The sequence below is a fragment of the Vigna umbellata genome, chromosome 8 (assembly GCF_029865625.1).
Source record: "Vigna umbellata cultivar VRB3 chromosome 8, Vumbellata_1.0, whole genome shotgun sequence".
In the NCBI taxonomy this organism is placed as follows: Eukaryota; Viridiplantae; Streptophyta; class Magnoliopsida; order Fabales; family Fabaceae; genus Vigna; species Vigna umbellata.
Window position 1 is genome coordinate 7,570,553 of NC_142172.1, and position 72,089 is coordinate 7,642,641.

Sequence of the window (72,089 nt, forward strand, 5' to 3'; positions counted from 1 at the left end):
AGAATATTGATTTCTTCTTCCAAGGGGTCGTTACAGAAGACTTCTTCGACGTTTTCCCAAATATATGACGTACTCTATTAACTTTCTCAGCAACTTCAAGTCCAGTAAATGAACTGGGTGCATTGTCTTTCTCTTGTTCTCCATTGAATGCTTTCTTTAACCTTCGATATGGATTATTAGATTGTAAAAATCGTCGATGACGCATATACACTGTCTTCCTTCCGTGTTTTAATTGTTGAGTTGTAGTGTTTTCTTCACATATAGGACATGCTTTATGACCCTTCACACTGTATCCCGACAAATTATCGTAAGCTGGGAAGTCATTAATGGTGCAAAATAGCATGGCATGCATCATGAAAGTTTCTGAAGCAAAGGCATCAAATATTTCAACCCCATCAACCCACAACAACTTCAAGTCTTCAACTAGTGGCCTTAGATAAACATCGATGTAATTTCCAGGCTGCTTTGGACCAGATATCAACATTGACAACATCATGTATTTTCTTTTCATGCACAATCCAGGAGATAAATTGTAAATTATCAGTATAACGGGCCAACGACTATGATTGGTACTTAAATTACCAAATGGATTCATTCCATCAATAGCTAAGCCAAACCTAAGATTTCTACATTCTTCACCAAATTGGGGAATTCTTGATCAATAATTTTCCATTGCTTTGAATCAGCTGGATGACGAAGCAGCCCATCAGTTGTTCTCTCATCTGCATGCCATCTTAGGTTTTTAGCGTCTTTGGGATTCGCGAACAAACGCTTAAGTCTGGCAACTAGTGGAAGGTACCAAACTACTTTCAAAGCAGAACCATTCTTTTCTGTGTGACCACCATCTTCACCATTGTTTTTTGACTTGTATCGTGATAACCCACACTTTGGACACTTTATCAAAACTTCATTCTCATTCCTATATAATATGCAATCATTCGGACATGCATGTATCCGTTTATATTCCATACCCATCGAATAAAGAATTTTTTTTGCATCATAATTACGATTGGGTAACGTATTTCCATCTGGCAGCATTTCATTCAACAACGACAACAATAGTGTAAAACTCTTATCACTCCTTCCATTGCTCGCCTTTAAATTCATGAGCCTTAACACCGCTGACAACCGTGTGAACTTAGTTGAACCCGCATACAAAGGAGTCTCCGCATCAGTGGACATCGTTTCATACACATGCGCTTGGGCAAAAGCTTCTACACCAACATCGCGGATCATGTCCTCTAAGTTGTCTTCTTCTGCTTGATCTTCCATATCCATTGTGGAATCATAAACATTTTCAGTTTGAGAGACAGTTGGAAAGTCTGTTAATTCGCCATGCCATATCCATGTTGTATAACTTCGTATGAAACCATCATAGATAAGATGTTCCCTAATATCACTTGCGTTCAACTTCCTCCCATTCAAACAGTTCACACAGGGACATCTGAACTTCACTTCATTATCACCACTTGTACTCGCATTACGTTGCGCAAACTCTATAAATTCTTCTACCCCTCTCTCGTACTCAGTGCTGATGCGTGGTAAATTAATCCACCCTCTATCTGTACGCATGTTTACTCAATTTCAATAATCTTGAATGATCACTTTGATCGTGTTTGTATTCAAGGTGTGACCCTATCCCATTCAAGAAGATTCACTTTTTTTAGTTTATTAAACATATCAATTTTAAACAACATATCTCATATTTCACGAAATTTTGCCAGCATTTCGCATTGGTCTTCAGGTTACACGAAATGAAAGTGATTATAAATCACAATCAAATATGCACCCGAAGATCAATACAAAACACAACGACAAATTTTCGTGAAATTTAAGACATGTATATTAAAATTGATATGTTATAATAAACTATGAAAAAGTTATTACTCTTCTTAAACTGTCCAACCGGACAATTCAAGATTCAATACTTGTAAATTATTATTACCATCTCCTTTATTTTCATTTGTAAAAAGTATGTTTGTTCAAAAAATCTGGAGATAGTAAATAATTTTTGTATTGAATCTCAAACGGGAAACTAAGGCTAATTCACAACAAAAATATATATTCAAGCAAAAAAATAAATACATATGCAACATATAATATATTCAACCAACAAACAGTCAATACACTGCCAACAACAAACAGCCAATACACCGCATACCAAAATTAAAAAAATCAAAACAACCAATTCATACAATTTGTTTCTCTTTCAGCCTCCACCAATTATTATCAGTAAAAACACAATGAACCAACCTCAATGCAGATAGCAAGATTGAAACAGCGTTGGAGGCAGTACTGGCGGAGGTAGCAGTGGCGGAGGAAGCACCGGCAGGCCAACGGTGGCGCGACGGTGAAGGGAGGAGGCGCGACCAACAACGAGGACGAGCAACACTGAATGCGCGAGCATTGGCAGCAGCAGTAGCGGAGGTAGCACCGACGAGGCACCAATGGCGTGACGGCGAAGGGAGGAGGCGCGCCCAAAAACGACGACGAGTAGTGGCACTACAAGGACGGAGGCCGGCGAGAAAACTGGTAGCAAAGTGGTGGCGCGACGAGTCAAGGAGAGGCACTGGTGGACGAAAATGAAGAAAAAACAGTGTACGAGTGATGACAAATTTATGAACACCGAAAAACGGCGCCACAAACTTGTTTAACAATCGGCAAGTGTGACCGAATCGTATCAAGTAATAAAACTAGGTAAGACCAAGTATCGTTCTCCCAAAGGACTCACGGCCTAGTTAGTTATATGATTTGTTGATTATTTAAGACTTAAGAACAAATTGATTTTAGGTTTTAAATGCAAAAGACAGTAATTAAACATGTATGCATGAATTTGATCAATGGAGAAAAACATAATACAAACACTTCAATGAATTAGATGGATGAGTATGTTGTTGGGGTTATCAATTTCATCTTATTCACTCTCATATACTTTTAGGAATTCATCATTCTTATCATCAATGCTAATGCCACTCTCTAAATCACCTTGCAAGAAGGCCTATCCTTAATTACGAGTTCATACAATTCCTAGCATTCCTAGTAATTAGTTCTTAAAGTGCAGGAGCTTAAAGGCAACCAATATGCTATTGGGAGAAATTCCCCGGATCTAGACTTCCCCGTACGTTCCCATATCGACAAAATCAATAATCATGGCAATGAATGAGTTAAACAAAGCAAGCATTAAGCAAAGAGGAAAAACCCTAACTAATGATGAAAGAAAGCATAAGTCTTAAAATAAGATGTTAAAACAAATTCCATATATGAGAGTTTCACAAGACTACATTGATTCCCCAACAACAATACAAGGTTTAGTTCACCATATTCATGGTGAAACTAGATGAACAATAATGAAAGAATGAAAGATAGAACCCTAGAAAGAGGAGAAGGTAGCCTGAGCATCCAAGATCTTCCTTCAAGGGGTGGAAAAGAGAGTGTTTGCTTCGTCTCTGCCAAAGATACAAACCCTAGGATGTCCTAAAGCTTATATACTATTCTAAAAATACAAAAAATTAGGCCCAAGCCCAAAAATAGTGCCGCTCAGCGGTAAACTACCGCTCAGCAGTAAGTGCGTGAGTTGTTTTTCTCCCCTCAGCGGCCTTTTCACCCCTCAGCGGATCCAACGTGACTGCCTGAGTGCCGCTCAGCGGTAAACTGCCGCTGAGCGGCAGTTGCGGCTTCTCCTTTTGTACTTTTTTATGTCTTTTCTGATTCCATCTCTATCCTTCTTCACTTCTTTCACCAAATTCACCTTAAAACCTGCACAAAAACACTGAAATCAAGCATAAACCTGTCCAGCTCTCTTATTTCTAAAAATATGACCAAAAGCATGATTTCAAGCTAGTTTCTAAGTGTTAAAGGTTGCTTTTAGTATCAATTTTAAGCATGAAAATAACAGTTTTTCAACTGTTATCACAACCCCAAACTTAGAACTTTGCTTGTCCTCAAGCAAACAAGATGTAACTCAATCTTCTACCAATCCTTATAATGGTTCACTCATTGAAAAATCCTCTTTTCAAGGTAAGTAAAACTTCAATCAAACTCATGACAAAGATTTCAATCAAGATGTACACATGCTTTGGTGTTCACAAAGTCACTTAATATCCAACAAATGCTATTTTTCATGAATGATCAATCTTCTAAACATGGATGTTCATGTGCTCAATGAGTATTTCCTCACTAGGTAAAGTGTTTCACTCAAACACAAGTGTATAAGAGGTAATCACTCATTCACTCAACTATCACAATGTCACATGAATCGTCTTTGCCTTTCATTTAACCACAATCAAATAAATTCACAAGCATGCATCATCACAAGGACTTTTTCAATGGCTTATAATGTGGCTGGGCTAACAAGAAAATTGGTTTTTCTGGATCACAAAACCCTTGAGTTAAGAGAATCATATCAACACAATTATTCTTATTTATTCCCAACTTTATTTTGCATTGAGCTTTGCTTTTTCTTTTCTTTTCTTTTCTTTCTCTTTCACATTCTTATTCTTAGCTCTTAGCTCAATGCTTTCAATTTCCCTTTCTATTTTACAACAACCCCAAACTTGAACATTTATCAATACCACAAAATATTTTCTACTTAACTCAAGGTAAAGCTTTTCAACAAGGGTTTCCAAATCATGTTCAAGGCTAAGGGTTCAAAGGATAAAACACATAGTGCTCTCTTTTAGTGGGCTAAATTTATGAATTTGGCTAATAAAAAGGGTTACCAACAAATGGCCTTGATCATATGATGCAAACAAGCAAGTAATTCAATCATAGAAAACCTGGGCAAAGTCATTCATGCTTCCAAAGTAATAGCATTCAATCATAAAAACTCTGAAGCTCAAAACCTCACATATAAGCTCATTCAAATTTGACATAAACATCCTGCTTAATATCACAATCACAATCACAACATCATGCATTTGTTCACAAATCTTGTGAATCACCTGTATAAGCATACAATGTACATCTCCTCATCAATCCATATCAAAGTATCATCAAGCATCACTTATCAAACAATCACAATCATAAGCAAACCATCATACCAGACAAAGTTTCCAATTGAGTACATCAAACCCTATTCTAAAACAACAGTAATTAAGTTCAGAACACAAAACCAAATAAAAGCATAAGTCCTGCTCTAATTATGATAGCATTCATCAGTAAATGTTATCTCAGCTCCTCATCAATCAGAGCTGTCATCTGTACCCTCCTCTTCTTCCTCATCTTCCGCATCCTCAAATGCATCATCATCAGCTTCATCATCTTCCTCCATCTCCATAGCTGAAGCTTCAGCTGCTTCAGCTCTGCCTCCTTGTACCTGCTCTTCTGGCCAAGCTACTACATTATGAAATTCCTCCATAGTCCACCTGTGTGCTGGAGGTGTATCATACATTCCAACAATCATCTCTGCAGTAGCCACCTGCCCTCTGTGGATGGACTGTAACTGTGCACCTATAAGAGACATGTACATGTCCCTCATTTGAAAAGGTTCTGCTTCATGTGTTTCAGCAGATGCCCGACTCTGTGCTTGCCCTCTTTCTCTACGAGTACGGCGTGGTTGAACTGGTTGAGCTGCTTCATCACCTCCACAATATTGTCTATAATAAGCCTCATCAATTGCTTTCTTGGCCTTTCAAAGGGTGGAGATGAAGTATCCACCCCAGCTATTTTGCAGAGGTGTGTGATTAAAGACGGATGTCCTAAGGGTGCTTTATTGTTTGTTGTGTTAGCACACACCCTTATCTCATCAACTATTACCTGTCCAATATTGACATTCAAGTTCCTGATTGCACAATAAAGGAGGAGTGCCCTGCTAAGAGTAATGTCTGACACATGAGAACATGGCTAAATGTTGGCATGAGAAAATGTCATCCAATACTTTGCAAGAGGAGTCAAGTCAGTTCTCCTAATGTTTACCACAACGCTAGTTCTATTCCTCTGAAAATGTCCTCCAGGCACACATAAAACTCTCTCTACATCTTCAAAATCAGCTCCTTCTTCCATACGGAGAGCAAACTAGCAATGCTCACCAGCCCACACAGTATCCAAGAAGTTGTTGATGGAATCAGGATCATACCTAATAGCATGACCTCTAACATAGCCTAGGTAGTTCTCAGCTGGATAATCACCAATCTTTCTTGCATTTGTGTAGAATTCTTTTACCACAACTATATTGGCAGGTGTAGGGTATGTGGCTAGCTTTCCCCAATCATTCCCTAACAATTGCTCTCCAAATTGAGGAGCAAAGTTAGGTATCATTCCAACCTTTCTCTCCATCAGTAGCCTCCTATCTTGGACCACCTTGAAATGCTTCTCATGTTTGCGAGATAGGAACCTACTAGAATGGGGTTGTTCTGGTTCTTTTTCTTTTCTTTTGGATGTCATGGTCTTAAATCTTTTGCCTGAAGAGGATGTCATTCCTACACCAAACACAAATACCAAACCACAAAACATGTTGTTAATCATTAGTAAAACACAGAAAACACCTTATTTCGAGGCTAGACCACCGCTGAGGGTCAAAAATCGCCCCTCAGTGCCACCAGTGCAGCAATCCAGAAGGCAACTTATCAAAAACAACATATTTGTCAGAGTGCCGCTCAGCGGCAATTTACCCCTGAGCGGTGACTCTGCAGATTTTTGAAAAATTTGTTTTTACCCTATCCTAACTCCACCCACATGCAATTTTCAGTTTTCTAGTTCAAAATCATTCAGTTCAATCGGTTCAAACTTCAATTAAATCATCAAATCATGCATAAAAATAAAAACCCCTAAAGATTCATGCTTTAACAATCAAATTCAAATTCAAGAACCCTAGAATGAAAAATGCTTGACTTACTTGGGTAAAGATGCTAGATGAACTAAGAATGCTTTCAAGCTATGATGCTCTCTCTTCCTACCCCAAACTTAGATGGAAAGATAGTGATAAAATGAGTGAAAGAGAGATTTTCTCAAGAGGGATGAGGGAAAAGTTGTAGAGAACCTTTGAAAAAGTATGTAGGAGTGTGTGTGCAAAGAAAAATCTGAAAAGATAAACTAAGGCGCAGCTTAGGGTATAAAAATACCCTAATGGGCTCGGGTTCCGCTTAGGGGCAACCTAAGCCCAGTCTGCGACACTACCGCTCAACGGTAGTTTGTCGCTCAACGGCACTTTCGGGAAGTGCTCTTCTTCTTCCTAGCTTAACCTAGGTGCCTCCTACTCATGCCTCTCACTTACTCCCTGCAATAACATGCTCAGATTACTCATGCAAAATCCTATTATGCAACTACAGCAGAACAAACAAAAATATAATCAATCAACTGGGTTGCCTCCCAGGTAGCGCTTGTTTAATGTCACGAGCCTGACCCAACCTCCACCAGCACCCATCAGTAGGTGCAAAACTTTCTTACCAACACCCATCAGTAGATGTAACAAACCTAGTATCCTTTAGTGGATACTTAACCACCTAGCACCCTTCAGTAGATGCTATATCCCAACAAAATATTTATAGAAATAATGTCCAAAAGTTTAAAATTACATCACCAAATCAAAAAATTAAAAGTTCTTAAATCACTAGGTTGCCTCCCAGCAAGCGCTCTTTTAACGTCATTAGCTTGACCCAATAAAGTTCAAGTTCCTTTTTCCTGGTTGATGTCCATATTCCACCAACTCCTCAACTGCTTCCGGTGTACTGTTTTGACTCTTCTAGAATATGGAGACTTTATCTCTATCATCTCCTTTTCTTTATAGCCTTTCACAACCCACAATTTGTTTTTGACTCTCACAGGTGTACCCAGTTGGAGTTGTTCTTTCATCCAGTCATCAGGAACTTTCCTTCCTCTTCCAATCTTGTCTTTTTCCGGTACCTGAAACAATAAACAATGTTTACCTTTTACCTTGGGCTTTTCATCTTGAGAGCTAGTCATGAGTACATATTGAAATGCAGCTTTATGAGTAGCTTCTTCCTCCTGCATCTGCCTCTCATCTTTGAAGACATCTACAACAACTCTCTCTTCTCTGTCTTGGAGCACTACTATACCTTCGTTCACATCAATGATAGCTTTGGCCGTTTTCATAAACGGTATTCCAAGAATAATGGGTATCTTTTCAGTCTCCATCTTCATCACCACAAAGTCTACCAAGAACTGGAGTTTGCCCACACAAACTATAATATCTTTTGCTATTCCACAGGGTTCCTTTGAAGATCCATCTGCCATTACTAAGTTAACCTCTACAGGTTTCACATCAACATACTGATCTGCTCTAGTAAAGAATAAGGTATCAAGTTAACACTTGATCCTAAATCGAGTAAGGCTTTGTTTATCCTCTTCTTCCCTATTGTGCATGGAATGGCGAAACCTCCTGGATCTTTTGCCTTTAGAGGGAATGGCTCCTTTTTAACAACTTTATACTTTTTTGTATCATCCTCTCTACGTCTTTTCCTTGTAGAGACTTCTTTTTCAGGTTTAGTATAAACTACAATTTGTTGTAGTATCTGATTCCAAGGTACATTATTGTCCACCATCCTGAATAATTCTGTAAAATCAAATTGCTTCTCTTGATTCATTGGAAAAGGAAAAATATCATTACTCTCTATCTCTCTTCTCTCTCCTTTCTCTTTTCTCTCTTTTCTCTCTCTTCTTTTTCTTTCTTTTCTCTCTTTTCTTTTAACTCAACTCTCTCATCATTTGTACTCTCCACCACTTTGCATTCTTCCCTGGGTTAACCTCAGTATTAGCCCCAAAAATTTTGTTTGGCCTCTCTTCCAACTGCTTGGTAATCTGACCCATTTGAGTCTCCCAATTCTTAATAGAAGCCTCAGTGCTCTTTTGAGTAGACTCAGTTTTCTGTATGAACTGATTAAGAGTTTCTTCCATCCTTATTGACCTTTCATTTAGTATAGCCATCTGTTGCCATAAGGTTGGTTATTGTTGTTGCTTATTGAATTGCCTAGTTTGTCCAGCTTGCCCAGTTTGTCTGTTACCAATGCTTGGGTGTGGTTTCCACCCTTGATTAAAATTCCTCTGACGGTATTGATTAGCCATGAAGTTTACATCCTCTAATGCTTCTACTGGAAAAGCGCATTGACCATTGATATGGTCACCTCCACATAATTCACACAACTGTGATTGAGCCTATGCAACAGTCTTTAACTCTTTTGGTAGTTGTGCAAGTGTTTTCGTAAGAGTCTCCAGTTGTTGAGTTAGTATCTTATTTTGTGCTAGCAAGGCATCATGGGTTTGTAACTGTAGAACTCCTTTTTGTTGTATAGGAGCTCCTCTTTCACTGTTGAGCTCATTGTCACTAGTAGCCATATTGTCAATGATTTCTGTAGCTTCCTCTGGAGTTTTCCATTTGATATTTCCTCCTGCTGAGGCGTCAAACATCATCTTGGTTTGTGGACCAAGACCTCCAAGGAAGGTTAGGACTACTTGCACATCATCAAAGCCATGCGTGGGTGTCTTTCTTAATAAGCTTTTATACCTGTCCCATGCATGCCCCAGTGATTCCTCCATGCCTTGCCTGAATGATGAAATCTCTTGCTTCCCTTTATTTACTTTTGATTGTGGAAAGTATTTGTTTAGGAACTTGGTCACCACTGCTTCCCACTCTGTAAAGCTTTCTTCTGGAAAAGAATTTAACCAAAGCTTAGCATTGCCTCCTAGTGAGAATGGAAACAAGCTAAGTTTGATTGCTTCATCCGGCACCCCATTTATTTTCACCGTGTTGCAAATCTCATTAAAAGTTGTGAGGTGCTCATATGGGCTTTCGTGAGACAACCCATTGAATTGATTACTCTTCACCAGTTGAATTAATGCTGGCTTAACCTCCATGTTGACTGCATTGACCCTTGGTCTTGCTATGCTGTTAAAGTGTTGAGGTCCAGCTATATTTGTGTAATCTGCAAGAGTTCTTCTGGCATTATTATTCTCCATATTTTCAGGGCTATGGTTAGAACCTTGTGGTGATGGTTGTTACAGAGTTTCTGGAGGAGGAAAAAGTTCTTTAGATGTACGGATTCTTCTCCTCCGTCTACTCTCGTCTAAACCTTCAAGAAGAGGTTCTGCAGTTTTCTTGCTTCTAGTTCGGATTGCTTCCTGCATACACAAGAAAACAAAACCCTAGAAAAATTGGTTAGCACAAAAAGATATAAAAGAAGATATAAGATTAGAGATAAGAAGATAAAATAAAAACAGAAAATAAAATAAAATAAAAACAGAAAAAATAAAAACAGAAATTCAAAATTCAAAATTCAAGTCAAAGATATAATCACACAAATGAACTAGTTAAACCACGAGTCCCCGGCAACGGCGCCAAAAACTTAATGACAAATTTATGAACACCGAAAAACGGCGTCACAAACTTGTTTAACAATCGGCAAGTGTGACCGAATCGTATCAAGTAATAAAACTAGGTAAGACCAAGTATCGTTCTCCCAAAGGACTCACGGCCTAGTTAGTTATATGATTTGTTGATTATTTAAGACTTAAGAACAAATTGATTGTAGGTTTTAAATGCAAAAGACAGTAATTAAACATGTATGCATGAATTTGATCAATGAAGAAAAACAGAATACAAACACTTCAATGAATTAGATGGATGAGTTGTTTTTCACCCCTCAGCGGATCCAACGTGACTGCCTGAGTGCCGCTCAGCGGTAAACTGCCGTTGAGCGGCAGTTGCGACTTCTCCTTTTGCACTTTTTGATGTCTTTTCTGATTCCATCTCTATCCTTCTTCACTTCTTTCACCAAATTCACCTTAAAACCTGCACAAAAACACTGAAATCAAGCATAAACCTGTCCAGCTCTCTTATTTCTAAAAATATGACCAAAAGCATGATTTCAAGCTAGTTTCTAAGTGTTAAAGGTTGCTTTTAGTATCAATTTTAAGCATAAAAATAACAGTTTTTCAACTGTTATCAACGAGGAAGAAGAAGAAGCTGTCGACGAAAATGGAGGTTCTGCGCGATTTGAAAATATGAAGTTGAGATACTACCTCGGTTACTCATACACCCGAGGTAATATCACCATACAGCATTGGTTAAAAGCATCAACGGTGTAGAACATGTGGAGAAACGACCTCGGTTCAGTGTTTAACCGATGCCCTAGGTCGTAGCAGCAGTTGGACAGGCGTAGCAGTAGTTGGACAGGCGTAGCAGTAGTTGGACAAGCGTAGCAGCAGTAGTTGGGGCAGGTGGTTTAGGCCTCGGTTCGCCTGCAGACCGAAGCAATAGGCTACGGTTTAGGCACCGGTTTCCCAACTAACCGAGGCAATAGGCTATGGTTCAGACTTTTCAGGTGACCAGCAAAGGCTTATAGGCTTCGGTCTCGTCCTAACCGAGGCAATAGGAAGGCGTTTAGGCCTCGGTTTCTGGGCGAACCGAGGCAGTAGCTTGTGGTCAGACTTCTCAGTGTCTTTTCAGACTTATCAGACTGAGCAGCAGGGGTGTATAGGCCTCGGTTTCTGGGCGAACCGAGGCAGTAGCTTGTTGTCAGACTTCTCAGTGCCTTTTCAGTCTTTTCAGACTGAGCAGCAGGGTTGTATAGGCCTCGGTTTTGTCTGAACCAAGGCAATAGGGCTGTTCCACCACGGGTTGAATAAGGACCGAGATATATAACCTTGTACGCTTCGGTTTTGGTATAACAGAAGAGTATATGGAGCGTCAAAATCTACATTTTTTACTAGTGTAATAAGAAAATTAAGAAGACCTTATTATGAATAAGGATAGAATATAAAAGGAAAACAAGTCCCAAAATTCATGGAGATACATCTTTTAATGAAATGGCATATAATGCTTCATTTAATGGGAATCCTATAGAAAGGAGCTTCCAATGTGTTCTATCAAGAAAGGATCCATTCTTAGTAATTGAATAGTAATGCTCATGTAATAGTGCAAGAAAAGTCTATGCTGAGCAAACAAAAGAGAATGTGTATTAGGAAAAAACTGCACAACAATATAATTGGAATTAGTGGAATAAATATAAAATCTTTACCTTCTATTATTTTTTATTCAATTTCATTATATTTAATCATATTATATTATTATTATAAATGTAAAGTTTCAATGTACAAACATATATATTTAAAGCAATCAAACATAATTGAACATAATAATATAATAATATAGAAATTATTGTTTATGCACACATACTGTCAAAATTAATATTTAATTATTAAATATAAAATAATTAATAAATATTCTTAAAATATAATTATAAAAAATAAAGAAAAACTTTAAAGGATAATATAAGTAATAAAATAATTTATATTAATGAGAATAAAAGTGACAGTAAAATCTGTAAAAAAAATGGTTATTAATAGTCGTAAAAAACGATCCTGTAGACATAAATGAATTTGAATATAAAGATTCTACACATTTAGAAATCATCACAAAAATTCTTAAATTTAACCTTTACCCTAATAAGATATAAGTTTCAAATCAATTAAATAATTGTTTTTTAAGAAAATTTATGAAAAGTAAAATCATTTATCAAATTTCAAAATACTCTATATGCTTAAATTTAAACTGAAAATATTATTTTATTTAGTTTACTCTTAGAATAATTATATTTTTATCAATTGTTTTAATAAAAATAATTTTCAAAGATAATACTGTCAACAAAATTAAGCATATTATGAAAAAATTTATTTCTTATAAAAATATTATTTGAATTTTTTTATAATAGAAAATAAAATAAAATGTAGATATTATCTGAAAAGAAGAAAGACAAAATACAACTATGAAAAGAAAAAAATCTGCATATGAGTCTTTCCTAATCCCTACACGTGCCTACCATCTCTTGTTCTCGCTCGCTCCGAACTCAACTCTCTTCTGGGGTTTCTTCTCTCACATTTGCTATTGCAACAACACAAGTACATACAACTTGAAAAACTGGTAAGTCTTAGCCTTTTGCTGTTTTGGTTTATACCCATGCTTTTGTTTCACATAATAGTTTCTCTCAACCCTTATTCTCCCCTATTGCTTTTTCATTTTTTTATTTTTCCTTCATGTTTAATTTGTGGCTTTCCTCTGCATGAAATAATTGTGGATTTCCCAGAAAGGTTGCAGTATGGGTGACTTGATATCATTGGGTTAAGGTATATATAAATATAAATATATATATATATATATAAATATAAATATATATATATATAAATATATATATATATATATATATATATATATATATATATATATATATATATAATTTGTCATAGTTCTGTTTATTCTGGAACAAAGAAATGTAAAAAATATGCACAATCCCCAGAACAATGACATAAAAAATGCACTATTCAATAGAGAATATGCTTTACACCTAATTGAAGCCAATAGTTCATTCTTAATTCAGAACCAATTGCAGAGGTAGTGATATTTTCCTTCAAAATACAGGTGTTTCACTCCACCAAATGCAGCATGTAGTAGCAGAGCTTGCAGACTGTCATAAAAGCTTAGCCTCACTAGTTGTACTAAAATCATTGACGAAAGCTAGTTAGCAAAAATTAGTACTGGGTCCAGGTGCAACCTTAACCAGACAATGTCCATACTTCATAAGAAGAAAGCACAAGTAAAAGCTTTCGAGAACATATGTGGAAATGATCTAGAACCAGACTAAAACATGTTACATAGTGGATGTTTTACATCGACCAGAAGAGAGAAGACCAATTTAAAATATAAAAATAGGTACAAACCTTACCTTATAAGTTTATATTGTAGGGTTGAGTTAGGCTTAAAACTCACTTCTTAATATGATATTAGAGCCTGATTTAGAGTCTATCCTAACAATGTTTGACATATTGTTCCACTAGATATCGGATCTTAATGTCTAGTCCCATGCACGAGATATATATATATATATTTTGGCACGAGGGGATTTGTTATAAGTCTTATATTGACTAGAGATAAAGTCAATTTAGAATATATATAAGTGAGTTCAAACTTTACTTTACAAGCCGGTTTTGTAAGGTTCAATTAGGTTTAAAGTCTACTTCTTATCATTACATAAAAGAGCCTCTTGTCCTGTACCGGAAGGTGTGCAATGCAAACTTCTGCAAAATATAGTTGCCTTATTTTTAGGGAGGTTTTAAATTTCAATTGCAATTGTAGTTCTTGATATTGCAGGAAATTGTGGATAAATGTGACTGATACGACCACTATTGCGGTTACACAAACCAACTAAAATCCTTGACATTGTGGCCGAAATGATGGTCGCAGACTTTTTTAAAACCTTTAACCTTTTCCAACAAGCCATCAAAATTTTGTCCAAGGTAGGGCAATAGTCTCAATGCTCACCAAAATTCCTAGAAAGGGAGCTCCATGATCAAAAGTTTATTTTGCAATGAGGTCTTTAAATTTAGATTAACTAAAGAATAGATATCATCTAATTTGGAGAGCGTTTATGATAAAATGTTGTCTCTTACTGGCTCATCTCTTATTCACAACTATGTTATATGTGTAAACAAGACATCTTAGGATTGTATAGTCTGAATTTATTTATTTTGTGGCTTTAATGCTGTCATTTAAACATTGAGAAATTTGAAATTTCTTATATTGCATACTTGTATTGTATGGAATACTCTTATCTTCACTATTTTATCTATTTTGTTTACACATTTTTCTTGTTCCTTTATTCATATCTCTATAAATGCACTCTTAGGCTTAAATATGTTGTTCTTTCCAGAGATGGAGACCATTGGTTCTGTGGATGACCTCTTGGATTTTTCGTTGGACATAGGCGAGGAAGATGATGACGAAGACAAACACAGGAAATCCTGTCCTTCACTTAACTCAAAATGTGGCAACCCATCATTGTTTAACTCATTGGTACCAGATGATCCGAACCATTCATATTCTGTAAGTTTGATATTCCCATTTTGATCTCTTTAGGAATGTTTATGGCCCATGAAAAAATAGATTATATTGGTTTTTGAGTTTTGAGTTTTAACTTGTCAGTGCTTCTGTTATGCAAAAAGAGAAACAATTTATGAATATATGGTTTGATTGGAATCAGCTGAAGTTGGAATTTGAACCGGGGGCTTGGGTGAGTGAATTGCAGAAGGTACATGGGATATCTTTTAGTGAGTATAAAAGGTTTCTAATTGGATTTCAACTTGTTTTATTAGGGTGCAGCTTTTGTTGCTGGATTTAGAATGTTCTGTTGGGCACTTATAGTGGTGATTATTAGTAGTGCTATTTATCTGATTTGGGGTTTCTGATATTTTAAATCAGTTAGTGAAAATTGTGCTGAGAGATTTTCACTTATTTCTATTGGCATAATTGTATTGGAAATTCTAGATTGGTAAATAAATAGTTTATCCTGTCTCTTCACGTACTTGTAATGATTGCTATGGTTCTAAGGTTTTCATATTGTGGAGCCATATTGATGGGGACCAATTATTAAATGGGCCCAATGAGCCTCTAGCCCATGAAGAGAAGTACAATTCAAGATGGGGAAGGGTATATGTGAGAAAGAAGACCCAGGATAATGACGTGGTCTAATTAGAAGAGTGGTTAGTTAGAGGACAGTTTTGACAAAAATGGACAGTTTTGGATGGAGTGATGAAGTGCAGGAGGCATTTGAAGAGATAAAAAGAAAAATCACTACAACACCGGTATTATGCCTTCTATTCAAAAAAGAATTTGAGTTGGAGTGTGACGCATCAGGAGCTAGAATTAGGGCAATTTTAATGCAAGATAGAAGAGCTGTGGTGTATTTTAGCAAAGCCTTGAGCCCTAGAAACGTATCTTAGTCAGCATATGAGAAGGAGTTAATGGTTGTTGCTCTAGTCATTCAACATTGGAGGTACTATTTAATAGGGAAGGAAATTCAAGGTTTACTCAGACTAGAAGAGTCTTAAACAATTTCTGCAACAGAGAATTACAGACAGAATTCAAATAAGCTGGGTGACAAAGCTTTTGGGTTTTATTTCGAGATAGTGTGCAAACCTGGAAATAAGAATAAAGGTGCTGTGCTTTGTCGAGAAAAGTTGAGGAACCAGAACTGAAGAGTATGATATATACCCGTTTTGCTGGACTTCAAAGATTTAGTGGCAGAAGTGCATGAAGATAATAAAGGGAGGAAATTGATAAAGGAGCTGCAACAAGGAAACAATGATAAGGCTAGCACTGGGTTCACGTATAAGTGTGGATTTTTGCTATACAAGGGAAGATTGGTGGTTGCCGAGAATTCCCATTGGATCCCAAGGCTATTAGAAGAGTTTCATGCCTCTCCACAAGCAAGGCACTCAGTTTTTATTGCACATACAGGTGAGTTGCAGCTAAAATAATGTCCTCAAATTTGTCCAAGCCTATGATACTTGTCAAAGGCAGAAATACATCTCTGCATCTCATGGAGGACTACTGCAGCCACTCCCAATTCCAGAGACAGTTTGGGAAGACTTGTGATTGTGGACCAATTGACTAAATACTGCCATTTTCTGCCACTAAAGCACCTGTACACTGCTAGAACGATTGTAAAAGAAACAGTGAGGCTCCATTGCATTCCTAATTCAGTGGTGAGTGATAGAGATCCATTGATCATGAGCCCATTTTGGAAGGAGTTTTTCAAAATGAAAGGGACCTTGAAGATGAGTATAAGGTATCCTCAATCAGATGGACTAACAAAATGACTAATATATGTCTTGAAACTTATTTGCGATGTTTTATTACGGACCAACCCAAGGAGTGGGTTACATGGCTCCCATGGGCAGCATTTTGGTTCAACACCACATTTCATGAGTCCATAGAACCCCCTAAAATAGTACCAGTTGCACAAGGGGACGTAAGACCCGAAGTTGTTAAAAGAGAGCTAATGGATAGAGATGAAGCTTTGCGACAATTAAAGAAGCATCTATCGAGGGCACAAGACAGAATGAGGGAGCAGGCCAATAAACATCATATAGAGAGGAGTTTTTGAGGTTGGTGATATGGTTTTCCTTAGGCTTAAACAACAATGTCAACACTCTATGATGAGTAAAATCAGCTCCAAACTAAGTGCAAGGTACTACGGTCCTTTTGAGATCCTAGAGAAGATTGGAGTAGTTGCTTATTGTTTGAAATTACCACCCTCTTCAAGAATACAACTGATGTTCCATGTTTCCTTGCTTAAGAAGGCAGCGGGTGATTATAAAACAGTAGACTAACTACCAACAGGTATAGAAGATGAAAATGTGGAAGTCACGAAGCCTGAATCCATATTAGGTTCAAGAAGTATTATGAAGAGGGGGGAACGAGTTAACCAATGGTTGGTTCATTGGAAAGGAAAAACAACAAAGGAGGCAACTTGGGAGGATGAGATTTCTCTTAGAAGTCAATTTCCCAGCTTGAGTCTTGAGGACAAGATAGTACCAAAAGGAGGGTATTGATGGGGTCCAAAGAATAAATGGGCCCAATGAGCCTCTAGCCCATGAAGTGAAGCACAATTCAAGATGGGGAAGGGTATGTGAGAAAGAAGAGCTGGGGTAATGATGTGGTCTGATTAGAAGAGTGGTTACTTAGAGGAGAGAGAAAAGAGGAATACTTTTCTGTTATTAGTATCAGGTGTGGAGAGAAGGGGAAGGGGGATTGCTTTGCTGTTGAATAGAGAACCTTGTCGGTTACTCTAAAGGAGCTTAGCTCTGGGCAATAGGATTGATTTATCTTGCTCTATTTTCTTTTGCAGATAAGTCTAAGAGCTGTCTTATATTTCATTCACCTATTCTCTTCTGTTGTTTGTTTTTGTGGTGTGGTTCTGTATCACATATGTTCTTCAGTTTATAAGAAAAAAAAACTGTGTGGACATTATTTTCTTGATCCATAGGTTACTACTTATCTATGATTAATTGCATTGGTCTGATACCTGTCTTGACTTGAAACATGCCCCCATTTTCATGTTCCAGGAGTTTGTCGAAGAGGAGCTTGAATGGCTATCCAACAAAGATGCATTTCCTTCTGTTGAAACATTTGTTGACCTATCATGTATTCAACCTGATACAGCCAAGATCAAAAAATCAACCCCAGTAACAAGCCCAGTACTTGAGGACAGCACAGGCAGTAGCAACAGTAATAACAGCAGTAACAGTATTTCTCTCCTAAACAGTTGTGATCACCTTAAGGTCCCAGTTCGTGCACGAAGCAAGAGACGCAGTAGGTGTCGCCCTGGCATTGCTGATGAAAACTCTGGTCAGCAAGTCTGGTGGAGACAACCAAGTAATGAAATTTCCAAGGCAGAAGAAGGGATGAAAATCTCACCAATTGGGAGGCAATGTCAGCACTGTGGAGCTGAAAAAACTCCACAGTGGCGGGCAGGTCCCCTTGGGCCAAAAACACTTTGTAATGCATGTGGGGTTAGGTTTAAGTCTGGTCGGCTTGTGCCTGAATACCGTCCTGCCAGTAGCCCAACTTTTCGTAGTGATTTGCATTCTAATTCCCATAGGAAGATAGTAGAGATGAGGAGGCAGAAGCAAATGGGAATGGGGTAAATGCAAAGTGGTAGTGCCGTTAGCATTCAGCAAGCTAGGACTTAGAGATTTGATTTTCTTTTCGATTTTGATTTATTCTAATTTAATTTTTTGTTCACTTCTGCTATGGTTGGTTTTAGACAGGGAAGTCAAAATTCTTGATTGAAAATGAAGTTAGGAATGTCTTAAATTGCTTGTGTATTTGTTATGCAGAAAACAAGGAAGCCAAATTGGGATCATTTGATTTGGCTATTTTTTAAGACTGTAACATGTAGAGGTAAGTTGCTGGAATGATGATTATGGTCCCTTTTCCGAAGGAAAGCTATTATTCTTATCTGAACTAATTCTAAATTGTTAAGACAGTAGTGGTGCAGTTGATTGTTGAGGAAATATGTCACCATTCAAGGAGTGATGACATTATTCATGTATTTGAAGAAAGAAAAGACAAATTCTGTCTTAGAAAGAAAAGATAAATGCTGTCTTATCTTAGATGTAAAGTTATTATTTGATTCTCCTTCTAAGGGGTCAAAATGTATGCAACAAAATTTGAATCAATCAAGCCTTGACTAATTGGTGGCTACATGTGTAATCTATTTGTTTCATTGTCTTCCTTGGTTACAGTTCGCATACATGGATATAACTTGCAAGGGTTCTATATGGTTGATCCTTAATATTTTTGTGTTGAGAAATGGTTATTGCAATGATCTGTATATTGTCCTTAGTGATTATCAGTGATGCAACATTGAATTTACAGAACAAATACGTTTGTTTGTTTTATCATGTATGACAATTTGTAAAATTTCAGGGTTCCTTCTTGGGGGCTTGAATGGCCAATCTTTAGTGCTGCTAAACCAGGCTTGAATTGGAATTGTTTCCAGTGTTTCCAATCGTGCCTCGTTCTTTATACTTCTTCCTCATTGCCAGATGGAAGTTCTTGATCTTGGTAATTGCCTCTGCTCCTTTTCTTTTGAGAGAAGGATAGTGTTTACTAATTACTGACTCTGGTGTTGGTGGAGGTATGTTTTTATCATTAGCAGTTTTTATAGTTGGAAGAGTAGTAAGAAAAGATAAAATAGTCTAACTAAAGCACATGTTTTTATCATTAGCAGTTTTTTTTTCTTTTATTTTTACATATGTAATTAGTACGAAGTATTTAGAGGTTTTGTTAATGATTTATTTTGGTGAGAGAATTTAGTTGATATCTTTAGGGAGATCTTTTCTTCTAACTATTTTCTTTATGTTCAAGCGATTGAACTTGAAATCTTGATTACGAGGATCGAATTTGGTATTATTCAAACCAAAGCTTGTACCTCAGATAGGCATATTTTATTTTCTGAACATCAGAGGCTCAGAATTGTTAACACCTAAAGAATGTAGCAGAAGGGCTACATACATCTCTCCAAGCCATATTGTGAATAGCTACAGTCAAAGCATAACAAGAATGACCACGAACACATCCTTTAGAAAGGAAGTCTACAGTAGTCATAGAATCAGAGTAAACTTTGATTCTCCTATAGGAGTATTTGTTTCTTATTGTTATAGATTTTAAATTTCAAATCGATTGATACTTATAGTTTGTTCCTCTTACCATTGGTTACCCAAGTTGGTTGGTTCTATTTTTCCAAAGTCTAAGCTCCAGACTATTTTATTATGCATTTACGAAAATGATAAAATGTTTTGGAATATAATATAGAACTCATTTAGTTTTCCCACAGCTATTGCTATCTGTCATCCACTTTTTGTATCATAATTTTGATTTCTCATTTCTAATTCAAGTATTTTTATTTTATTTTCAATAAGCTAGAGTGACCTTTTTTGTGTAAAATTTTTTAATTTCATTTAATTTTCTTAATTACTTTTCCTACTTGTAATTTTAAAATGTTTTATATTGCATTGAATTGAATAGGTCTCTTGTTTAGATCAATTAAATCATAAAATTATTGTCATTTCAATCAATCTTAATTGAATTTGTTGTTATTGGTCTAGTTGTTGTAGTTGTTATTCTTGTCGTCATTTTTATTGTTGTGATTGTGATTGTTGTTATTGTGATTGAGGTTGTGATTATTGTTGTTGTGGTTGTGTGTGATTGTTTTTGTTATTGGGTCATCATTGTTGTTTATTTGTGATTTTGGTTGTCAATATAGTTGTTGTGATTGTGGTTGTTGTTGTTATCATTCTTGTTGTGGTTGTTGTTATTGTTGTTATTCTGGTAATGGTTATTGTGTTTTGATTGTTATTGTTGTTGTTGTTATGATTATTATTGTTGTTGAATTGTGGTAGTGGTTATTGTCATTGTTGTTGTTGTGGCACTGGGAGAGAAGGAATTGTTATTATTGTTATTGTTGCTGCTAGTAAAGGTATATTAGAGTTTCTTCTATTTTTCAATCTTTTGGTGGACATTTGTTAGAATGATCTTACAAAGGTTAGTATTTCATGAGATCCTCTAGTTCTCATTCAAGTTATGTAATTATAAACGTGATGTGAAAAATAAGTCATATATAAAAAAAAGGGTTGGATTACGTGTTAAAACTTTTGAAAATTTTCACAATGGTGAAGCTTAGTTAATGCAAGAGTTTGAACTGAAAAGATTTATCAAATATCTTTGACAACTTAGCTTATAAAGTTTTTCATTCTTTAATTAATTCAATTTTAATAACATGGAAAGTTTAGGAGAGTAATGATTTATTTTTGGTACTTTTATAGTGGTTTGTTTATAAAAATAGACTACATCTAATTCTTTCAATTGATCAAGTTTCATATTATATATTAACGTTGCAAAGATACAAGTGAAAATTGTTTGGACCTTGCTCATTTATGACTAAAATAATCTGAGTATTATTTGGACATGCAACCTGTATTGGTTATAAGCCTAAGTATTATTTGGAATGCATCCAGGCTAAAACCCTAAGCATACTTTGGAAACAATCACTCTTAGCTAAAACTGAGTATAGTTTGGAATCTAGCCACTCATTGTGAAATTATTGAATATTGTTTCAAATGCAATCACTCTTTGGTTCAAAGCTAGAAAGATGCGATGGAGATGGTTCCTTTTTGGTTCAAAGCTAGAAAGATGCGATGGAGATGGTTCCTTTAAAATATATGGTGTAAAAATGTGGTGGATCATCAAGGATAGGAGCTAGAAATGTGGAAGCTATGGTGTTTGTAAGGCTAGAAGCTCACGTCCATATGATGGTTAAATAATGGTGGTGTGGTGTTTGAAGGCTCTAAGAAAGTTTAGGCCAACTCTAAGAGGAAGGTGATTGGAGGGATTTCATGAGTTGCTCTAGTCTTGATCTTAAGATGAGTAATATGACAAAAAATGGGCAATATAACTTTACTCAAAATCAAATATGAATACATGAGAGGACAAGTGTCTCCTAAAAATCCTAAAGCATGATCACCTTACTCATTGGCAAAATATGAGGTCTGGTAAGGAGTGGACAAGTGTCCACAAATCCTCTCTAATAAGGGGAAGACATGTGGCCACTCATAAAGCATAATCATCTCTATTCTTAGAGTGTCATGATGCTACTACTAAAGCTAAATCCTTTCCAATGGAAGCATGACACATGGTATATACTTTCTACAATGTTTAGATGTCTAGCTTAAGGAAAATTCTATACTAATTAGGTCTTAATACAAGTCTTAAACAAACCTACCTACTTAGCCGAAATACATAGCCTAAAGAAACTTATACTACTTGGCCAAAATACATGCCTTAAAGAAACCTATACTACTCCAAGCTATGCTCCATGATGACTCCAAAGGTGGTCCAAAAGGTAAAGTTTAGACCATCTTCATAGATGACTTCAATCCTTCTTGTAGATGCTTGACCATGGTTAGGGTGTATGCCATCATAAAGGTTAATGATAGCTAAATATCTTGTGCATGCTTTTGTTGTAAGACTTTCGTTAACCTTTCTTCTTTAAAAACATCTTCTTTATGTAAAGTTTAATAAGAAAAGATTTGTTGCAAATTCTCCAAAGTTGTTATAAGCATGCTTTTTTTACTTTTACTTCTTCTTGTATCTGAGTATGCTTGAAGCTACTAGATGCATTAAATGTTCTTGACTTAACATTGAATACATGGGATTTCTCTCCACCTTTTGAGCAAAGCATAAGCTTGCCGTAGTTGATTAACTTTGCAACCGTTAGGCATCGAAGTAAAAAGAGGGTTTGAAAGAAATTTAAAGATAAAAGTAGTAAAACGATTAGTTGCTATAGGGTGACTTTCTAAGAAAGTTTATATATTTGGGGGATGGGATGCCATGGGAGTTTTTGAGAGTTAATGTTTATGACTAGGAGAGCCTTGTGAGAAAGGAAAGCAATTTTCCTTTGGAAGCTTTGGCTTTATTGTGTGAAAAGTGAATGATATAATGTTAGACTTTGGTCTTTTTTTCCTTTTTCCATCTTGTTCTTTCATCACTATTTCTAGGTGCTTAACAATTTGGTCTGACCTGCCAAATCCATGAAAAGGGAAATTAGAGAAAATATAATGAATGCTTTGGAGAGATGGACTAATGATAAAGAGAAATTGATGGTGGTGGTAAAGATGGATGTGGCCATCATGAAAGATAGTTTGTAAGAGACCAGAGAAATGTTATGACATCTAAAAAATCGAGAAATTTTCAGAAGAAGGTGAAAATTTTATTAATGATGAAGGAAAGAAGGAAGAAAGACATGTACATGATAGCATATCCAACAAGGAAGGAAAAGAAGTGTATAGACATTGGATGAAAAGTGTGAAATTACCCACATTTAAGGAGAGAGACCCATTAGGATGGCTATTAAGAGTAGAGGAATTCTTTAAGGTGTAAAACATCGCGCTAAGAGAAATGTCACGCTAACAGATCATTCTCCAACTTTGGTTTAACTTTGTGTCCAATAGAAAAGTTTTGCGAGTCTTCTACTTGGTGTAAAACTTCATTCATTTCTTGAAGAACATCATCATAAACAATCTTGACAAATCCAATTCCTTTAATATCAATCAAAATCATCTTGGACAAATCATTCTCCCACAATATAACCAACCTCATTTTGGTATATGTTTGTTGTGATGAAATACTACTACGGGTCTCAATCTTGGTGGTGCAAACCGAAACTACAACATTAATCTTGATTGGATTCAAAATTTCATTAAATCCTTTAACTTGATTGATAGCGGCGAGAGCATCAACCATGACAACATTGATGGTGTTGGCAGGAATCTTGTTCTTCTTGTAAAGGACTTGTAGTTTTGCAAAGAAATCCTCTCTCAACTAGTGTTGGATTTGCTTGTGACACCAACATCTTGAATTCTTGGATGAAAATTTTTCCACTTCCAGTATGTGTTATTGCTGCCAAACTCTTAAATAATTTTTTCACATTTCAAGTGTGTTAGTGTTGTCAAACTCTCAAATAATATGGTTTTCTCATTACCTCTAACTAACTATAGTAAATTTGTTGCAAGATCTTCTTAAGAAATGTTCTTATGTTTTTGTTGCCAATTTTTAAACTAATGACTCGCATTTCCCTCCATATTGATGAAAGTCAAAAGTTCTAGATTTCATTATCAAATGAAAAAAAAACAACACAAGTTGAATTAAAGACCAAAATACAACAAAAATAGCAAATTTAATTTAGAACTAAACAAATTTTTAAATTCTAAGATGTTTGCTATTGGACACAGTTAAACCAAAGGTGAAGGTATTACATTAAATAACGTTGTTTTTGCTTTTGGTTGTTTATTTGTCATCATATATGTCTCAGCCTTTTTCACTTAGATTCTTTCTTTGATTTGTTCCTTTTTCACTTAGATTCTTTCTTTGATTTGTTTTTATTTTGTTTGAGAATATGTCTTGTTTTTCTTAAATGTAATTCAAAAGCAACTCAACTTATTTTACTAATTCAATCAAAATCAACTAACATCATGTTCTATGAAAAAATATTCAATAAATTTTATCAAATTTGAATGTTTATATCACAGCTAAACAAATTATTACAACCCTACCTCTAAACACGTGTTGATAATCTAATAACAAAACTTAAGTATAGAGAAACAACACATATATAAGTTTTAGTCTTAATGCATTCATACGGGAAAATAGAATTGAGTTGGAGGGAATGAAGCACGTGAGAGAAAAGAAATAGTACATACTCATTAAATATGATAAATGCAAATGTTATATTTTAAATACAATTGTAAAATTATATTATAACAAAAATTATGTAAATTTCGTAGAACCACCATTCTTAACAAATTTGTTTTTAGAAAAAAAGATTTGTGATAAACATAGTTGATTATTTGTTGAAAGTTTCACATTAGTTATAAATATGGTAAATTTAAAAAATATATGTAGGTGTAAATGATAATGAATCTTGAAGTGATACAAATGTCGAGACAAATTCTCTTTGAGAAGGAGGTATGATGGAAGACCATCTCGTGAACATATATGAAAAAAACTAAAATAAGAACATTTCAATTCAAAGAATATATTGTCTCTATGAATCTTATAATATTTCATGAAGAAGAAAGCTTACAGAACATGAAAATCATGAACACAATTAAAAAATAAATTATAAAATTAAATAAATTCTAATTTTATTTTAATTTTACATAATGTTAAATTTGTTAAGCGAGTCTGTTTGTGTTCGTTGGATGAGCGGGCATCGCTAAGCGAAAGTCTACGTATGTAATCTATGTTTTTTCTGTTATTTTTATGTGTTTTGGGCTTTGGGTTTTATTTTAGGGTTTCTAAGTTTTCTTAAATTATATGCATTTTGCATTTTTTAAGAGAGGATTATCTCGGTTCTTGGATTATAAATCTAATTATTATCAAATATTAATATCTTTGGGACAAATTTTCACTTGACTTATCAATATGCTAGATTCTGACTTCGATATTCTTTTCTGATTTATTTTTTTGTTGTGTCTCTTGAATATTTAAATTTAGAAGCGATTGTACTTTTTCCTAAACAAGATCGTATCATTTAATATCTAGAGTAATATTTTGTTTTGAATATCCTCTTTTATCTTAACTTTTTTGTAATAGTAAGAAAAGAACTTAAAAATTCTTGAATGTTTATTCTCTGCTTTGTTTTGAAATTTTGTTTGGTTCATTGTTCTTAGAATTTTATAAGGAGTGAAACCCCAAATATTTTATCTAATTTCGTTTTTTTAATTTTTCGTGCTCTTTGTGTTTTTAATTTAAATGCTATATTTTTACATTTTATTTGTGAAAATTATCTATTTTTGTGTTTTTCTGTTAATTGTAGTTTCAATTAACTATTTACCTTGATGTTGCATGAGGTTTTGTGTTTGAAGCACAATCTCTTTAGTATTCTTTGTTTGTGTGTTTAACTACAAATTAAAAAAAAGGATAGTGGATCCAATTCCAAAGGAAAGAAATATATATTGAAAGAAAATAAAAAGGAAGCACAAGATTGAAAAAAATGTTTTCTCAAGGGTTAAATCAAGTGTTATAAGATGTTCCAGATGTGAACATTGTGTGCATGAAACTCATCAATGCCCTAATTGGAATGCAAGTCTCATGATTAATGAAGACCTCCAGAACTAAATTATATATTTGGAGGAGGAGGAAGAAAGGACTTTACAAAAATTAAATGCATTGAAAAGAAAAATAAAAGAGGGAAGCTTAAAATAGCACAAGAGAAAGAAAAGAAAGACTTATTGAAATGGAAGAAAGATAAAATAGAGGAAAATAAGAGAAAGAAAAGAGAGGGGTGAAGAAAGAGAAAAGAGACAAAAAAGAAAGAAGTGCTTATAAAAATGAAAGAAATAGAAAATAAAGACAAAGAAAAGAAAGAAAAGAGAGAAGCCGAAGAAAGAGAAAAGAGAGAAAAAGAAGACAAAGAAAAGAGAGTGAATAGAGAGTAAGGGAAAAGAAAGAAAATAGAGAATGAAAGGAGAAAGAAAGGGAAGAGAAAGAAGAAAAATAGAGAAAAGGAAGAGAGCCTTCTGATTTATCGTTAAAAGAAAGTACTAACTGACATATTTTTGTTTTGCTGCTTAGGGAATATTTTTTATCAAGGAATCATGGCATCAACTATGGAAGGAAGACAAGATGACAAAAAGGGAAGACAGAAGCTTAAAACTCAAAGAACTTGTGTTTGATAATCTGTTAGCTTGTTTGTCAATTCATTTAGATATTCAAAATCATTCTTTTAGTATGGAACATTATTTGAAATATATGCACATGAGTTAGCTTGTTTGACCATCTCTAAGCAACTTACGATAATCAAATTCATCCTTATAATTTAATTGTTTACTTGGATATATTCTTTTGATTTTCTTTTACTATTGCATCTTTGATTTAAAATTGTTTCATGATTTTTGCAAGTGGGTATCTGACCTTGGAGATAGACCTTTAAACCTTTTATAATAAGAGATCGGCCTCTTCCAAGATCCAATTCTCATTTTAGTAGAATTTCTACTTTTGATTATTTTATATCTGTGTCTTTGATTTATATTTGTGCGTAAGATCTTCTAGAATTCAGGTCGAATTCTCTCTAAACATGGGAGAATGATAAAGAATCTTAAAGTGGTACGAATTTAAGGATAAATTCTCTTCAAGAAAGAAAGTATGATAGAGGATTTTCTCTTGAATATATATGCGAAGAACTTAAGAACATTTGCAATTCAAAGGATCTATGACAAGGTCAAAAATCAAAACATGTCTCTTTGAATCTTATAATGTTCCATAAAGAGATAATTTAAAGAACATGAAAGTCATGAAAACAATTAAAAAAATAATTTAAAAAATTAAATAAATTTTAATTTTATTTTAATTTTACCGATTGTTAAATTCATTGGACGAGCCAATTTGTGTTTATTGGGCGATTGAGCCTTTCTAAATGAAATTTTGCATTTGTAATTTTCTATTTCTGTTATTTTTATGTGTTTTGTACTTTAGATTTTATTTTGAGTTTCTAAGTTTTGTTAAACTTATTACTATATAAAAATAGAAAAATAAGAATAAAAGATGGCTAAAGGACAATGGAGTGATAACAAGTAACTTTGTTTATAGAAATAGACCGACTAGTTGAAACGAAAAACCGGTTAACTCATTTGGTGTTTGGCCTTTTACAATTACATACTCAATCTCCAATTGAATTGTTCTATAGTATTTGGTCCATTAGACTTACAAATCCGATCTCCAATTGAATGATCAAACACGGAAAACTCGAACAAAATCACCTTCTAAAATTACAGTTTTGTCTTGAAGAATCAATTGGAATTTTTTTAAAATGTTTTATAAATTTTATTTTGAAATTTCCTTAAAAATAAAAAATGTAAAATACTTTGTATTTCTTTCTACAAACCATTTATACTTAAATAATAGGCTTAATACCCTATTTTATCCGCAGTTTGGTTCGAAAATGTCAAATTAGTCCATCCTTTAAAAAATGCGTCAATTACATCCTCACTTAATAAAATTTGCATCAATGAAATCCCTTCCGTTAAATCCGTACAAACGGCGTTAATTATTCAAGTAGAAGAGAGAGAAAAATAATTAACGTCGTTTGTACGGATTTAACGGAAGGGATTTCATTCATGCAAATTTTATTAAGTAAGGATGTAATTGATGCATCTTTTAAAGGATGGACTAATTTGACATTTTCGAGCGAAACTGGGGACAAAATAGGATATTAAGCCTAAATAATATTATTCTATATTGTTGAACCTTAAACCTAAATACTATGAAAATATTTAATTTTTATGCAAATTTTGAAAGTTAATTTTTTTATTTTTAAATTTATTTAAGTTATGATATTATATTTTTAATTTTATTTTGTATAATATTACATATTGTATTACTCTACTACGTGTGAAGTTTGGTTTCATATTTACGTAAAAAGCCACTTAAAATACTAGTTTAATTCTTCAAAATTCAAAACTATGATTTCGGTACTTAAACAATAACTTTGAGGGTGTCTATATATAAATAAAGCTACCAAAATTTGATCTAAACACTTTTGATTCATATAATATATACATTTACATTCTTTGAGAGAGAATTATCTTAGTTCTTGGATTAAAACTCGTATTCAAAGATTAACATTTTTGTGGTGAATCTTCACTTGACTTATCAATTTGCTTAATTGTGACGTCTTTATCTTTGTCTTATTTGGCATTCTTTGATTTTTTTTTTGTTGTACCTCTTAATCTTCATATTTTTTAAGTTCTCTTATGAATATTATAAGATTCAAAGAGACGTGTTTTGATATTTGACCTTGTCATAAATCTTTTAAGTTACAAATGTTCTTCCCAAAGTTCTTTTGATATATGTTCATGGGATAGTCTTCTATCATATCCTCTTTCTTCAAGACAATTTATCCTCAGATTTATAACACTTGAAGATTTCTAATCATTTATGATAGAGGACTGTCTCCTAAACATATATGAGAAGAAATTGAAGAAGAACTATTTGCAATTCAAAGGATTTATGACAAGGTCAAAGATTAAAATATGTCTCATTAAATCTTATAATATCCCATGATTGAGAGAACTTAACGAATTGGGAACTTAATGAACATGAAAATCACTAGCACAATTGAAGAATAATTTAGAAAATTAAATAAATTTTCATTTTATAGAATGTTAAATTCATTTAGAGAGCCAATTTGTGTTCGCTTGGGTGAGCAGGTGCTCGTTAGACGAAAGTCTACGTTTGTAATTTTTCGTTTTCTATTATTTTTATGTATTTTGGGCTTTAGGTTTTATTTTAGGGTTTTTAGGTTTTCTTAAACTTTTATGCTTATATATAGAGCCATCAAAAGCTGACGAAAACACTTTTGAGTCATATTATTACATTTGCATTTTTTAAGAAAAAATAAAATTTATCTTTGTCTAGAGTTATCAATATGCTAGATTGTAGTGTCTCCATCCCTCTTATTTCACATTCTTCTCTTCTTTACTTTATTTTTCTTGTGCGCTTTGAGGATTCAAATTTAAAAGTGATCATACTCTTTTTTGGACAAGATTAAATAAACAAATTTCACTTTACAAACCAATTTTGTGGGACTAAGTTAGGTTTAAAATCCACTTCTTAACATACTATAATAACCATAGATTAGAACTTATCCTAGCGAAATTTATGTTTGTTAGGCATATCACTTTATCCTCTATCAAACCACCCAGTAATATTTAATCCCACATGAGATTTATATACCTCAATGTAAAAAAAACATATTAAAAGTTTCACATCAACTATAAGTAATAACAATTTAAAGTATATACATAGATACAAACCTCACATTTAGAATCAGTTTTATAAAATTAAATTAAACTTAAAATCTACTTAATATTTATACCATGAAATGATCATATTTTTAAAACCTATATATTGGCAAAAGATTCAAAGACCTTGTGACTGAAAACTTGTCAAAACTTAACAGTGAATTGTTCTATATAGAAAGTGAGGAACAATTAAATTTTTCATTCGGGAAAGTTATCCACCTTATGAGAATTTTTATTATATTTTTTTTTGAAAGTTATCTTTATTAAACTTTATTGTGCTTGAATCAAGAACATTAGATGAAAAAATACTAAAGATTAAGGGATAAGTACGAGTGCGAACTATTATAAAATAACATTATATTCTTCTACAACTCAACTTAAATTTTTAATTTGAGATAATATCTTCAGTGTATTTTTTTTTCAAAATTATATCAAAACTCCAATTTTGTTAAATTTTGTGCAATTTTTCTCTGAAAGCTTTATTACTATATTTGCATCACATGTGCATCTTTAAGTTTTGAAATTTCTATAAAGAGAAAATTTGATTTTACCGTGTTAGAGCCAATAGCAATTACATTTACAAAAGGAAATGAAGGCACATATCATGAGTGTGACTTAAAAACCCTCTGCTACTGAAGAGCGTATGTTGCTCTTAGATACTCGATGATTTCTGCACTTTCAAACATTTCTATCCCAGTGTTTGGATCTTCCAAAAAGGGTACCTGTGTATCATCATTCACAAACCAAATAACATATTATGAAACAACTGTGATTAAGCATACAGGTGACAAACTCAACCTGAAAATTCAAGTACCTGGAAATGTCCAGTTTTCTGATATAGTATATGTCTCTTTGGGCTACCCCTAGCACAACTGAAATGAAACATTAATGCATAATATGAGTGTGTTAGCACTTGGAAAGTATATGAAAGGAGAAAGAGAGTAGAGAAATAAGGGAGAGGACCTAACTGCTGAGTAGTTAAGGGGGCGGGAAAGGTTTCTATATAAGAGGCCTCTTTTGTAGTTTCGAGTAGTTAGTTACCACTTACATTGTATATACCAGTTTTGAACCTGGTGAGGGAGGTTAAGCTCCCGGATTCTGGATTGTATTCTTGATTCATTTGCTGTGAATATCATACGATTTCTTTACTAATTCTTGTGTTGTGACTCTGGGAGTGTGTTAGAGTGAGAGTGTTAGGCTTCTAACCCAGATTCCTAACAAAGTGGTCTGACCTGTCGGATCCAAATTGGGAAAAAAATGGAGAGCCGAATCGACGAAAGATTTAAGGTAATGGAGGGTTAGATAGAAGCGGTGGAACTAGCGGTGGATGGAATGAAGGTCTAGACAGCGACGTTGCGCCAAGATTCGACGGCAATTAGGAAAGACTTGCAAGAAGTCATGCGATTCTGGGGAGGACGGACTCGAGACCAGGAAAGGCTATCGGAAGGGAGCCAGGCATCCGTCAACGATCATCGGAGGGCGAGGTGGGAAGACGAAGGAGGAAGGTAAGGCGAACCTACCGAGGGGCAAAACAGCTGGTGGGAACGAGTGGAGCTACCCATCTTCGAGGGGATCGATCCGCTGAACTGGATCAATCGTGCAGAGAAATTTTTCGAGTTACAAGGGGTATCGGAGGAGGAAAAGGTGTGCTTAGCCGACATCAGGATGGAGGGGAGCACTGGCTACTGGTTTAGAGCCTGGAAGGAGAAAGCCAAGAATCGTTCATGGGATGGTTTGAAGGAAGCCCTGGTGATAAGGTTTGGAACCATTGTTGAGCGTTTTGGCATTATCGAAACAGACGGGAACGGTGGAAGAGTATGTGCAATACTTCAAGACATTTGCGGGACGAACGAAGAGGGTGCCGGACGAGCAACTGTTAGGATATTTTCTGGCGGGATTGCAAGAGGACATTCGGAATCAAGTCCGACTGCATGAACCGCAGGAATTGATGGTGGCGATGCGTATCGCAAGGGCTGTTGAGGAGTTCCAAGGAGGCGCAAAGGAAGGGAACGAGAGCGGGATAGAAGACCAGTCGTCTTGGGGACGAACGAGCAGTGAGGTGACACGGTCCGAGGCCGATCGCTATAACCCAGGCCGATCGAGAGTTGCCGAGCAGTCCGAGGCCAATCACCCAGTTCGATCGGGAGCCTCTAAGAAGGTGGGGTCAATATGGAACACCCTGAATTTGCCTTACTCAGAATTCCAAAAACGAAGAGAGGAGGGAACGTATGCGAGGTGTGGGGGACCGTTCGGTCCAGGCCATCAGTGCCCAGAAAAGAGTCTAGGGATGGTTATTTTGGGGGAGGATGAAGAGGTGGAGACTGCGGGAGCTGAGACAGAATTAGACCGCAAGCAAATGGAGATGTCCGTTTTTTCGGTTGGAGGCCTCACTCAACCACAAACGATGAAGCCGCACGGTTTGATAGGGGGCCGAACGAGATTGATTTTGATCGACACTGGAGCGAGACACAATTTCATAGGCAAGAGATTGGTAGAGGAACTGGGTTTACCCATGGAGGATACCCAATCGTACCAAGTGAGCTTGGGGGATGAGCAGAGGAAAAAAACCAACACGAAACGAACGGTTGAAGGCAGGGGGAAAGAACCGAGCGGTAGAAAGGCATGGGAAAGTGAGCCGAGCGGTAAAAGAAGTTATTTTACAGGGAAGAATAGGAAATTCCTCACCTTCAAGGAAATAATGAAGACGGGAAGATGGTCTCATAATTTTTGTCTCTTATTTCGACCACCACCCAAGCCTCCAGACCTGAATTGATGGGCAGTAGCCAGTGGGTTCCCTTCATATGATAACAAGATGATGAAGAGGAGCCATGAGAGCAAGTTTTTCGGTTCCAACCTTGAGGACAAAGTTGTTCTGCAGCGGGGAGTAATGTTAGGACATGGAAAGTATATGAAAGGAGAAAGAGAGTAGAGAAATAAGGGAGATGACCTAACTGCTGAGTAGGTAAGGGGTCGGGAAAGGTGTCTATATAAGAGACCTCTTTTTGTAGTTTCGAGTAGTTAGTTACCACTTACATTGTATAGACCGGTTTTGAACCTGGTGAGGGAGGTTAAGCTCCCGGATCCTGGATTGTATTCTTGATTCATTTGCTGTGAATATCATACGATTTCTTTACTCATTCTTGTGTTGTGACTCTGGGAGTGTGTTAGAGAGTGAGAGTGTTAGGCTTCTAACCCAGATTCCTAACAGAGTGTGTGGGTATAGTGTAAATGAAAATAGCATGTAAGCAACTAGGCGTCATAAATCACCCAACCAAGGTGGTGTTATCAACAGTGAAGTGATAACTAAAAGAGAGAAAGCTAATTTAGTGAATACATAGAAGAAAAAATTTACAGAAAAATTGTCTTCAAATGTGTATTGCATCACTCTTCATTTTGTATGATACTTCTGTAGTAGTTAGAATGATAGAGTTAGGAAAAAACTATTTTAAGAGAAGAACTAAGAAAAGTAAATATGAACTTCTCTATTTTCACCAGTCATACAACAAAAGATACAAAGCAACAATCTTCTTCCCACTAGATTATTCTAGTTACAATACTCAATCTTCCAAAAACTGCCCCCTTTCCTCCTAAGGTGGTCATAACTGCTATCAAGCACCAAGCTGTAAAAACTATGTTACTACTATATTTAGTTATTGTTTTTAAACCTGTTATACTAAACATGCAACTCCCCTATTAAAAAATTTGAGCTAAAACACAATGAAGCATATCATTCGGTCTTTTACTGTCATACATCTCTTAGGAAATGTGTTTACTTAATAGTATACGTTGATGATATAGTCATTACAGAAAATGATACTGCTGGAATATCTCAACTGAAGGAGTACTTGTGTAAACATTTTCAAATCAAGGATCTTGGAAGCCTCAAATACTACCTAGGCATTGAAGTAACTCAGTCAAAAGATGGAGTCGTAATCTCCCAAAGGTAATATGCTCTTGATATATTACAAAAAACAAACATGATTATTTGTAGACCGGTAAACAGTCTCATGGACCCAAATCAAAAATTAACGACAGAAGAAGGTGAATTATTCTTCGGCCAAAGATATAGGAGACTGGTTGGAAAATTGATTTATCCCACTATTACATGCCGAATCTATCTTTTGCAGTTACAGTGGTTAGTCAGTTCATGCAAGCTCCATGTGTTGGCCATTGGAATGCTATGATTCGCATTCTAAGGTACGTCAAAGAGGCTTCTGGGCAAAAGTTGTTATATGAAGACAAAGGAAGCATTCATGCCTTTGAGTACTATGATGCATATTAGGCAGGTTTGCCTATTGATAGACAATCTACTATTGGATATTGTGTTTTCCCTTGGAGGAAACATTATTTCATGAAAAAGTAAGAAATAAAATGTAGTGGCTTGATCAACCACTGAAACTAAATACAGTGTAACGGAGTCACTAACATGTGAACTTGGATAATGCAGTTCCTTCAAGAGCTTAACTTCTGTGACATCGAGACTATGCAGATGTATTGCGATAATCAAGCTGCTCTCCACATTGCATGAAATCCAGTGTTTCATGAGAGAACTAAACATATAGAAATTGATGGTCATTTTGCTCGTGAAAAGTTGTTGACAAAAGAAATATGTATTGAATTTGTTGGATCAACCACCTCACAAATGTGTCGACCAAGTCATTAAGGAAACCTTGGATTGAGTTTATTTGTTCCAAACTACATACAATATTTATGTAATCATTACGTCTAAGGTAGGGGGTTGAGTGGTAGATAACCTCCGTACCTACTCTGTCCAAGTAGTCTAGGATAGTGCTTTTAATGTTTAATCTCCCTATTGTATCAACCTTCAATATATAAATAGAAAACCATGAGAGGGGTTCTTCCAGCCCTCTAGAAATATATTTCTATGTTTTAATCTCAAGTGGCATAAAATGCAGTTTATCGTGCTAAAATTGTAACAATTCTTCATACAAGGGCTAAAGAATAAGATCCAAGAAGGATCCATAAGAAGATAAATGGAGCTGCATAACTTAAAGGTCATGAAATAAGTTCTCTATAATACAACCACCCCACAAAAAAATTAATTCTTATTGGCAATCAATTTGAACAATTAGTTGCTCAGAAACATGGTTTTTACCTGACAAGCAAGTGTGGCAGCTCCAATTCCACAAGTACTTCTCGTACAATCTTGCAGAAAGGAGACACCTGAAAGAAACGAGTATTTCAAATTTAATACTTGGTAAATGGCTACATTATCATGCATACTGATCTTTAATTTAGGGACTAAAGTCCTTATTCATCAAGTATTATTAGTATCTATGGTTTGTATAATTGTAAACCAACCTCATATGCCCATAATTTAAGTGGTTTTGGGGGGAACTTTGCTGGAGTATAAGTTGTCCCCTGAAAAAAATGGAAGAGTTGTAAATTATAATATGCTTTGCACAGGTAAAAGTGAGATCGCAATGACAACTAAAAAAGGATTCAGCCATATACGCACAAACGAAGCATATGCTAAAAATTCCTTCATTAACTTGGAAGAAAGGATTAATTTTGAATAAACTTTAGTTAAATATTAATACCCTTAAGAAAAAGGAGAAATGTTGGACAATACCTTTCCGATACGACTAAGCATACCAAGACCAGCAGTTAGTGTCTGCAAAAAAAGATAGCCGTAGATATTAAAATCAACGACGCAATCCAACTGCTGGTGAAAAATCATTGATGGTGTCACGTTCTAACCGTTAAAAATCCAAGTGATAAAGATAAAGGAACTTTTCCATCACCTACATCACAGACAATAAAATAAAAAATAGGATATTTATTAGTTGAGTATGGCACGCAAAATAAGTATTCACTAAACCATATATGAAAATTTAAGGCTAAAAATGAAACGGAAGTACTTGCAAAATGCTGTAGTGCTTAAGCACATACATGCAAAATGCTGTAGTGCCAAGATGGTTTCTGAGGAAGGTAATAAAACTAAAGAATTACATTTTTTTTACGCTGACAATCGATCAGAAATCGCATTGATATGACTGTTAAAGTATTATTGTCTAAACTTGCCTTCTTTTATGCTTGTAAATGATAAAATACACATTTTCAAATGGTAATTTTTCTCTCCGATATATGTAATTATATTTAATAGATTGAAAAGTATCGGGAAAAGAGACTCCACAGCATAAGCATATTACAGAATATTGAGACAAACCATATTTGTCAACCAAATACCGAATTATGTCATCCGATTCATACATTGAAACACCTGTGTTAGGATCAACCTGCAACCAATAAAGATGAAAAGGAAAAGTATTATTTCTCAGTTCTCACTCAAAGAAACTATGTAATTAATCATCTTGAGGCAGGATAAGGTAAGTGACGTGATATACATACATAACTAACTAGAAACAAAAAAAAAAATATTAACTCTAAGGATAAAATTTGCTCCAGTTTAGATCTGTTTAGATCGATACACATCACTGTATGATGTTTATATGATCCAAATATAAAATGCATTTTATCGTATAAAAATGTCTAGTGCAGATCCTCTGAACTCTATCAAACGTAACCATTTCACTTCCGCCTTCTTCCTTTCCAGTAGTAACTGATACCAAGACCTCATTCTAGGCTATATTTTCTTTTAAAACATAAAGCTTCTGAGCCAATTTTCAAGAGGGTTGATGATATAAAATGCCACAAGAACTAGAGAACATCTCTCAGGATAGATTTTGCATTAATTTCATCAAAGCAGTTCAGATTAGTGCACTTCAATGTCCTCCTTTTTAATATACCCAGAAATCAACAAAAAATATTAGTTTTTTGTTTGATTCAAGTTCAAAGGAATCAATCTTACCATGTAGGGGAACTGCAGTTTACCACCCATCTGAAGAACCTTTGGACGGAAATTTGGACCATTTCTTGGACAAGGATAGAAAACAACATCAAGGTCCAAAATGGCAACAATTTCTCTAACCTGCATGCAGTTCTATATTAGCCCACAACAACAAAGAAGTCTTGCTAATATAAATGTTGAACCACAGGAAAGAGATATGGAGTTGAAACCATGTGAATGTTAAAATAACATCGACTCTTTATTTATATTTGAGAAAGTGAAATCAATACAATAGATAGAGGAGATTTGATATCCTCTAATAACAAAGATATGATACGAAAATAAATAAAGCATACATAATCTAGATATTCCAAATTATAGAGGATTTTCTTCTTATTTCTATAATTATTAGAGCAATACCAAAAGAAAACTACCCTAACAATTAGTAAGGTTTTGAAGTTTCAACTTTGTTATTATGCCTAATTTTCTTCCCAATAGATAAAAGGATAGCAATAAATTCTGATAGAGGAACAGGATTAGAGTTTATCCTAAGAGATCACTAAACTCGGTGCTAATCTCCATACTCAAATTCAAGAACCAAACGATATGCACAATGATCATTCAAGACTTCAATGGTAGCATGAGATGATGAACAAATCATGGTAACTAACACTTCCACAATAACTGAAACAAAATTATTTAAAGAGAAAAAATATTCTCATGAAAAATACTCAAAAGAGAAGTATATTTGAATACTAAAAGTACTCATACCTTTCGGCAAAAGGGACAGCTGCACATGACCCAAGATGGCACATAATCAAAGAACAAAACAGCACTTGGAATTAGTGAATTCTGTAGTGCAGCAAGTAAAAACTCAAAGACTAATGTAAAGGTGCAAAGGCGAAACAAGAAAGCCAGTTATCTAACTATGCTTCGGGAAAAGATAAAAATAAGGAAGTATTTAATCCATGCATGACTGCAAAGAGAGTAAAGTACCTCTCAAATTCATATATCTCAATATACTTCTCTGGGCGAGGACCTAATTTTGATGTTTCTTTGATCGTAATGCCTGAAATCATACTACTCATGTTAACATGAAAAATAAGGAACAAGACTGGGAAAGGAAGGGGGGATTGTGGAACTGTCGAGCATAAAGATGCTGCTATGAGATAGGAATCTGACACAATAAAAGTGTAAAGATACTAACAATAATAATAACCTTATCCCACCAAGTGAGGTCAAGGACATGGATCATGAAAGTCCATTGGAATGGTAAAAATAAAATTCAGGCTTATCATTCACCTTTAATAATTTTTTCCTGTACCCTGCCCTAAGTCTCATTTTACCCCTTTTCATAGGTCTAAAAGCCATGTGACATACTCTCCTCACCAAGTTAAAATGCCCTCCACTCATTTTAAAAGTGCAAAATAAGCACTTTCAGTCACAAAAAAAAATCTTTCAGTTAAAGCATGGAAGATACATGGGTGTAAGTTTATTTGTGAACTTTATAAGCAGTGCCTCTTAAGAGATATGCAATATTTTAACTATCAATATTTCTTTACCAGTAAGACGGTTACAGAGGTCTTTCTTTAGATTTGTTCACACACAAACAAGTATTTATATCAAAGTTTTGAGGGAAAACTAGCCAAATTTTTGTATCCTTTAGATCTTTTCACATATAGACATGCATAGGTAACCCTTGTTTTGTTTTCTTTATATGTCTCAGTTGCAAGTTAGCCACATAATTATTGACTCTGGTATGCAAAATAATGAGCAGTAAACATAGAGAATGAGATGTTACCATTAAGTTCCAAAGCATATTGGTCCGGAGGAATTTCATCCTTAGAAACAACTGAAAAAGAATACCTGTCAATGGCACAACAAAAGCATAAAAGTTTGAAATTTCAGCCAGTATCTTGATATATTTTCACATATAACACAGTCCTTCTAGAACACCCAAAATGACCTGCACAAAATCTGCAGTCTGCCCCTAAATATGTTGGATAGGTTTTCAGATAGTGCTTTGCCTTACATATACAACTATACACTGAATCTAATATATAAATCATTCATGCATACAGTAAGACTACTTTACAATCAAAAGGAAGGAAAACTTCAAAATGAAAACAAGACATCTTAATTATGGTCTTATAGTTGTTTGAACAAAAATAACCTTTACTCCATGGCCCCACACATACACAATAAATTGCAAAAAAAATATTTAATTATGCGTCTGGTCCATATACCTGAACAAACTTTAATTTTTTTGAGTCCCTACATTTGAAACTATTAGTTTTACACCATGCCTATTAAATACAAAAAACGTATGCACTGTTTAATCTGTTTCAGTCTTTATCGTCAAAAGTTATTTAGACTAAACCAAATTATAGAGTTTATGTCCAAGGACTAAAACAAGTTAAAACAGTATGTGTAGGGACTAAAACTATTAGTCCCTATAACTATACAGATTTTAATTTTAAGTCCCTACACTTTTAACTATTCGTTGTACATCTTGCGTATGAAATATAAAAACGTATGCACTGTTTAATCTGTTTTAGTCTTTGCTGTCAAAAATTATTTAGACTAAACTACATTATTAAATTTATGTCTAAGGACTAAAACAGGTTAAATGTGTATTGGTAGGACTAAAACTTATATTATACGGGTATAACAACAAATTGATAATTTAACCTAACAAAAAAATTGTTCCTTTGTAATACAATGCTTTGAGAAGTGAGGTTCCTTTCAAATGACTGATCTAGCTTAAGGTTCATCTCCTAATTAAGTTCCATACTTTAAGTTCCATACTTTAACTATTGAGTGTATTTGGTGACTTTATGCACCAATCTCATGACAGATTTCTAAACATAAAATCTTTCAAGGGAAGTTAATTCCACTAAGTCTTTCACTGTATCACGATCCTTCTTTCACCAAAAAATATAGCGATCCTTCTATCACAAGAGCCATAACACAACACCATGGTTCTTCTAACAGTTCTCAAATCTTTCTTACTGAAACAGCAGTTATTGTCTATACAGCCATTTAGCTGAATTTTTCTCTGCATTGAACTATGTTAAGAACATCACACAAGCACACAACTAACTCAAACCATTGATTTTATTTTACAACCACTCTTCCTATGCAGTTACTTTACTTCAATACAATATATCAAAATCTCTGTCCACGTAATTTTATGCACAAACCAGATACGGACTACGAAGTGAAACCCGTAAGCGTGAGTTGGAAAATATTTTTTTAAAAAGAAAATCAACTTTGAATTTCTATGTCAACACCCAAAAGACTAAAGGACTTGTTTGAACCACTTCTTCCATTTTTGCTTTAAAACCTGTTTCCCAAAACAAGTGTTTTAAAAACCAAAATACAGAATCAGTTGGGGATGTGTTTTCATTCCCTTCTTGAAGTTGAGACAAATCTTTCGAAAGAAGAAAACGGCTCATGGGAGCAAACACTTTGAACTGTTCTGAAGCAGTAAGCAAACAAATTTTAGATAACAGAAAACCAGCAAACAAACATGGCCTTAGAATCAAGGTACGCTTGAGGAAAAACTGAAAACAGAAAAGTGCAAAAGAGAAACAAATATGAAGAAAAGGCGTACTATGGTTTACCCAGAAACGAAAACTCCAGTGGCAAAGCGAAACAGCAAAGGAAGCGCCGCTCCAAGCACTTCACCGATCTTGTCAGGTCTGACGGCAAAGCGTTTAGGCTCTGGGGGCTTGAAGTTGGGGGGAGGAACAATTGTCACCGACGAAGCTGAAGAATAATCGGTTGTTGGTCCTTCTTTTTGGCTACTCACAGAAGTGGAAGAAGAGGTTTCGGACATGGCACGTATGTAAGAGCTTCTACTGGGTAGTCTCCTTTTGGGGAAGCAAATAAACCCAGAAACTGGGAATTGGGAGAGACTCAAAGCTGCAGACATAGCCATGAGTTTTGAAAAGGTACACTTCACCCAAGTTCCTCCAAAAAAAACAACCTTGTATGGTTTTTTTTGAGTTTGTGTGTTGGGTAAATATGGTGGCTTTGATGGTATTTGATTGGCCAATGATACTTCACAATTGGCACTGAAGCAGAGCTGGCAGATTCAGAAGCACTCGACGCAAAATATCTATAGTGGATTGTCCATACAAAGTAAATATTATGATTTTTTATATATATATTTTTTAGTCTACTGTAGCATCGTGTAGCCAACGTGTTCGACAATATTTCACTCACTTTTATTCTCTATGGTAAATGGATCTTTTTTAATAATAATAAATTAAGCCGAAGGATTATGTTATTTCTACCAAAAGAAATTGCCTTAGTAAAGTGGTAATTGATCTTCGCATGATTCACAGAGAAATTAAATTATTAATTTTGAATTCCATGTGGTTGGGCAAGTTTCTAACCGGACAAAATTATATAATAGGCCGGTGGGTTCTCAACGGTTAGATCAAAATATGTCGCTAAATTTTTTTTTCTTCACTAAAATTTTGGAAGGCAATTTCCTTTGAATCTCAAAATATTTTTCAATGGATTATGATATTTTAATAATCTTTTTAACAACTTTTGAGAATAAATTATGTTACTATTTTATTGATCTTTGACCAATCATAAAATACCACATAAGCGGGTATAAAAAAGTTGTCAAAAGAAGTTGTTAAAAAACATTTTTCTTTTTCAATTACGAATTTGTGATTTCTATGTGTAAGAACTTCCTATTAATATGCTTTTCTTACTTTCTCACCATTGGTTTTGCTTAAACTTACTAGTTTTGGAAGGAATTAGTTGAAAGATCAAGGTGTGTAAAGTTTAAAGCTAAGTAACTCATTTACCAAATTATAGTTTTTTTTTTAATATTTAATGCTTGCTCTAGTTTTATATTATATAATTCATAAACTTTTTAGATTGAGTAATCCAAAACTTGAAAAATAGTATTATAAATTACTTAATCTAAAATATAATTGTAAATCCATTTTTGTAAATAATATATTGTATTAACTATTTTTTTTATAAGAGATGAGTTAACATTAGGTTTAAACTCTCTTATGGTCCTCATATTTGTAGAAAAATCTCAAGTGCGTCTTCTTGTTGAAAACGGTTTCAATTAGGTTCTAATTTTTGAAAACGGTCTCAATTAGGTCTTAATTTGAGTCAAGTGCGTCCTCTTCCCCCTCCAACTCTCTCTACCATAACTCCATCAACAAACTCGTTGCAATAAATTCCTAATCTAGGGAAGCACCATTCTTTTTCCCCATGGGTTCGTGGACAACCCTAACTCTTGGGCGTTCTCTTCTTCTCCTTCGTTTTGATCTTCTATCTCGTGCAAGGAAAGTGATCGTGATGGCTTCGTGATGGCACGACCAAGCGCCGTTTGTGGTGGCTCGCGGCAGCGTATTGAGCGTTCTTCTTCTTTCCCCTATTTTCTTGCATTGTTTCGTGTTGCAAAGGGGGAACCTCTTCCCTCTTCTCTTTCTGGTTATGTTCTGGTTGTAGGGAGGAGGATGCGAAATCGGCGGCTTAGACGCAATGTTCATCATTCGCGGCCAATGGGCGTGTCAGCGACAATGCTTCTACGACGACGAGGTTTTCGTCCTCCGGCGTATCACGACGCGAGGCTCTCTATTTCGATCGGGGATTTTTGGGATTGTTCATCTGAGCTTCTCTACAGGTTAGGGATTTGATATTGAGTTTTCTGTGAATTTGGGAAAATTCTTCTGCTCGCGTTATAAGTGGGTGGTGGAAGGAGTTGAGGTTTTATGTTCTGGTTTGGCTGGTCTGTTGTTGTGTTGGGATGATACAAGGACTGATTATAGACTGTGGTTGAATAGGGTCTGCCGTGATTGTGAAAATGGTGATTGGCGGCGGTAATGGACCTTTGGACTGATTCAGTTTTGGGCCTAATTTAAAGATAAGTAAATCTCTAATGTGAAGATAACTAAAACCCTTTTCCATGTCATAATGTCTTAAATTAAATAAAAATTCCACATAATAAAACACTTTGACATCAGCCTATTAATTGTGCAATACGTCAGCATCTGTTAACGTCATCTATAAAGACTTAACGGAGAGGGCTTAATTAACTCAATTTTTCAAAAATTAGGACCCAAGTAAGACCGTTTTCAATAAGAGGACCCGCTTGAAATTCCCCTACAAATACGAGGACGATCCGAGGGTTTAATTTTTAAAAGTATATGTAATGATTTTTTTAGGTTAATTATATTTTTTTATCTCTACACTAAAGTGGTTTTGGTTTTAGTTTCTATTTCAAAGTTTGATCCTCTTGTATTCTTATACTTAAGAAATACATAAATTCTGTCCAAGTCCTCAATAATCAATGATGTTATTTTCTTTTTGACCTGACAAATAGTATGTCACATCAACATTTTATTATAAAACACGTGACAAATCTCCATCATCGAGGTACTAATCCTAACTTCCTGATATACTCCATTTCCAGCACCATCACCCTTCATTCATGACCTCCACAACACTCTACAACAAACCTAACTCCCAACATTATATCCTAACTCTCCAACATTCTCCATTTCCAACATCATTAACCACATCACCCTTTGACACCAAATTTTTTAAGGACTAAAAACAACATAAATCCAATGAACTACTATAGGCATTAAAGTGCCTAACATCTCATCAAAAATCTCAAATTCATTCTACGACGCCAGATGGAGGAAAAAAACAATACTTTTCATTGATTTGATTTAACAATCTCCCTCAAAACCCAAATTTTGTATCAATATCATACAATTAAGAAAGAACAGGATCAACACCAGATAAATAACCCTAATTAAAAATTGAAAAACAGAATCCCTTACTCGTCTTGTTCCTCCAACACCAAATGATTAATTGGTTTAGCCAACAAGGTGAGTCTCCCTCTTCTCTACAAGTTTTGAAGTCAAAGGTGCAAACTTTTTCACTAGGTTCTAAAAAAAAGACACCCATTTCACAAAAATCTAAAGAAACTGTAAAATTAATAAGTAGGTGTTTCTTATTCATTCAACTTGGCCCTTAATTCATGATGGAAGCTACTCCAGGATATGCAGAAGAAGCTCCAAAACTCAGAGAAGTGGCAGCGGATTGAGAGAATGCAGTGGAATTTCTGGATGCACGGTAGGTGTTTGATAATATGCTGAAGGTGTTTGAGTGGTTGTGTTTGGTAGAATTCTAGCTCAGCAAGCTTTCCAAAGGGGAAAGAAGCTAGAGGAGGTGCAAGATAACAAAGCACAAGGTTGAACTTGAGAGTGAAAGCTGAAAATTGGCAGCATTTCTTTACTACAAATCAAGTTGCATTTACAAGTGATGAAGCTCTCTATTTATAGAAGAAGGAGAGCTTCTAAAACGTATTGTGCAAGTTATTTTAAATGTGCACATGCTGTAAAACAGATGGAGGAAGCTTGGGGAGCAAGCTGTAGTTGCCAACTCAGCAAAGCGTTTGGAGAAGATGGAGTTGCTGTCTTTGGGTGTTGACGTAGTGCAAAAGCCGTGGACACCAACCATTCATTTGTGCTTCTTTGGTTTTCTTACGTGGCAGCCTTTTGGAGTTGCTTAGACATGGTTCCTCCCTTTTATTAATATTCTACAAAAGCAATGTAAAAGTATTTAGCAAAGAGAACATTCTAAGATTTTTAGAAAGAAAAGATTAAGTCCTTTATTCAACTTCCCTTTCTTGGTCTTAGAGTGAAGTTGATACTTCTTTGGATGGTAAGTCCCTAAAGGGGTTGCCATCATTCCCTCCCTCTTTAAAATGATTTGTCCTCAAATCGGGAAGAAAGAAAGAAGCATAACTTTGGGTGATATTGGCCACCGGGATCAAAAATATATCTACAAAAAATAGCAAAAATTAGTATGATGAATGAAGTATATGCAAAGATAAGAAGATACAATGAAGGCCTTTTGACAAAAATGGTTTTAGAAGAAGTATTGGCCTTTAATATTTTTTTGAATTCACTTTGTTTTGAACATTCCCCATGATAAAATGAAGAAACAAAGTGATGTTTTTGAGAAGAAGATTCAAGGTTTTTACCTTTTAATGAAGAAGTTAACAACATGCATACCTTTGTCTCCTTCTTCTTTTCTTGAGAAGGTTGCTTGGCCAACCTATTTTCTTGTTTTCTTTCTTTTTCAATTTTTTCTTTGATTATTATCTCATCCTCTTTCACTTGTTCAGGTGTAAGAGGAATCAATGTGATTTTATTACCTTTATGGAAGAAAGTTATTTTGTTGGTATAGCCATCATGAGTGGAATTATGATCAAATTGCCATGGCCTACCAAGTAATACATGCCCAGCATCCATTGGAACAACATCACATAAAACATTTTCTTCATAGTTGCCAATGGATATTGGTATGGTTACCTGTGTGTTCACTACTATTTCTTCATCCTCTGTTATCCACTGAAGCTTATAAGGCTTGGGATGAGAAATAATAGGTAAGGCCAATTTGTGTACCACCCTAGAACTACAACAATTGCAAGAGGAACCACTATCCACAATCAATGAACAAGTGTTTTCAAAGATTTTGCATCTTGTTCTGAATAGGTTTTCCCTTTGTGATTGTTCTAGTTCATGGGTTTGACTTCCAAGAAGTCGTCTTACCAATAATAACTCACCTTCACAAGGTAAGGCTTCTTCCTCAGATATAGAAGTATCTGAGTCACTAGAAGAATATTCACTTTCACTCTGATGGTCTAAGAGATAAGTAGACCTTTTGTGAGGACACTCAGAAGAATAATGTCCTCTCTCTCCACACTTAAAGCATTTGGTCTCTCTACCCCTTGTTTCTTTTGAAGATTCTTTGTGAAAGGTATTTCTTTCTCGCTCTCTCTCTTTTTCTTTACCTCTCACTTTCTCTTTTTCTGTTTCTTTTTCTTGAGGCTTTTCATACCTCTTTGGACTACCCTCCCTCTTAGGATCTGTCCTATAGTCAGAGGTGGTAGGGTAGTTCCTTTTAGTGGAAGCTTTTCTTCTAATTTGTTCTTCCACTCTCACACATAGCTGCACAAAATCATTGAGATCTAAATAAGGTAAAAGTTCTACCTTATCTCTGATCTCATAGTTAAGACCGCTTTGGAACCTAGCTATGGTGAATTTCTCTTCCTCTTTTATCCCAGCTCTTAACATGAGTAATTCTAACTTTTGTCGGTATTCCTCAACACTCATGTTTCTTTGTTGAAGTCGATGGAGCTTGTCCATGACTTCTCTAGCATAATAGGCTGGGACATGCCTTCTGTGTAAGGCTGCTTTCAATTCATTCCAGTATTGGATGGTGTAGTCGCCATGCATCTTTTGATCTCTTATGATGGATGTCCACCAATAGAGGGCTGCTCCTTGAAAGGTCAAAGTAGCTAAGGTCACTCGCCTCTTATCATCTATGTGGTAGCACTCAAAATTCTGTTCGACCTTCATCTCCCACTCAAAGTATTCTTCTACATTGTCTCTTCCATAGAAGGGTGGAAGGTCAAGTTTAGGTTCCACATGATGGTCTCTATGGTTATGATGACGCCTAGGAGGGCGTTGATAGTGATCATAAGGGTTATAACTATGGTGACCACTATGTTGGGAATGATCATCATGATCATGGTTTTGCCTATGAGAGTGATCCCCTTGTGAATGCCCTCTTTGAATGAGAGTAAGATTGGCGACCATTTGCCTTAGTTCATGTAACTCAGCCTTGGTTCTATTGAGCTCTTCTCTCAACTCTATGTTGTCCTGATCATGATTGGTGTTACCTTGAACACTAGAGTGACTCATGCTTGTGAAGTAGAGAAAGTGTTTTCATAAAATTTGAAAGCCTTGCACAAGTATGAATCAAAACTTTTGGAAAAGAGGATTTGTTTGTATTTGGTGAATGACTTCTATAGAGATTCTAAAGGTGAAGAAACCGAATAGCTCCCAGGAAGGAGAGGTGAGTCACAACGGAAAAGCTTAGAAACCTTGTCCTTCCTTAGCTAGAGTGTCTCCTGACGTTTCTTACCAAAATATCTAGATAGAAGTCTTTCAAAATCTTTTTTTTGAATGCAACAATGTGATGCTCCTAATAAACCAAACGAAGGTTTGTCTATATGGTAGCGCACCTAGCTATCACGGAGACTTAGAACACAAATATCAACAAACAAAAAGAAAGAAAGATGATAAAGAAATGAAAGAGTGAGACACGACCCTAAGTGAAAGTGCAAATGACACTTGGAGCCACTTGACACACTTTCACACTAAGAAGTGGAAACTAACTATTACAATGTTGTATGGTGCACTTGGAATTGCTTGAAAAGCATTTTTCCAAGTCACTTTAAGTTTCAAAAACCAAGAAGAAATTACCACAAAGGTTCCGTGATAGAATGCCACTTATACAAAGAAGTGTAAAAGAATTTATACAAAGCCAAGTGTGGCTGCTACAGCAAAAGAAATGAGCTGAAATATAACTCTAAAGTGATGTTTTTCTGCTGCAAAGAAGTGCTGGACATCCAATGGAAAGTCCTCTTGAAGTTCCCTTGTAGCAAAGTTAGCAAGACCTCCACTCCTTAAGATGCTACCCCTTTGATAAGGCTTAACTAGATGTTAAAACTCCACCAAAATATGATGTTCCAGCAAACAAGAATCACAAAAACCTGTGAGTGATCAAAAGAATGGTGCATCCAAGTTGAATGCAGAAGTAATATGACACAGAATATGGAAGTCCAGAAAAGGTGATTTCTAAACACTTTGGGGCTGGAATAAAGGCTAGCACACAAAAGGAACTTAAGATAGGGTCTAGAACAGATTAGAAAAGCAAGAAAAACTCAAAACAAAGAGCAAATTCAAGTGCAGTGAAAGTGTTTGATGAAAATGTCAAACTGTTTGACAAAATGCCACAAAGAACAACAGATTTTGTGTTTTCTGGTTTTTGACCTTTCAAATCTGGATTGCGGGGTTTAAAGTGCTTTTTATGATTGCTATACACTTGGATAAGCATATAAATGTATTTGGAAACTTAAACCCAGCTTTTGCCAATCCAAAGAAGAAAAATCAAAGAAGAACAATGGCAAACAGCAATAAAATTGAACTCTGCACCTTACAAAGGGCTGAAAAATTAACAGCAGTGGCTAAAATGAGCAGCAGTGTATGTGAGGTTCAAATGATTTGTCAAACAAGTTTATATCATCAAATTGGATGTGTGCAAACACTTAACAGCCAAGGAATACACTACAACAGAATTTCACTAGTGCACTTCCAAATGTAGGCAAAATGAATGATCTAGAAGGTGATTTTGAATATGGACTGAAAAATGACCACATGAACAGTAACTACAAGTTTTAAATGACAAAATTTACTTGTACAAATGTTCACAATACACAGAAACAGCCAGAATCATCAAATCACCTCTGCTGTAGCCAAAAATGCAGTAAAATTGGATGGTTTAAAGGTGAATTCTGCATATATTCATCTTAATGACCATTTGACCAGTGCACACAAGTTTCAAATGACAAAATACACTTGCTCAATTGTTCAGAATGCATAGAAATAGCCAGTAGATTCGTATGACAGTAGCAATTGCCAAAATTCAAGAAAATTGGACCAAAACTGCATCAGATTTGAAAACTAAGTGGAATCAAAGCTGGAAAGCACCAACAAAGATTATGAAAGTCCTAATTGACTAGATCTAGCTTTAGAATATGAGCTAGCAGAGATGAGGTGACCTAAAACACAGCAAGGAAATGAAGCACGGTGCATAACTTGGATGAAACAGTAACAACACTTTGTTGCAGCATTTTGAACGACTCAACCATACTTTTTGCAATACAGTGATTAATATGAGTTGCTACACCTTTAGCAATGCTTAACAACACAAAAGAGACTTGCACAAGGCTTAAGAAGCAAGAAATTTGCACTGTAACAGATTCAAACTAGTGCACCAGAGTTGGAAAGTTATGCAGAATTTGTAAAACAGAATCAACTTGTTGTCAATGATTTAGCTCATGTGATCAAAGCTAGACAATGTCTCATTGCTTTATATGATCCATGTATAGCTATCAGTGCATTGAACTCATTTAAAACGAAAAAAATTATAGGCTGAACAGAATCAAACATTTGACAGTGAAAACAACAAACACTAATGAACTGTTTTGTCAATGCTTTAGCTCATATGATCAAAGCTAGACAATGTCTTGTTGCTTTATATGATCAAGGAAGAGCTATCACTGCACTGGACACACTTAAAAACAGAAAAATAAAAGTTGGAGTAGATTAAAACCAATGGAACAGTGAAACACGACAATCACTAGCACATGACCGAACAAAACTGGAAAATGATGATTAAGCTGATTTGAAATGAAAATAAAGAAATGCACCGATTAAAATGATGGAAGAAACACTAAGGAACCGTGAATGAACACAAACATCCACAACAAACACGAAATCAAACCACAAAAGTGAGGAAAAAAAAATTCAAACAGTGGCAAAACTGGAACAACACATGACGGAAGTGAAAAAAATGAATGAAAACGTGACTTATCTCTTGGAGAATTGCGTGGACGAGCTGGCTCTTGATGCCAAATGATGGCAACCCCTTTAGGGACTTACCATCCAAAGAAGTATCAACTTCACTCTAAGACCAAGAAAGGGAAGTTGAATAAAGGACTTAATCTTTTCTTTCTAAAAATCTTAGAATGTTCTCTTTGCTAAATACTTTTACATTGCTTTTGTAGAATATTAATAAAAGGGAGGAACCATGTCTAAGCAACTCCAAAAGGTTGCCACGTAAGAAAACCAAAGAAGCACAAATGAATGGTTGGTGTCCACGGCTTTTGCACTACGTCAACACCCAAAGACAGCAACTCCATCTTCTTCAAACGCTTTGCTGAGTTGGCAACTACAGCTTGCTCCCCAAGCTTCCTCCATCTGTTTTACAGCATGTGCACATTTAAAATAACTTGCACAATACGTTTTAGAAGCTCTCCTTCTTCTATAAATAGAGAGCTTCATCACTTGTAAATGCAACTTGATTTGTAGTAAAGAAATGCTGCCAATTTTCAGCTTTCACTCTCAAGTTCAACCTTGTGCTTTGTTATCTTGCACCTCCTCTAGCTTCTTTCCCCTTTGGAAAGCTTGCTGAGCTAGAATTCTACCAAACACAACCACTCAAACACCTTCAGCATATTATCAAACACCTACCGTGCATCCAGAAATTCCACTGCATTCTCTCAATCCGCTGCCACTTCTCTGAGTTTTGGAGCTTCTTCTGCATATCCTGGAGTAGCTTCCATCAATTCATCTCATGGAAAAGAAAAAAAAAGGAGAATTAGAGAGAAAGTAACTTCTAGGGAAAGTTGAAAGCCAATAGAGACAACAAAGAAATCTCTTTCTACTTATTTAATTTATTTTTACCTCATACCTTTTTTTGTTACTTTCTCATTGAATAGTAAAATCAAGCTATGGTTTCCCTTTCTAATTAATTGAATTTAACTATTCTTTGATTTTCTATGGGAAGAATGAATGTTGAAATTGTATATCTTTCTCAATAATGATAAAATTGTATCTCATTATTAAGTTAATTATTTTGATTTTTCGATGGAATTAGAGAAGGTGAGAAAATTGGTGATGGAGAGGAAGGGTGGAGATGGTGAAGGAGGGAAAGAAAGATGAAGATGAAGGTGAGAAAGGAGAATAATGTGGTTGGAGAAGTGGAGAAGGGAAAAAATGTAAATAAAAAAGAAAAAAAAGAAAAAAAAGAAAAAAAAGAAAAAAAAGAAAAAGGCCAACACATGTAACTTAAAAAAGGACACGTGTCCAAAAATGAATGGTTGATGTAGCACATTATTTGTCAAGTAAAAAAAATTAATGTCATTATAGTTCAAGGACTAAAAATATAATTTATCCATTTTTCCATAACATTATTTTTGTAAGGTATCCTTGTTGTTGAAAAATTATGGTTAATACCTTAGCTTTTGCAAAAGGCTTGAAAGCTTTCAATTTTTTTTTTAAGATTCACCATATGGCCTATGGCCTTTAAGGGAGATAGAACATCAACAAGACTTGATTCCAGGCCACACAAAAATAGGTCAAGCTATAGGTCTTCCACCTTCAATATCTATCATCGATGCGCCATCATTTCCATCATTCATTGTGAGGGGGAGTTTGTTTCTATGTGGTCCAATCTAGTTCCTACAGTCTATCACTGTCAACCACTATAGACCATCATCCGTTACTGATGACAATCTAGTTCCTATAGTTTGTTGTTGCCTGCCACTCCTGGCCTTCGTCCACTACTAATGGTAATCTTCTTTGTCAAAGTCATCATATAGTTGAAGTTTTGCGGTAGTCCATCGGTGTCCAATATTATTCTTCATAGTTGTTATTAGTTTTTTGTCGACCTCGGTTCACACTCTTTCTCAATTGGATGTCAATTATGCATTCCTTAAAGAAAATTTTTAAGAAGAGGTTTACATGGAGTAACCTCCCAGATTTGTTGCTCAGGAGGAGTCATATGAGTTTGTATTTCATCTTCTATGTTGTCTTCACAAGTCATTAACAATTTGATGTTACTCGAATGCAAAATAGATATTTTCACTAAGTCTTCAATGATTTTATTAGTAACAAGTTTGGTATATGATTCATATGCACCAACTTCTGGGGGAGTGTTAGATATATTATTTTTATCTTATCTTTATCTTTATCTTTAGTTATATTATTCCTTATTTGTAGTTTAGGCTTATTCCATATTTCTTTTATTATAAATAGAGTACTCTATGTGTATATTTAACCCAAGAAAAATTAATCTCATACAAATTTTTCACTCTATTCAACACCATGAAAAGAGTTCAGACTTTAATAAAGCCCCTCCTCTAGAGCCAATTGTACAAACAAGAAGTATTCTAAAATCTAATAATAGTAAGAAGCTATAAACTTGGTAGAGAATGTTAGACACCAATTTATACTCTAATTCACAAACCAAATATAATTTTGTATTAATAATAGATACTATTCTATATACCAATAACTTTTGGTTTATAAAATGGTGTTTAACTTAATCAATATAATGACTAACTTTTTTCCCTTTAAATTGGTTGTTATTTAATGATTTTCTTGTAGTAATAATGACATATAATAAGTGATTAAAATATGTTAAAAAACTTTTAATTTTACTTAAAGCTTTTTATGCCATAAGCTTAATAGGAACAATGTTCATTTTCATTTAGCACACTAAAATATCGTCAAACCTTATATTAATTAAATGACGTGTTTCTCTGTCTACCAAGCAAAACCTTACGATCTTTTATACCAACCTTTTCTTGTAAACCCTTTATCCAAGAGTGATGCATTCCAAATAATACTCAAGTTTTAGCCATAAGTGATTGTGTTCCAAACAATACTAAAGGTTTAGCCAAAAGTGGTTGTGTTCCAAAAAATACTCAAGTTTTAGCTAGGAGTGAGATTATGTTTCAAATAATACTTTAAGTTGTTGGCCAGAAGTGGTTGTTATTCTAAAAAGTGTTTCGGTTTTAGCCAATAGTTACTTGAATTTTAGCTAGGTATGGTTGAATGTTCAAATATTACTCAAAGATGTTTAGCCAAAAGTGACTAATTCAAAGTGTATATTCATAATGTAAATCTTCCTTTCCTTGAGCTTATTTAAATTTCATGTTATACAATTTGCTCTACCAAAGATGGTGAGCTTTTAAAATGCTAAGTTTTTATAAACATTTTTTATAGATAGTTTGTCACATTAAAAATTTGTGTCCGACATCACTCTATTAGACTTTTCTTTCCCTTCTTATATATCTGATTCTTTTTTCATAAAATCAGATACATAAAAAACTTTGAAAGATATATGATCATTTATTTGTCTTCAGTATTGTAAAGAGTCTCTTTCCCTTCTCGTTGCTGGTTTGGTCTCGCAAGGAGGGAGGCGATTTCGCGGCAAGGGTTTTTTGATTTTGGGATTCTGGGTTTCTGTTCTTCTCTACAAATGGGTGGCCTAAAGTTGGGGTTCTGTGCATGCAAATTGTTCTTGCAATTTGGGGGTTAGGGTTTGCGAATTGGGATTAGGGATTTGTCTATTTTTGGGTTTGGTTTGATTTTGCAGGTTGAAGTTGCCTAATGATGATGAATGGAGGTTGAACGGGGTTGCGCCATAGAGACGAACATGGAGGTTGGCGACGACGCTGGGTGGTGATGAACGAAGCTTCGTGATGGTGCGTCAATGGAGGTTTTTGGTGAAGAAGATGAGTGTGACGACTTTTGATTGGGGTTTTTCTGATTGCACGTCTGTGTTGATGGTGGTGGTGCAAATTAGGGTTTGATGACGGTGGCATTGACGGTGAAGATGATTAGTGGTGGTGCTAAGTTGCGGTGATGGTTGCCGGAGGCGCATGGTAGGTTCGTTGTGGATGGCTGCCGACTGGCTATGATCATCAGGCATAATGAGAATCTTAAGAGATAGGAGAGGAACATATATATACTTTTGGTGATTCAAAAGGGAATCTTCAAAACAGAGAAAAGATGCGAGTGGAAAAGGCACTTCGACAACTTTATGGTTGTTTCTTCTACGGATTTCCAGATGGAGAATCCGCGGCTGATGTGTATGATAGAATCACTTGTAATATTAATACATATATGTTGTTCTGGAATCAAAGTTATGAATGCAGAGTTTTATACTTGTGGATATATACTTCCTGTAATCTTCATCAGCTTTTTAATTTTTGATGAAGTATTGAGTAGTTGCTATTTATTTTTGCAGGCTACACTTAGAATAATAGTAGTTATTATATAAAAAATCCTGGTCTCCATGATTAGTGAGTTGTTTGGGTTATCTCAAACAAACCTCTAGTTATATGTTCTCCTTTCTTTTTGTATAATGGTTGGTGTTATGATGATAACAGGTATATCGTTGAACAATCCATTCAAAACAGAAGAGAAATGTAAACTCCTGCATCTTCAAATGGAGTGAAGTAAAATGGGTTCTCATTCAACTGTGCAAGTCCTTGTGATTATTTCTCAACAGTTGGGTAATTGGTCTACATCTTAGCTTCTCTGGGAAATGAGAACTGTGGTATTATGATGTGATTGGACAGGCTGGCTCATAAATTTTGAAGCCCCGGTGCTAGTTTTCCTTGCAATATTATATTGGACATATTCGGGAAATGTTTTTACTCTCTGCTGTAGACATGAATTTCTTAGTCCATTTAGTTTGGATGCAGAACTTAAAAATGCATAAATATTTTTTGTTTAATGTCTGTATTTGGTAGTTGGGTATTAGCGAGAGAGGAGTGATCCCATCACTTATTAATTTTTTTCTTAACTTCACAAGGACAATTGAAATGTTATTACTATATGATGGCTTATAGAATCCAAACCATGCTTGCGTACTTGCGTGATGTTATTACTTTCTTCATCTGTGGTATGATTTAAGTCATTTATATTGGACACATTTTCGTTATATTTCTACAATTAAGAAATCTTTTTAAATTGTTTTTTGCATATTATCCAAGAATTAATAATAAGTTATTGAAATCTAAGAGGAATGCGCATATATACACACTTCCTGTAACCTATCAAATCAAATCAATACGTAGCATGCTCAAGATCCAATTACATCATTTGAGATGATGGACAAAGGCTTGATCTCATATATTAAAAAAAGTAAAACAAGTAAAAAAAGTAAAAAAGGCAAGTAAAAAAAGTAAAAAAGGCTTTATCACCATTTGGACCTAAGATATAGAAAGCAAAAAAGTAAAAAAGAAAACGTTGTACTGTCTCGGTTAAGAAGGAACCGAGGAAAAAAGTCCTTAAAAAAAACAAAAACTCTACTGTTTCGGTTACCTGTGAATCGAGGTAAAATCCTACTTGTTTTTGCTTCGGTTCTGAACTGAGGCAAAAAGCCTACCCTTTTTTGTCTCGTCTATATAGGCCTCGGTTAAAGAATCGCTGTCTATGGACGAAAATAACCGCTGTCGTTTCTCTTGACTGTACTAGTGAACCTCTAATCCAAAAAATATCCTCCAATAAAGGTCTAACGAAACAACCACGAGATGCTACCAACCAAGTACCAAATCCTCGACCAGAACCACTACACCAAATTGCTAGATTACCACCCACAACCAAATACAAAAAGCAATTAACTTCCACCAACCACCAACCCAACTTTAATACCTACACAAAATACAACATGAGATAAAAAAATTATCACAAATAAACTTCACTCACACTAACCACAAACTAACCTACACCTCGTTGACAAACACCGCCTTCAAGCATAGATCCTCCTCCTCCACCAGATTCAGAATAGATCCACCTCCTTCACCAGGTTCACAACATCCACTATCCTTGACAACCACATCCTATGGGAACCAAAGATCCACCACTAGTGTTTGCTTCAGATGTTCACCACCAAAACAACCACGTCCACCTCTACCTTCCCTTCATAACACCTACACCATGCAAAACTGGGTTAGACATGTCATTGCAATGTTCATCGCAACTCCATGTAAAGTTTTGAAGGTCTTGCAATCGAATACAAAGGGCTATAATTGGTTACTCCTCTATTGGAATTGATTACGATGTGCATTGTTCATGTTATTGGAAAGCACACGTAATTGTTCCAACTTGTCATAAAATGTCCAATAAAAAGTAGTAAATTTCGTGAGTATTTATATGACATAAAAATGTTATCAAAGTACTCACTTTATTAAGAGACATATATGAAAAGTTTGAAAGCATATATGAAGAATGAAGAATTAAGACTACGGTTTCTAATAATGAGAAATACATTACGGAAGAAGTATTGAGTTGTTAGGAAGTCATTAAATCATAAGTAAAATATTTTAGATCTTTTAGTATCAAAACCTTATTGTGTTATGATGATATATATTACAATTAAGACAACAGTATAAACCTATCTTCTCTAACATAGTAGTTAGGTTAGTCATTGTTACATATTAGGTTATTTGGGTTAAATAAGATACTTTCATTTAAACTTTAAGTATGTAATATATATATTTTATTTTATATCGTATGTCTGAAGTAGTAAACGACTATGTATCGAATTGTGGGGAATTGTTTTACAAGTTTTCGTTTGATATCAAAACAAACAAATTTTTCAGAAAACAACAACAAATATTTATACCGATTATGACCATATACTTGACATAAATCATCGTTATTTAGCTTGATTATTGTCATTACATCTAGGAAAAAACTCCTTTTTGATATGTAATTTTGACGCATTGGTGATTGTAAAGATTTTTGAATTACAACTTTAAACAGACTGATTTCAGGTTGAATAGATTGTTTGCTTATATTTTCTTAAATCGCCCCTGTATGGCTTGAATCCCTCAACTACCTAAATCAAAACGATACATTCACAATCGTTTATACATAAACATCGTTTATCAAGCATAGGAAGCTTTAAAATCATTCACAATCAAATTTTGTCGAAAAGAACAAGTCATAGAACTTATTAATTAGTCTAGTATTTATTTTGATAGGAACAAATAAATAAATAAACAAATGAAGGTAATATTACCTATGATGAATTAGAAAATTGTGGAAAAAATAAGAAGGTAAAGCTCGTGGTTTAACAAATTAGTAGAAGCTAAAGATATAAGGAAAAGAAAACAATTCAACAAAACACAAATAGGTGAATTATAATTGAACTAACGTGATTTGTACACTAGTTTAAGGTTCTGGATTTGGGAAGTGGCTTTAGAATTTAACTTTTGTAATGTATCTATCAAACGGTTAATAGAAAAAAAACGCAGGATGTAATAATGTTTACATATCCAAAACAACGGATAATACAAACATCATGACGGATGAAGGATTAACAAAACATTCATATCATAACCAATAACAATACATGGTTCTTCTCACTGAATGAACTGAATAATCCAATTATATAAGCCACAAGAATTCAACACCTGTTCTCGATTCTTATCACACCCGATGTGGCCCTTCGACCTTCTTCCACCAAAGCCGTTCGTGCCATCACTATTCTGCTCGGAACCAAAGGAGCATCGAATGCTGTGCAGTCAATCCAATCCTTCAAGAGATCCTCTTGACCCCATATCTCAGGAATCCAAACCCTCCCAGAAACTTCAACTCTATGCCTCTTCAACCTATCACGACCACTAGCTTCACCTTCAACGGTTTTTCCTTCAGCAACACTGTCCAGTGCAGTTTCCATCTTCTTCTCGTGGGGTTTAGAAGTTTTGTCACTCTTCTCTTGGTGTTCTTGGCCCATCTTTCTGTCATCGGGGGGGAGGGGTTTCTTCGGTTTTGATGGCTGATGAGGAGGAATCTGGTTGTCAGATTCAGTTGAGTAAGAGGGCTGAGACATCAGAATGGTTTTCTCTTTCGTGCAGAAAAGGGACATAGCATACAATGTAAGAGAGTGTTTTTGTTGTGGCTGTTTTGGTGATTCTGTGTGCTATGGCTGTGGTAATGGTGGTGTTCTTAGTTTGTGTACTGCAATCTTGTGTGTGTGGAAAGAAGATTTTGGAGAGTGGTGGGTGAAAAAAAGCAATGTAATGGGTGGGAAATCAGTTCACACGTCACCCACTTGGAGACTCTTGATTTGTATGGTAAGTGACAAAGGTACGTGTCTTTTTTATCGTGGGATTCTAATAATGTGTGGCTTGGTGTAGCTAGTTATTGCTTGAAAAATACAGAAAATGACCAATAGAGGGAAAAAGCTAAATACAAAAATGAAAAAGAAAAAAAGAAGAAATAGAGTGGAAGGGGGTGAGCGATTCAACTGGATGGATTTTTTTGAAGGATTGTGAGGTTGATGTTGATCTGCGAAAACAGTGTTGAATACTATTCTTGCCTTTCATTTCAATCAATGAGGATGCAGGATTTGATTTTGGTAGGGCAATGTGCTTATCACATATTCAACTGAAAATTGAAAGAAATCACATACGATTATTGTAGTATGATCATAACTTTTTTTTACTACTTTTGGTGAGTATTGTAGTCGTTCAAGTTGAATATAATTCTACGGATTTAGGAACAAATTTGCTTCTATTTGAGTAACTCGTAACAGTCAACTTAACAGCTTAAATAATATGTGAGATCGTGTATGCTTAGGGTTTAGTTTTCATACAGTTAATTGATCAATTCATGGATAAAAAGTATTTAAATATTATTTTTAAATAATTCATATAAAAATGAATATTTTTAAATATAAAATACTTTAGTAGCAATACTGAAGATCTATAAAACATTAATTATGTACGCAGTTAAATTCTTATAATTAATAATTTGAACTTACTCTAAAAATCAGTCCAGGCATACATTTAAAACAGTAAATCTACTTTTTTTTTATTAGATTAAAATAAAAAAGTTAAGAGAATAACATATAATAATTTTCAAATTTATATTTGATAAATAATCATATCTTAGAAAAAAAAAATCTTAAATAATGACTAATTTTAAAAACAAAAAATAATTAATCATTATAATAACCAATTTATAAACTAAAAATATTTTCTTTAAAATAATCACTACTATCAATAAAACATTATATTAGTAACTAATTAGACATTAATTTTTTTATAATTAAAATCTTAATAGTTAATATTAATGATCAATTTAAAGTTTAATTAATTACTAATTATAATTTTTTATTCATAATAGTGATTTTTAGAGACTAATAATTTTTAGTTTATAATTAATATCTATATTAATCATGACTAATTATTTTTTATCTTTAAAATCAATTATTAAAATTTTTTAAATTTTTATTTATTCTAAAATAAGTTATATTATAATTCAATATTATAATAGGATTTAGTTTTCCATTTTGCATTATTCTACAAAAAGTACTAAAATGCAAGTCCATGACAACCTTTTAAATTAGTAATTTAGCAACCGTTATAGAAAAAATGTTGTGGAAAATGTGTATATTTATAAGTTTACTACAGTATATGTAGTGATTATTGTAGAAACTAGCATTCAAACAATTATTAAAGTGATACTAGATGTAAAAGAGTTTCTACATCAATTACTATGTAAATGTAACAATAATTAAAAGTGATAATAAATATAAAAGTTTCTACCCCCGATTACTATTTAAAACATCTTGCAGGATCCCTATTAAGATCAAAATAGTCTAATCGTTATATAATATATAAAAAGAAAAACTAAACAACCTCTTATATATAAAATTTTGTTGACAACAAACATACATTAAAAATTAAAGTGATTATTCTTTTATATATCTTATCTTACACACACACACACACATATATATATATATATATATATATATATATATATATATATATATATATTGACATATATTAATATAATGCTTAATATTTATGTGCAAACATTTTACATAGTTAGACAATTTAAAGCAATATGATAACTATATAATTAGATTTAAATGTTGTTATCAAAATATAGCCTAATTAAATGCACTTTAAATTTTCATAAACAAAGAGTTTAAACTGGTTCTGGTTTTAATCATAAAAGGTAATATCTTATTTTGATAAACTATTATTATTAAGTCACATCACAAAATATAATTGAGAACACAATGTAGAAAGAAGATCAAAGCCATCAAATAATCTTCATTAATACTACTATGAGAAAATCGACTAAAAGGTCATACATGAGAGATACAAGACTCAAGACAAAGTTCAATGACAAGATGCAAATTTGGTTTCTTAAGGTATTGTTGTTTTGAGTGGATTTGAGAGAGTGGATTTGAGGGGATTTGAGAGGATTTGAAGATAATTTTTTTTGTCGTTTATTTGAATGAATTTGGAAGTAAATGACACTAGTGCAGCGAAGGGCTTTTACCGCGGTTCATTTTCACTATACGTCGCGGTTCTTGAACCGCGGCATATTCAGCCGCGGTAGTAAGTCAGACACTTTATACCGCGGTTCGAACCGCGGTATATAGGCTGCGGAATATGCCGCGGTTGTCTAGGGAACCGCTGCCTAAACCCTAAAAAAAATTTAAAAAAAAATTAAAAAATGCACTATATGCCGCGGTTCAACCGCGGCATATAGGCCGACGAATATGCCGCGGTTAGTGTCAAAACCGCGGCCATATGTCTCGTTTGTAAAAAAAAACGAAGCACTATATGCCGCGGTTGTGGTTAGAACCGCGGCATATTCCCCTGCAGTTTTTTAAAATTGCAGGTCTGTTTTTGTGATATCCATTACCACAAAAACAGACCTGCATATAAAAACATTTACAGAAATTCAATTTCAACATAACAAACACATGTTCAAATGTATTTCAACATCAAATAAAGTAGAGAGTCTAAGAAAATTCTATCTAATCAAATGCATTGTTTAAATCTAAATCTAAGAGCTATTGTATAATCTAACTATATACTTCGCAGCAGCGTTCCTAATGAATAGTAGTGACTTCTCAGGAACTGGTGTAGTAGTCTTGAATCTCTGCAAAAGACAATTCATTTTAATTAGTGTATATGAATTCAACATTTGTTAAAAAATCAAAATTTGTTAAAGTTAAATATTACCGTTTCCCAGCTTCTTGTGATGTGAGAACGAACAATATGGGTCATCCAATACATTACATAGTATCCACACTCATATGACCCATTTTGTCTGTTACACTACAATATATCATCACAGTTGATAATAGTTAGTGAATAACATTTGTTATAAAACAATTATAACAAAGTCAGACTTTAGCATATGTCAAACCTTGAGAGAAATCCAAGCAATCTTTCTACTCTTAGCAATTGATCTCCCGTCCATCATCATACTTGCTGGAATAGAACTGTATATAAAAAAATGTTTTAGCATTAAGTTATATAACAAAGAAAGTCCAAACATTGAGGTTCTTACCAATCAATTGCTTGTCTGAGTTGTGTGGGAGGAGGCCTGTGCAATGAGCAGAACCACAAAGCATAGTTGTCTTGCACAGACATAACAAGAAGTTGCCAATGGCGCCTGAAATTCATAATAACGTAACTATTAAATATTAAAATCACATATGGAACATTATTATGTTAACAAAGTTCACTTACCCGGATATATAAGGCAAAAAGTATATTTTCTTGCCCCTTCCAAAACTTCTTATCAGACTCATGTTGATATGGTCAAAATCATTTGATTCATGAATTTCTTGGGGATCAATGAATCCATAATCATCAGAACGCCCCAACTTATTAGCGACCCCAAACATATACCTGAAATCAAAAATTAACTTTGATATAAGGATACTTGATATATAATTCAATTTTATATATAAATAATTGGTCATAGACTTACATCGTCCATAGTTGAATAATTGAAATATTCAACTCTTGTGTTCCCGACGCAAGCTCACGGACATCTTGGCTATTAAGGTATATTGGGACCTCAGAGCCATGCCCAAATACATTAGCATCATACTGAACCTCCAAAGGCTTATCATCAAGGATGTCAGCAAGTAGATGCAATGAAGAAAGAGGGTCATCCTCAGATAGAGGAATCTTCTGTTGTTCCTGCGTCTGTTGTTACATGAAAAGATAAGATAAGTTTTGACATCAAAAACCTTTAAAATTGAGAAGTGTAAAGAAGAATTTCATACCGAGGGGTCAGAAACTGGTTTAACCAAAAATTTAGGCCAAGTGATAAACGACTTATATGCTTGTTCCACAGTGAAAATCTCTTCCGTGGACAGTGGAACCGAGGCATCTGGCATGATCATTTCATCCACTGAGACCTTCACCTCATCCTCTAATAGTTGCATACCATGACATACAGTCGCTGACCTAAACTCTGTTCCACGAGCTACCAGCACCATCTCATCTTCTTCTAAAATGTATAGCAGACATGGACTACCATCGTCCATGTCATCCTCTGGGATGGCTGATGCGGAACAACTTCCTTTGCCGCTTCTCCCTGTCAGAGTAAATGTTAGATTATACAAGAGATAGAAATAATTGCACATAAATGTTTATTAAGTTTACCTGTGGGAGGGGGAGGGACCACATGTTCCTCTATAGGAGACTGCATCGGGCGCATGCTCTGAAACTGCTCCTGGTAGAGCATCTGGAATTCAGCCCTCACCTCGGCCCTGATCTCCTGCATAAGGTCTTGTCGGACCTTTTTTGTGATCTCTTCTGTCATCCTTTGTGTATCGCTGTACGAATATGAAGGCTGACGAGAAGAGCTCCCAAAATAATCCGTAATGCCTACTCCAGGACCTGCAGCACGTACACGTCCAGGGTGCTCAGGTCGTCCAATTGCAGCAGCAAGAATATCCTGGCGACCCTCTGGAGTGAATTGGCCTTGGGAGCTCTGCTCAACCAAGGCGTCCTGTAACATTACAAAACACCATTATTCTTTAAATAGTTTAATGTAGTATGTATAATGACAATATTTATTATTTTAGGAACAGTGATAACTTACAATTTTTTCAGAAATCTCTCGTGCAGTGTCGGAAGAGTAGGTGCCCGATGGTCGCATACAGGCCAACTTCCATTTCTCATGTCTAGACGGTGGAGAAGGAGGCTGAGGAGGGCTACCACTCTGAGATGGTGGTATAGCATCTGCCTTTTGCTTGAGGATTTTCTCCTCAAGCTTCCTATACCCACCACGAGATAATAGGTGGGGGTTTTTGTTCTTAGCACTTGTTCCTTGTGCTTTGCTTCTAATTGCCTGTCACATACACATTAATTAATGAGTTCATATGATATATATTTGTTAATGAGGAATTGAATAATATGAACTACACTAACCTGCCATTCCTCTGACATCCGACTCTCTTTAAAAACCCGCCAAGTCTCCTCATCAATGGACTTATATGCATTACATGGAGTTTTATGTTTAAGGTGTCCAAAGATGTACCTTGATGTCAACTTGCTTTTAAAGTTTCTGAAATTTTCTGCAACAGTTGACAAACACTTATTTCTAAGTGTTGGGACATTTGGAATGTCAAATGTCATCTGAAAAAAACATAATAAAGTTGTATTAGTACAAAATTATCAATATAAACAAATTATAATTCAAATGCTATTAACTAACTTACCAATATATCTTGCCAAATAATGTTCCGATCACCCTCGGACACATGATCAAAAGATGGAATGAGAATGCTAATCTTATCACGTGCCACTACTCCAAGGTATGATCGGAAGTCATCTGCATAGGGGCCAGTTGCCACACCCGTGGTGACATTCACATTCACCGGAGTTCTTTCACCACTATTTTTCCTGATTAATAGTTGTTTCATCCTAGTGGGTCCTCTAGTGGATCTGGGTGGGGGAGCCTCATCCCCTGAAGAATGTGGATGATCAGCCATATATCTGTCAAAATAAATAACAACATTAAATTTTCTTTCAAGACTTATGTAATATCATATAAATTAACAAAACATGTAATAGTATCCAAATTGAAAATTCATACATAAAGATATGGATTCATCATATGTATATTCCCTCATCATGATCTGACCGAATTGCATGTACATCATCGTCAACTACAGATTGGTCATCCAACTTTGTTGTAGTTTGAAATGAATGGTTGTCAGCAATATCAATATTAATTAGATTGTCTTCGTTAACTTCAATTTGTTTTTTGCCTTGAAGAGCAACATACCAATGGTCAGACGAAGGATCTTTGACATAAAAAACTTGAGATGGTTGATGTACCATGATAAACGGTTCGTCTCGATAACCCACCTTGCGAAAATCAACCAGTGTCATACCCGAGTCATCTATTTTCACACCACTCTTATTGTCAAACCACTTACACTTGAACAATGGAACGGAAAACTTGGTGTAATCAACCTCCCATATCTCTTCTATTATACCATAATATCTCATTGATCCAAGTACAGGAGATTGATCTTTTGATGTGGAAAATTGAAGTGACTCAGCTTCTAAACTGACTCCACTATTTTGTACTGTGCTTTTATCATCCAAAGTCTTCGTATAGAATGTGCAATTATTGACTTCATAACCTGTACAACACACGACATCAAACTTCAAACCATTTGCAAGCCACAATAAAGTTTCAGAAGAATGTGGCTCTTTGTCAATTTCAGATTTGAACCAAGACATAAATGTTTTGTTATGCTCCATCAATTGCCATTTCTCTGATTGTCTTGGATTTTGATTCTTAACAATGGCTTTGTGTGCTTCCAAAAAAGGGATCACCTCATCTGTGTTGTTCAATATATAAAGATGCGCTTGCAACAATTCTTCGCGGTCTTTTGTCACCACATTGACACCTCGGATGCTTTTACTTGTAGAAAATTTATTCAACCATGCTGTGCGAGGAACTCCTATTGGATTCGTTGATGTCATGTAATCTGAACAAAACTCGATACTTTCTTCAGCAATATACCTTTCAATCATCGAACCTTCAGGATGATATGGATTTTTAACGTACCCTTTCAAAATCTTCATATAACGCTCAATAGGATACATCCATCTTAAGTATACCGGTCCGCACAACTTGATTTCTCTAACCAAATGAACAAGTAAATGTACCATGATGTCAAAAAAAGATGGAGGGAAAAACATCTCTAGTTGACACAAGATGATAACAATCTCGCCTTGAAGTTCATCTAACTTTGTAGGATGGATGGCTTTACTACATATTGACGAGAAAAATGAACACAACCTGTTTATGGTGTGCCTAACATTTTTGGGCAAAATTCCACGAATAGCCACCGGTAACAACTGTTGCATTAAGACGTGACAATCGTGAGACTTCATGCCAACAAGCTTTAAGTCCTGCATTGACACTAAACTCTTCATATTTGAAGAGTATCCTTGTGGTACGTTGATACTCTTTAAACATACACAAAAACTTATCTTCTCTTGTCTAGACATTGTGTAACATGCAGGGGGCAAATAAGTACGTTTACCAATCTCCTTCGGTGCCAACTCTTCTCGGATATTCATGTCAACCAAATCCAAACGAGCATTCACTCCATCTTTTGTCTTTCCCTGAATGTTGAGTAATGTACCAATCAAGCTATCACACACATTCTTTTCTACATGCATCACATCTATGCAATGTCGAACATCTAACTTTGACCAATATGGAAGATCAAAGAATATTGATTTCTTCTTCCAAGGGGTCGTTACAGATGACTTCTTCGATGTTTTCCCAAATACATGATGTATTTTATTAACTTTTTGAAGAACTTCAAGGCCAGTAAGTGGATTTGGTGCTTCGTCCCTCTCTTGATCTCCATTGAATGCTTTTTTTAACCTTCGATATGGATGATTACGTTTTAGAAATCTCCGATGACGCAGATACACCGTCTTTCTTCCATGTTTCAATTGATGAGCTGCAGTGTTTTCTTCACATATAGGACACGCTTTATGACCCTTGACACTGTATCCTGACAAATTACCATAAGCAGGAAAGTCATTAATGGTGCAAAATAACATTGCACGCATCATAAAAGTCTCTGAAGCGAATGCATCAAATATTTCAACCCCGTCAACCCACAAAACCTTTAAGTCTTCAACTAGTGGGCTTAGATAAACATCTATGTCATTTCCAGGCTGCTTTGGACCAGATATCATCATAGATAACATCATGTACTTCCTCTTCATGCACAATGCAGGAGATAAGTTGTAAATTATCAATATAACTGGCCAACAACTGTGATTGGTACTCAGATTACCAAATGGGTTCATTCCATCAGTGGCTAAAGCAAGCCTAAGATTTCTACACTCTTTACCAAATTCGGGGAATTGTCGATCAATATTTTTCCATTGCTTTGAATCAGCTGGATGACGAAGCAGCCCGTCAATTTTTCTCTCATCTGCATGCCATCTAAGATTTTTAGCATCTTTGGGATTCGCAAACAAACGCTTAAGTCTGGGCACTATTGGAAGGTACCAAACTACTTTCAAAGCAGATCCATTTTTTTCTATCTGACCATTATCTTCACTATTGTTTTTTGACTTGTATCGTGATAAGCCACATTTTGGACACTTTGTCAAAAATTCAAACTCTTTCCTATACAAAATGCAGTCATTGGGACAAGCATGTATCCTTTTATACTCCATACCCATTGGACAAAGAATTTTTTTCGCATCATAATTACGAGTGGGCAGTGTATTTCCATCTGGCAACATTTCATTCAACAACGTCAACAGTTCTGTAAAACTCTTATCAGTCCATCCATTGCTCGCCTTCAAATTCATGAGCCTTAACACCGCTGATAAACGTGTGAACTTAGTTGAACCGACATACAAAGGTGTTTCCGCATCAGTCGACATCGTCTCATACACATGAGCTTTGGCAAAATTTTCTGCTCCAACATCGCGGATCATGTCCTCCAATTTGTCTTCATCCGGTCGATCTTCTTCCATGGTGGAATCAGTAACATTTACACTTTGAGAGTCAGTGGGAAAATCCATTTCTTCGCCGTGCCAGATCCATGTTGTATAGCATCTTAGAAAACCATCACATATAAGATGTTCTCTAATTTGAGTTGCGTTCAACTTTCTCCCATTCAAACAGTTCACACAAGGACATCTAAACTTCACTTCATCATCAGTTCTCCCCTCATTACGTTGCGCAAATTGTATAAATTCCTCTACACCTCTCTCGTACTCAGCACTAATACGTGGTAAATTAATCCAATTTCGATCCATATTCCTAAATATTACATAAATAATATTTTAAGGTTTATAAATAATACAAGAACTACAACACACATTACCAAAACTATAGCAAAAATCATACCATACATTACCAAAACTATAACAATTTCATGCATTATCAAAATTAAAGCAAAAATTATACCATACATTACCAAAACTATAGAACCTTCATACATTACCAAAACTATAGAACCTTCATACATTACCAAAACTATAGCATTATGCAAAAACTAATGAAGAAATCATCTTAACAATGCAAAAGGGCATAAATACCTGGAAGAAGAACGACGAAAACGCTTGGTGCAAAAAAAACGAAATCGCAAAGGAGTGGGAATGACGCGTTTCAAATGCTTTTGATCGGCCAAAAACTGTTGTTTATCGTCACAAATGAGAAAGAACCGAACAATTTGAAGTTTAAACGGAGAAAAATAGCGTATCGGAGATGATGGGAGTCGGAGGGAAAAGAGAAAACGCGAAACAGAGGCTTGCGGGAAGAAGACGATCACTGTTCAAAGTTTTAATTTTTAACTCTGAACGGGGGAATCTACCGCGGTTCACTACTTAACCGCGGTATAATAGGGGTATATGCCGCGGTTCTACGAGCAACCGCGGCATATACTGATTAAAAAAATAATACTAAATGGCATTTTTGAAATTATTTTCAAACTATATGCCGCGGTTGCCCGCTGAACCGCGGTATATACCTCGAAATATTTCAAATCAATATTAAATTAATTTCAGATAGTAGAATATGCCGCGGTGGCTCGTAGAACCGCGGCATATACCCCTGTAACGTACTCAACACAACTGCTTCCCAACTGCCTTCTGGGGAATTTCAGAAGTTACAGGGGTATATGCCGCGGTTCTCTGGGGAACCGCGGCATATACCCCCTGTAACTTCTGAAATTCTCTGACTGGCAGAGAAGTTGAGACGTTACAGGGGTATATGCCGCGGTTCCAGAGAACCGCGGCATATACCCCCTGTAACTTCTGAAATTCTCTGACCCAGTCAGCACCTGCAATAAATTGGCTGGGTATATGCCGCGGTTGTGCAGAGAACCGCGGCATATACTCTGTTATTTAATTTTTTATTCTTACGTGGCGTCAAAGGCAATGGTTGACTGGGGTATATGCCGCGGTTCCCAGTAGAACCGCGACATATATGTTCGTTTTATTTACAAAACTGCCACCGCGCACCATTATGCTGCGGTTTTCGTTGAACCGTGGCATAATATGCGCTGTAAAAACCCGATTTTTTACTAGTGTGAGAGTGAATTTGGAAATAAATCACTACAAGAAAAATCGCAATTTTATACGGCCGAAATCCATATATAATCTCCAAAATCCGTATAAAAAATGGTGTTATATACGGATTACATACGGCCAAAAATCCGTATATAAAAGCCTGTAGATAACATTATATACGGATTATCCGTATATACGTTATATACGGATTATCCGTATATACGTTATATACGGATTATCCGTATATACGTTATATACGGATAATCCGTATATAACGTATATACGGATAATCCGTATATAACTTATATACAGATAATCCATATATAATGTATACAGTTTTTGTAATAGCAGACATGCTCATTCAAACAACCAATTTACAAGACCTGCCCATACCAAACAGACAATTTACAACACCTACACATTATATCCATTCACAAATTTGACAAATAAATTAAGTCTTAAAACCTACAACCAAGCATTTCACATTAATCATAATAGGAAAGTTTACATAATTGTTAATTATAATAAGTTCAAATAACATGAAATAAGTTATTGAGGGAATAAGTTTGAGTCATAGATGCCCTACTTCTAAAAACATAACTAGTAATCTCCATAAACATTTTCATCTTGTGGTTGATCTGTTGGTTGCTGTGGTTGCTGTGGTTGTTGTGGTTGTTGTGGTTGTTGTGGTTGATGTGGTTGTTGTGGTTGTTGTAGTTGAACATTAGTTTGTGGCAGATTTTGGGATTGAAAAAATTGTTGTGCAATTGCGACTGCAGGAGGCGGAAGGTACTGCATTATGACGCCAATAAAGCCTTGCAATTGAGAGTTCATTTGTAGAAGTTGGTCATCATGGGTTGATACTCGTGTGTGGAGGTTGAAAATGTCCTCTACAATCGGTTGCTGAGAAGAAGATGCCTGTGTCTGTTGTATGTAACTATCGACACAGTCATCTTGAGCACTGACATTTCCAATGCCCTATACTCGTCCCTTGTACCTTCCACCAGCAACGTCCAACCAACATTGGTTCCTCAATCTCTCCTCATCTGCAGGGTTTAGGAGAGCACATGTTGAAGCACCAACAGATGTTGTCTCAGATTATCGTTAATACATAGACCTAAGATTTAAAACCTAATAAAGAATATAATAGAGTTAGTAGAAACTAACATGTGTCCGCCTAGACCTTTCATCGACAAATTCTCCTATTGATGCTCGAATATGTGTCTGCTGAAATATTTCATCAACATGCACTGACCGACCAAGCTCCTGTGACTGCAAGCAAAGAAGATGTAAGTTGTTAACATCAAATATTTGTAAAGTTTATGAGTAGAAATGTAAAAATAAATTTATATGTACCAGACGAATAGCATGCTCATGCACGCTAATGGATCCCCTAGTGTGCAAACAACCACCCTTCTCAGATGTCCTATTCTTTTTGGCCGTTTCACATTTTTGTCTATAAAGTGGCATGTTCCACTTCTCCAAAAGACCATTCCAAACAATATCCCCCATCCAATTAGGTTTTTTTCCTTCTGTTCGAGCTCTTTTAAACATCTCAGATAATCTATGAGATGTTTTGGTGTGGAAATTTTTTTTCACCTTTTCTTCATGGTTAGACCTCCATGAAACCTTTCTCTGTTGACAAAAAAGATGAATATTGGATAAGATAATTGAGGACCTTAACATTTAAAATTAACTGTAGTACATAATGTAAATAAACAGAAGTGTACCTTAAAACGTTCAAAGAAAACATCTCTTTGTGTTTGAGGTATTTGTCCCCATGTCACCCATGGCTCATCAAACTGTTGCTTGATGGTGGCTATGATTGCTTTGGATGCTGTTTTTGTTGGATAAAACCTATACCAAAATAAAAGTCATAAATATTAGAATAATACAGTATATGGTTGGAACATTAAATTGATGTTTTCTTACCCTCCTCCAATAGGTGTAATGATTGGACGATTGTTAGAAACATCTTCAAATTCATTGGCTGCTGAACTTGAATGTGGAGGGTTATCCCCTATAGGAGGTGGTGATGCAATATTTGTGGGAGTTGTTGGGTTAGAACCAACATGGGGGGAGGGTGATCTCCATTGATCAACAGCAAATTGTTGTGGACTAGGTGTGAAGGCAGGAACTTCCAATGAAGGTGAAATTGATGGTGGAGTAGGTGTCAAACCAGGAACTTGTAATGGTGGTGGAACAAATCTAGCAGTGGAGGTAGAGGTAGGTGTAGATGGCTGACTACTTGAAGCATTTACATTATTGAAACGATTTAACAACTTCACCATATAAGATTTCTTCTTCCCCTTCTCCTTATCTGATTTTGCTAAAGGTGGAATAGGAGGGTCACAACCATCTGATGCCATATTCTTGAACAAAAAACAAAATTGTTGGGTCAATATATTTTTATAATTGAATGGAAAGGAAAAGTAAGAAAAGAACATGATGATGATGTTGTTGTTTGCCAATATTACACATCGAAGCAAAAGAAAAGAATGCAAAACTTTAATCTACACAAAACCATTGGAGCAAAAATTATAATTAGCAATATAAGTACTCAAACACAAAGGGTGTCGAAATATGATTCAAATTGAAATTACATAAATGATTTCATCACTTCTTCTTTCTCCCCTTTAAAAGTATGAGTTTTTGATCACCCATGGGTACACCAACACATCTTAACTCTATTCACTGCTAAAACTGTGGAATCAATCTTCATCCTCATCTTCACTTTGTCCCTCTTCACTGCATTCTTCTTCCGATTCACTTGTTTCTTCATCCATATACCCTTCAACTGATGGTACATTGTTGGGGTCCACTTCTTCAAGACCGGCTTCTATATCTTGCAATCGGATAACTTCTTCAACTTGAATGATGTCATTAACATGTGACATTTCCTCCACTTGGTATGGCACTTCGGCATCTACCTCATTAGAATCTATACGACCTCTAGGTTTGGTCTTTATTGCAACACACCAACCCCGTTTGTCGGTGCGCGATGCAAGATATGGAACATAATACACTTGTTCTACATTATGTGCAATTATAAAAGGATCAAACAAGACATATCTTTTATCCATTCGAATATCCACAATGCCATACTTTGAATCCATTCTTGTCCTTATTCTTGATGGATCAAACCAATCACAATAAAATAATACAACCTTCTTTTCAATGGTTGAGGTATTGTACTCGAGGTCATATATGTGCTTAATGACACCATAGAAATCATCTTCACCCCCTTCTGTAAGGCCTTTAACATGAACCCCACTATTTATAGTCCTCTTGCCCTGGCTCCACGCATGGGTATGAAATTTATATCCATTGACAAAGTAGGTATGCCATTCCTTTACACATCTTAAAGGACCAAGTGATAAATCTCTAAGATGTTGGTTTCTGACACTTAAAGGATCATTATGAACCTACAACCACAAAATATATGAACCTACTCAATATAATTAAAAATGAATAAACACATGGCAGTAACAAATTTATGTGGAAGAATTTGATCATTTGTACTTGATCCTTGAACCACAATGGGAAATTTGCATGTATATGTGTCGAACTTTTGACTCTGAAAGGTGATAGGTATGTAAGAATGAGCTGTCCATAGATATGACAATATTCGGTCACTATCAATTTAATACATAAAAACAAAATCCATAGAGAAAAGCAATTTATTTGGAGCCTTACTCAAGATAAGGTTGAACTTCATTGCAATTGATCAAGACATGAACATGAGCTGATCTCAATTCTACGTCACTTAGCCAATGAGTTGATTCCCTCCCAGAATGACGACCACCTACGTCAAACACTGATGATGTTGTCCTTTCAATTTCAATGTGTACATCATTTCTATTACTTTGTGGTGTTAACATAAAGTTCTTGAAGTAGTATGAACAAAAATGAGTTGTTTCTTTGTGCAAATATGATGCGCAAATAGATCCTTCAACCCTAGCTTTATTCTTCACTGAACGTTTAGCATAACCCATGAACCTGCAATTTAAGAAAGTGGTATGTTAGTTTCAATATGTATGCCATCTAAATTCAACAGTTGAATGAGATATTGTCACCTTTCAAATGGGTACATCCACCTATATTGGATCGGTCCACCAAGTCTTGCCTCATATGGAAGATGTATAGGGAGATGTTCCATACAATCAAAGAATGAGGGGGGGAATATTCTCTCCATCTTGCAAAGAATGATTGGAATGCTTTCTTCCAACTTCCGAAGGTCGACCTCATTCAATGTTGTACAACATAAATCTCTAAAGAAATGACTTACTTCTGTAATGGGATTGAGAACATGAGTCGGTAAAGAACATGCACGCTAATTTGGAGTCTGATGCTCCTTCATACAAAGGCGTATTTGCCTCCAACAAAAGGTTATAAAACCTTTGAGTTTCTTCATTTAGAGCCTCTTCTATGTTAGAAGAACACTACAAGAAAAAAGTAAATTACATACAGCCAAAATCCGTATATAAGGCTCAAAATCCGTATATAACACTTGGTTACATACGACTTACATACGGGTAAAATTCCGTATATAAAACTGGCGTAGTTAAGTTATATACGGATAAATCCGTATATAAATTATATACGGATAAATCCGTATATAAATTATATACAGATAAATCCGCATATAATATCTGTATATAAATTATATACTGATAAATCCGTATATAATATCCGTATATAAGTTATATATGAATTTATTTATATATAATTTATCTGAAAAATTCATATGTAGGTTACATACGGAAAAATCCGTATATAACTTTATGATTTTATAAA

The 72,089-nt window shown here is 35.1% G+C and overlaps 4 protein-coding genes across 9 annotated transcripts; 1 reads left to right on the forward strand and 3 right to left on the reverse strand.

Annotated features, from left to right (window-relative positions):
- Window positions 1–12,730: 12,730 nt before the first annotated feature.
- Window positions 12,731–19,031, forward strand: GATA1 (GATA transcription factor 1). 5 transcript variants are annotated; one of them, XM_088096975.1, is made up of 5 exons: window positions 12,768–12,871; window positions 13,035–13,074; window positions 13,367–13,657; window positions 14,655–14,827; window positions 17,851–19,031. In XM_088096975.1, exons 4-5 carry the CDS (start codon window positions 14,657–14,659, stop codon window positions 18,430–18,432), a joined length of 753 nt encoding a protein of 250 aa, XP_087953101.1. In that variant the 5' UTR covers window positions 12,768–12,871; window positions 13,035–13,074; window positions 13,367–13,657; window positions 14,655–14,656; the 3' UTR covers window positions 18,433–19,031. The 5 variants fall into 5 exon arrangements, with proteins under 5 accessions (XP_087953102.1, XP_047153630.1, XP_087953099.1 ...); XM_088096976.1 differs by lacking the exons at window positions 13,035–13,074; window positions 13,367–13,657 and adding an exon at window positions 14,927–15,032 and having other exon boundaries at window positions 12,731–12,871; XM_088096973.1 differs by lacking the exon at window positions 13,035–13,074 and having other exon boundaries at window positions 12,751–12,871.
- Window positions 19,032–30,152: 11,121 nt separating this feature from the next.
- On the reverse strand, window positions 30,153–40,492 carry LOC124825131 (Thioredoxin family protein). 2 transcript variants are annotated; one of them, XM_088096368.1, is made up of 13 exons: window positions 40,087–40,492; window positions 38,262–38,326; window positions 37,457–37,529; window positions 37,232–37,250; window positions 36,482–36,601; window positions 35,840–35,909; window positions 35,371–35,414; window positions 35,243–35,284; window positions 34,972–35,031; window positions 34,766–34,833; window positions 34,076–34,199; window positions 30,464–30,521; window positions 30,205–30,371 (listed from the first exon to the last, which is right to left on the reverse strand). In XM_088096368.1, the coding sequence occupies exons 1-12, from the start codon at window positions 40,401–40,403 to the stop codon at window positions 30,513–30,515; spliced, it is 1,011 nt and encodes a 336-aa protein (XP_087952494.1). In that variant the 5' UTR covers window positions 40,404–40,492; the 3' UTR covers window positions 30,205–30,371; window positions 30,464–30,512. The 2 variants fall into 2 exon arrangements, with proteins under 2 accessions (XP_047153628.1, XP_087952494.1); XM_047297672.2 differs by lacking the exon at window positions 34,076–34,199 and having other exon boundaries at window positions 30,153–30,371; window positions 40,087–40,482.
- Window positions 40,493–44,284: 3,792 nt separating this feature from the next.
- LOC148193953 (uncharacterized) lies at window positions 44,285–46,224 on the reverse strand. Its single transcript, XM_088097058.1, has 2 exons — window positions 44,530–46,224; window positions 44,285–44,296 (listed from the first exon to the last, which is right to left on the reverse strand). The coding sequence occupies exons 1-2, from the start codon at window positions 46,222–46,224 to the stop codon at window positions 44,285–44,287; spliced, it is 1,707 nt and encodes a 568-aa protein (XP_087953184.1).
- A 9,840-nt stretch (window positions 46,225–56,064) lies between these two features.
- Window positions 56,065–56,993, reverse strand: LOC124822055 (uncharacterized). The gene has a single exon (XM_047294017.2). It carries the CDS (start codon window positions 56,816–56,818, stop codon window positions 56,357–56,359), a length of 462 nt encoding a protein of 153 aa, XP_047149973.1. The 5' UTR covers window positions 56,819–56,993; the 3' UTR covers window positions 56,065–56,356.
- Between the last annotated feature and the right edge of the window lie 15,096 nt (window positions 56,994–72,089).

Excerpts from the sequence above, each read along its gene's own strand:
- LOC148193953 (XM_088097058.1), bottom strand. The coding sequence starts at position 46,224 with ATGAGTCACTCTAGTGTTCAAGGTAACACCAATCATGATCAGGACAAC.
- GATA1 (XM_088096976.1), top strand. The coding sequence starts at position 14,718 with ATGATGACGAAGACAAACACAGGAAATCCTGTCCTTCACTTAACTCAA. Across the intron at positions 14,828-14,926 it reads ATCCGAACCATTCATATTCT|TGCTTCTGTTATGCAAAAAG; the intron begins GTAAGTTTGATA and ends TTAACTTGTCAG. Across the intron at positions 15,033-17,850 it reads GGGTGAGTGAATTGCAGAAG|GAGTTTGTCGAAGAGGAGCT; the intron begins GTACATGGGATA and ends TTCATGTTCCAG.
- LOC124822055 (XM_047294017.2), bottom strand. The coding sequence starts at position 56,818 with ATGTCCCTTTTCTGCACGAAAGAGAAAACCATTCTGATGTCTCAGCCC.
- LOC124825131 (XM_047297672.2), bottom strand. The coding sequence starts at position 40,403 with ATGGCTATGTCTGCAGCTTTGAGTCTCTCCCAATTCCCAGTTTCTGGG. Across the intron at positions 34,834-34,971 it reads TTAAATTATGGGCATATGAG|GTGTCTCCTTTCTGCAAGAT; the intron begins GTTGGTTTACAA and ends CGTTTCTTTCAG. Across the intron at positions 30,372-30,463 it reads AGAAAACTGGACATTTCCAG|GTACCCTTTTTGGAAGATCC; the intron begins GTACTTGAATTT and ends GATGATACACAG.